This window comes from Ictalurus punctatus, chromosome 1 (assembly GCF_001660625.3).
Source record: "Ictalurus punctatus breed USDA103 chromosome 1, Coco_2.0, whole genome shotgun sequence".
Lineage (NCBI taxonomy): Eukaryota > Metazoa > Chordata > Actinopteri > Siluriformes > Ictaluridae > Ictalurus > Ictalurus punctatus.
In genome coordinates this window covers 522,710-594,798 of record NC_030416.2, presented here as the reverse complement: position 1 = coordinate 594,798, position 72,089 = coordinate 522,710, and the positions used below count along the sequence as shown (strand labels likewise).

General features: G+C 41.7%; 3 protein-coding genes across 3 annotated transcripts; all 3 read left to right on the top strand.

Annotated features, from left to right (window-relative positions):
* Positions 1–19,229: 19,229 nt before the first annotated feature.
* On the top strand, positions 19,230–27,139 carry colec10 (collectin sub-family member 10 (C-type lectin)). The gene is made up of 6 exons (XM_017474673.3): positions 19,230–19,689; positions 20,563–20,634; positions 23,414–23,485; positions 25,642–25,695; positions 26,228–26,323; positions 26,397–27,139. Exons 1-6 carry the CDS (start codon positions 19,569–19,571, stop codon positions 26,720–26,722), a joined length of 741 nt encoding a protein of 246 aa, XP_017330162.2. The 5' UTR covers positions 19,230–19,568; the 3' UTR covers positions 26,723–27,139.
* A 1,608-nt stretch (positions 27,140–28,747) lies between these two features.
* On the top strand, positions 28,748–37,037 carry mal2 (mal, T cell differentiation protein 2). The gene is made up of 4 exons (XM_017474706.3): positions 28,748–29,189; positions 31,663–31,833; positions 35,654–35,833; positions 36,914–37,037. The coding sequence occupies exons 1-4, from the start codon at positions 29,076–29,078 to the stop codon at positions 36,983–36,985; spliced, it is 537 nt and encodes a 178-aa protein (XP_017330195.1). The 5' UTR covers positions 28,748–29,075; the 3' UTR covers positions 36,986–37,037.
* Positions 37,038–42,291: 5,254 nt separating this feature from the next.
* LOC108269094 (CCN family member 3) lies at positions 42,292–48,695 on the top strand. Its single transcript, XM_017474660.3, has 5 exons — positions 42,292–43,597; positions 44,358–44,490; positions 47,180–47,434; positions 47,537–47,742; positions 48,045–48,695. The coding sequence occupies exons 1-5, from the start codon at positions 43,544–43,546 to the stop codon at positions 48,342–48,344; spliced, it is 948 nt and encodes a 315-aa protein (XP_017330149.1). The 5' UTR covers positions 42,292–43,543; the 3' UTR covers positions 48,345–48,695.
* The last annotated feature ends 23,394 nt before the right edge of the window (positions 48,696–72,089 follow it).

Below are 72,089 nucleotides of genomic sequence, written 5' to 3'. Positions count from 1 at the left end.
GTAAATGTGGAGTAAAAGATGTGATCACGTCATCTGTGTTCCACTTCCTCCATCTCTTTCTGAACTGTCCGGAGAAATGGACCATGACAGGAAGAGCTTCTGGAAATTCTGCCTAATCGATGAATGGATAACGGAAAGCCACATAAGTGAGCCATGCCCACATACGCTGTGAGACTAAAGACTGCATCGCGTTCGGTGACGTACAGGATGGACAAAGCCCACGTCTCATCATAAAGATGCTAACGCACTGCTTTTACCATCCTGTGGTCGGGCCTGGTGGAGTTCTGTAGTGTACACACACACACATACACACACATTCACAATGTGGGTGTTAAGAGGTCAACCAGAGACGTTGCCGTGTGGCTGCTGTGCTGACCGACCCAAAGACCCATGGCCACACATTCATCACCAACAAACCACCGCTGTACAGCTGCTGAGGGACGTTCACGGGTTCCTCTCCATCCACACGTCCTCCTTCATCAACATCTCCTCCTCTATACACACGTCCTCCTTCATCAACATCTCCTCCTCCATCCACACGTCCTCCTCCATCAACATCTCCTCCTCTATACACACGTCCTCCTCCATCCACACATCCTCCTTCATCAACATCTCCTCCTCCATACACACGTCCTCCTTCATCAACATCTCCTCCTCTATACACACGCCCTCCTTCATCAACATCTCCTCCTCTATACACACGTCCTCCTCCATCCACATGTCCTCCTTCATCAACATCTCCTCCTCTATACACACGCCCTCCTCCATACACACGTCCTCCTTCATCAACATCTCCTCCTCTATACACACGCCCTCCTCCATCAACACATCCTCCTTCATCAACATCTCCTCCTCTATACACACGTCCTCCTCCATCCACACGTCCTCCTTCATCAACATCTCCTCCTCTATACACACGTCCTCCTCCATACACACGTCCTCCTCTATCCACACGTCCTCCTCCATCCACACGTCCTCCTCTATACACACGTCCTCCTCCATCAACATCTCCTCCTCCATCCACACGTCCTCCTTCATCAACATCTCCTCCTCTATACACACGTCCTCCTCTATACACACGTCCTCCTCCATCAACATCTCCTCCTCCATACACACGTCCTCCTTCATCAACATCTCCTCCTCTATACACACGTCCTCCTCCATCCACACGTCCTCCTCCATACACACGTCCTCCTCCATCCACACGTCCTCCTCCATACACACGTCCTCCTCTATACACACGTCCTCCTCCATACACACGTCCTCCTCCATACACACGTTCCCCTCCATACACACGTTCCCCTCCATACACACGTCCTCCTCCATACACACGTCCTCCTCCATACACACGTCCTCCTCCATCCACACGTCCTCCTCCATACACACGTCCTCCTCTATACACACGTCCTCCTCCATCCACACGTCCTCCTCCATACACACGTCCTCCTCCATCCACACGTCCTCCTCCATACACACGTCCTCCTCTATACACACGTCCTCCTCCATACACACGTCCTCCTCCATACACACGTCCTCCTCCATACACACGTTCCCCTCCATACACACGTTCCCCTCCATACACATGTCCTCCTCCATACACACCTCCTCCTCCATCCACATGTCCTCCTCCATACACACGTCCTCCTCCATACACACGTCCTCCTTCATCAACACCTCCTCCTCCATCCACACGGCATCCTCCATACACACGTCCTCCTCCATACACACGTTCCCCTCCATACACACGTTCCCCTCCATACACATGTCCTCCTCCATACACACCTCCTCCTCCATCCACATGTCCTCCTCCATCCACACGTCCTCCTCCATACACACGTCCTCCTCCATCCACACGTCCTCCTCCATCCACACGTCCTCCTCCATACACACGTCCTCCTCCATCCACACGTCCTCCTCCATACACACGTCCTCCTCTATACACACGTCCTCCTCCATACACACGTCCTCCTCCATACACACGTCCTCCTCCATACACACGTCCTCCTCTATACACACGTCCTCCTCCATCCACACGTCCTCCTCCATACACACGTCCTCCTCCATACACACGCCCTCCTCTATACACACGTCCTCCTCCATCCACACGTCCTCCTCTATACACACGTCCTCCTCCATCCACACGTCCTCCTCTATACACACGTCCTCCTCCATCCACACGTCCTCCTCTATACACACGTCCTCCTCCATCCACACGTCCTCCTCTATACACACCTCCTCCTCCATCCACACGTCCTCCTCCATCCACACGTCCTCCTCCATCCAGACATCCTCCTCCATCCACGTTTCCCTCCATCCACACATCCTCCTTCATCCACGTTTCCCTCCATCCACACATCCTCCTCCATCCACGTTTCCCTCCATCCACACATCCTCCTTCATCCACGTTTCCCTCCATCCACACATCCTCCTTCATCAACACCTCCTCCTCCATCCACACGGCATCCTCCAGCCACAAGTCATCCCCTGTCCACGAATCATCCTCTGTCCACACGTACTCCATCCACACGTCTTCCGTGGAGAGTAAACAGAGCATGAAGCGTCACTCGCTCCTCACAGAAAGGTTATGGTATGATAAAGGCTATACTTTATTTTCCTCTGAGATTACTCAGTTTCATTTCGCTTTGTACAAAGTCTGAGTTCAAACTGAAGACTAAACAAATCCTGATGAATGAAATGACTCAGACGTCGGGGTTCTCGAGAAGGTCAGAGAATGTTAAAAAAAAACAAAAAAAAAAACAAAGAAACTGCAAATTGTAGTTAGATATAATTCCATTTCTGAGAGGATTTCTCCAGAAGATTTTTCAGAAACACTGAAAGTCAAATTATTGTTTAAAAAAAAATAAAATTATTTATTTCACAAAGAAAGGTCGATGGCGAAGACGGAGAACATCTGGACGTAATGTTCACGTTCCTTTGAGAGTTTCAGGAGTTTTTGATAATATACTGCAATAAAGAAACCCCTTTATTTATTTATTTACTGACTTAAACACATATTTAATTGTTTAATCATTTACTTAGTCATATTTCTATTCTTATTCATTTTACCGTATGTATTAATGAATTCATTTCTATTCTAATACGATATCTCAAATCAGTCACATTTCTTTTTTTGATTTCCTAAAAATACTTTTCGCAGAGTTTGTGATGAATAAATATTCGCATTTATATATAAATATTTATCAAATAAAGAACCCTCGCATGCAGGACTCTCACCGGAGCGCTCGCAGATCTCTCACATGAGCAGTTGTAAAACCATAAAGCTTTCATTTGCATAACACTCCACTCCCTGCCCTCAACCGCTGCACCAGCGCGCGATAACCGACGGGGTCATCAGAAAGAAAGAAAGAAAGAAAAAATGCTCCAAAGAAAACAACTGATTTCCATAACAGACCTCGAACATGAAAAGAACAGGAACTTGAACTGAAAGCTGGAGGGCAAACATTCCTGGGACGAATTCCCAACTGTAAGGATAATAACATCAATCCGGCGCCTGTATTGCTCTTTCATGCACGTATAATCCATCCAAACATCCATTATTTATCAAATCTGCACCCAAAGAGTACAGCGTATGTCATTTTTAAACATTATTAAACGTACCTACATGATGATACTGGCTGAAATCGGAACATCTGTAGCAGTAAATCAAACAGACAGATTTTTACAGAGTTTTATTTTAATTGCAGTTAATAACGGTTGTCTCAGGCCCCATGTCCTGGAGCTACACGGAGCCGAGTGATGTCTCTGTGATGGATTTTGTGTGATGGCTGGTTTTAGTAGGAAAAAAAAAAAAGAATAAAATAAAAAACGGAGATACTGCGGGTGACCAAACTTCGACTTAAAACAGACCCGCGATGATGAGGTACGCGACCTTCTGAAGTTCTGCCCAGAAACGCGAGCGGTCTTCCTCCGGTCTTCTCACCGAGCCGAGACTTCTCGTCGCTTGTCTTTCATTTTCCGAGCCCCGAGAACGTAAATCAACTGGAAGATGCTCCACCGGGCAAGAAGGTCATAAACGTTTAACCATGAACATAAAACTTCACATGACAAGTCCAGTCAGTTCTGGATTCCGATTGGTCGGAATGAATTTTCTGCCAATTGTGCAGTTCTTATACATTATCGTTTCTATAGTAACGTCTCGTTCACAGGGAAAGTGTTGATACGGTGAAGCTTTGAGCTAAAAACGGAACAGTTATGGAAGGAGTCTCCAGTGTCAGAGGTAACGTCCGAGTGTGCCGTGCTGTTTTAAATTTTATTAACTCTGAGAGAGAGAGAGAGAGAGACGCTGCCCTGATGGAAAAAAACAACAACAACAGAAAACCTCATAGAATTTGTAATGGTTTTAATGGTTATAAAGGGAATCCTATTGGTTTTAATGGAAACTGTAACGGTCCCTGTCCGTCTCTACTGGGAATTCGTTGCCTTTTATTGGTGGCATGTTATAATAATGTTAACGGTAATGGTTTTAATAGTTAGCTGATGGTTTGTAATGGTATTTGTCGTGGAAACCATTAGAATAGCTGAGAAGTTTTCTTCAGCAGGTTGGTGAGGAAACTCACGTTTATAGCTGCTATAATGTACTGTAAGTGAGAGCAGGACGAACTTGTTTGTCTGCTATTCGGATAGAAGGTGTGGCGTGCCGGTCGGTGTGGCGTAAGAGGAATAAAACGCTTGGGGACGTGCCGTAAGAGGAAAATAATCAGCGTCAGGTGGTGACCGTTGATGAACTGAATGAATTTTATAGTAAACAACAGAAAATCAAGCATTCACAAGAAGATCTTCATTCGGATCTCCGAGCTGCAGACGTGAACCTGTGGTGAAACACAATGTTTACACGTTTCTTTTGTACATTTTGACAGCGGCACTTTCCGGAAAATTCTACCTGTAATAATACAGGAGACAGAATAAAAGGCCCAAACAAACGTGACCACAGTTTTCCAAGTTCGCCATCAACGTGTCCTGTAACAATGGGCTTTATTTCTATGTTGAGAAACAGAAGAGTCTTCGATTTACATTTACAGTGTCTAGACTTCTTTACAAAAAAAATACAAAATGATTAAAAAAAAATGGCCTCAGGAGCGATCCGTGCCGGGAATGTACTACCGTTCTCTCCTCAAAGTCAAATCACTGCTCCCATTCTATGTGTTTAGAGCTTCGTCGCCAGGAGGGAAACTCACGGCTGAGGAAAGTAAACATGCACAGGCAAACCGCTTGTTTTATGTTTGTTTTATCCGTTTCATGGGCAGCCCAGTGAATGTGTGTGTTGTACAGAGTGTTTGCAGTGTTTCCTGGACGTGTCGTGACGTCGCTCAGTAGCTTCAGAATGCCCGTGAAAGATTGTCCTTTCTTCACTACTCTGTGTACGTGTGTGTGTGGGGTTCCTTGCTTGTTCACACACCCATGCTGAGAGGTCTCTAATAGTATTCTAACCTCTCTAGAGATCAAAACATTGATGGTTATGAAACAATCCCAGGTATTCCCAGACCTGAAACTAAACCCGATAGTTGCGCTACATTCCCGATTTGTGGGAAGCACAATCCGAGCCTGATGAACTTTCCACATGGCCCGCACTGACTCCCCCCCCCCTCCTTTGTTTTCTTTTCCAACACTATCCTTGTAAGCATTTTCCATATAGTAAATCTCCAGCAGCTCTAGTTACTTTAGGGGGAAAACAACTTGTTGTCCAAATCAGCAAGCGTCTCCTGAACCGTTCTCGAAATTCCTACATGCCAAGGCTGTCCGTAACCTCCATCAGACATCGGAGTTTATTATTCCATACATCACAGCGCCGGTGTTTCCCGTGCCAGAGAAACCCAGAGTGAAATCTGTTCGGGTTCCTTCTCCGAGGTCCCGCTCGAGCAGATCTACAGCGCTGACATGCGGCAAATTCATTCGTTCCCTGTGTGCTAGACGTCTTCGAACCGTATTTATCACCTCGTATTCGCTTTTCCTGACCGTGAGCTACAGGAAACGTCTGTCTGACTGGAAAAAAGACATTTTCAGAAGGACGAGAGAAAGAGAGAGAGAGAGAGAGAGAGAGAGAGAGAGATACTGCCATGTTGAAAAAAAGCAACAGAAACCCTTATAATGGGAATCCTACTGGTTTTAATGGAAACTGTAATGGTCCCCGTGGGTCTCTACTAGTAATTTGTTGCCTTCTCTTGGTGGCATGTTACGTCTAGTGGATACCATTAAGGACCGATAATGGTAATGGTTTTAGTGGTTAGCTGATGGAGAAAAAACATTTATTTTGTGATGATAAAGTAAACCGTTCCAGATGTTTCTCTGTAACAAATCAAGTGTCATTTTTTTTGTTTGTATTTTTTTTGCCTGGACTAACTTGTTTTACGGATGTTCCACGACTTGAACTGCAGCTAAAAACAGATAAAAAGTACAATGTGTCATTCTTTATGAAATAATCATCTGTAATCACGGCGGTATAAGAGGAATAAAACACTTGGGGTGGTGATGTTATAGGAAAATAATCGACGTTGCGGTGGTGACAGGAACGCACCGCTAACTTACTGTATAAAACGCACGGAAACGACGACACTGACTGGATTGAGTTGGACCTCTGGGGTGTATGTGCTTTCAACATAAACCATACGTTTGAAGAATGTCAGCCTGATACTTTGTGAAAGAAAGCGATGCTAAAGGAGATCGTTATAACCGAACCTCGGGAAGGAAAAATGATTGAAAAGAAAATAATTTTCCACACTCGTTTCACGTCTCCTCGCTCAGACCTTCTGGGCATTTCGACACGATGAGTCCTCGTCCTCGTCATCGCCGTCGTTCTCGTCCTCTTCCTTCACCGAGGCTAATTTTACAGTGATGAGCCACGGGTTACACAGAGCTCTGATTCCACCAGGATGAAGGTTAGACAGACAGCTGCTTAGACCCAGCTGAAGTGCCAAACGCAGAGAGCTAAATAAAATCAATTCACTGCCAGTAAAAGGGAAGCAGAATACTATATTTGTCCACTGAGGTTTCACGGCTGGAAAGAGAACAGAGGAACCGGTTTAATGCTTTGGTGGAAATTGATAGGTGTGGAATGGAAATAGGGTTTCTCTTTCAAAAAAAGACATCCAGTTGTGAAAGTGGAGAAAAATAAAAATCAATCAATGTGCTGCATTTTTTCTTTCCCTCCCCCCCTCCCCTTCTTCTCATTTTCTCTTTTCTTCACCGTATTTAATTTAAGCGGTTCTTAAACTCGTCTTAGAACGCGGGCATCTCTCAGTGACATCTCCTGATGAGCGGGACATTCACGTGGCCACATTATGGACCAGATCATCTCTCTTGGAAGTCACGAGTCAGCCACATGAAGGGCTTCTTGAGCAAACCATCAAAGTCATGAGAAAAGGATTCGGGTGACAACATCTGGGGGACCTCCTGTCTTCTCGTCTCCTCTCTTCCGTCCACACGACATGACACAAGTGACCTCGACTTCACGCTGGGAGGAAGAAGAAGAAGTACGGAAACCATAAAAGAGCCACGAGAAGGTCATGGGATGGAGATCAATGACATCGAAAAGGTCAGATGATCTCTGTGGTGTTTGTGCACTTTTAGAGCAGAACCCAATCATCAGCAGTAAAAAGGTTCACCCCGTTGTGGAATCTTGAAGATATCTGAGAGTCTGCTTGTGTCAGATATGCGAATAGCACTTTAAACGGTTCTTCAGTCCGTCCATCGGGGGGAAGGTTTCCCTTTTCGGCGAGCACTTTTTCAAAGCCGTAATTGTTAACCGTCCAAGGAATCTCCAGAGGAACCTTTGAGGAAGCTGAGTCGAAATGACTGTGTAAATATAACATCGAGTTAAATGTTAAACAAACACCTCATTGATTTCTCCACACACATTGGCCTTCTGCTCAAGAACGTCAGAAATTCCTTGTGTGATATCCAAACGCAAGAGGTTTTTTTTTTTATTTTATTTTTTTTTCCCTCAACGGAAAGCACACACTTGTCAGACGCCGGTCAGTGGAATTCCGGTCAGCCTAGCACACTTTAACCTTCTGTGGGAAACCAAATGGCAGGAGGTCCAGGTCTTTCACAGGGCTGGTGGTAATTTTAGCCAGCCCTCATAAAGGACACCAGCAGGACTGTGTAGGTATTAATGTGGAACTGGCTTCAACCCCTAAAACCACAGCAGGCCTTAAATTCTCACATGCTGGAGATCCAGGAGGAATCCGTGTGAGTCACATCCATCCCCGGGTCATAGCTATTGAGACCAGGTAACAACCGAGTCACTACACACTCATTATACTGCTACCCTTTACTGTGTTTCTGAGGCACTCCAGTTGAATTCATTAGCAATAAGTAATACCCGTAAACACATTTCCACAAAATTGTCTCAAGATGCCGCAAGCCACAAAAGAGAACCTTGCAATCATCGCCTTCCATGCCTTATCGAAACTGGCTCAAACGTCCAGATTCCATGTTTTAGAGATCATACATCAAATGCATTGCTTGGTTATTATGTTTCCTAAAGCCACTAGATCCTGATATACTTCAAAAAAAAAAAAAAATGGGCGATCAACATCTGGGCCTTGATGGCAACTTCAGAGCACAATGTGTGGTTAGTTGTGGCTAACCAGGGCATAAATGAAACTCCAAACGTTCTCTGAATCTAGTTCGTTTCAAAAGCTCTCTGGGGTTAGAGAGAATTCCCCTGAGCCGTGGTCATTTCCCATCAGCTAAGAATTGCGGGCGCAGAAAGCGCGGCGGTGCCAGCTCTCTTAATTACAGGTCCTCACTGTGATGAGTTTAAACAGGTTGTAATCTGTCGACCCGATCGCATAAAGAACCTGAGCGACCGAGACTTTATAGGAAACCAAGCTGGACCAAGACGACAATCACGATCGCCAGAGCTTCCAGGCCAGTTCGTCAGATCTTATCGAATCTGTCACGGAAAAGAACTTCTAACAGGACGCTGATAGAGTACTCCATGACCGATGATGATCTCCAAATTCTCTAAAACTATCAAACAAGTGGCTCGCTGTGTCTCGTTATCAATCTGACGAGGCTCGTATTTCTGTTCTAATCTCTATTATATCTATGAAGCGAAGCCCCGGAACCACTGAATACTCGGAACACTTCAGATCTTTTCTTTTTCCCCCGATAGCCATTTCTCAAATGTCAGGCTCTTATCTGTGCAAACCTCACGCTAGCATCGTGCCAGTGAAGAGCTGAATCAGGTCTCTGTCCTCCAGGCCTTGTTGTCAAGAGTTCACAGGACAGCCCAAAGCTCCCACTAACCTGTGAGTGGGCTTTTCCAAAAAAGAACCGAAAACAAAGAAGCATCCACAGACGTTCCACACATTGTCCTGCAGCCTCGCAGATGTTGTGAAAGAGATGCTCCGACGTGCAGCAGCGCTGAGTGTTTGTTTTTCCAGCGGCTTCGTTTACTACGGCTGAAGTCGCGGTCACTCTGCGGCTGCACGTTGTTTCAATTTCCCTTTTTTCCCCTCTGCAGTTTCGCAAAGCAGGCCGCCAAATTAAACGTCTGAAGTGTGTGTGAAATCACACTACTGGTCTGTAATGGGCGAAGACTTACATGCAAGAATTTATGGGAAACTGAAGGCAAGGCGATTCCGAGCAGTAAAAACGAATGGTTAAGGTAAAGGTGAGGAAACCAGCGGACCTGCTAATGAGGGTCATCCACGAACACGGTTCTTCAGGAGAATTATTAACAACCGGAGCGGACTGTAATCAGACCGAAAAATCGAACAAAATCCTGCTGAGTTCCTGCTGAGATACACCGTGGACGTCTTCCAGTTCAACTGGCACTGAAATATCCGTCTGGCAGGAAGACTGAAAGACGATTCGAAATGACAAATACCAGAGTTTATTGTTAAATTCCATCCCATCAGACCCTGATTAGAGGAGTTTGAGTTCATCGTCGCCAAAACTCCAGCAAGAACGGCCTTTTATGAGTTCCAACCAGAACCTCGGAGCCAAACATTCAGTACGTTCGAAATATCACCGTGCTGGCCGTCGGTCCGCCGAGCAAGCGCAGGATAAACATGTCAAGCCTTCATCTTGTGCTTTTCTACACACCCAGAGTTTGAAGAAGACGAAGCGTGCAAACAGAAAAAGACGGCAGATACTCCATCTTAACACTTCGCACCATCCGGTGCGTTGGAGACGGAAAAACTGTCTGGCTCTTTCCCTTCGCAAAACATTTCACCGCCTCATCCAGTCGCGTGCTGGGACGCTTTAAACCAGCTGCACCAACATTAGTGTTACGGTCTTAACGTTCCTCTGACTCAGTGCGAAGACCGTTTAGAAGAAGTTCAGAAGGTCTCGCTCACAAATGTGGGCAGTTTCGACAAAGGTACGCGAACGATCTCCCGATCGAAGGAGAAGTACTGGATGGAAGATCAGAGGTTCCAGATATTCAAATACTTTCATTTCATGGCATTTAGCAGACGCCCTTATCCAGCGCGACTTACATTTACCTCATTTATACAACTGAGCAGGTGAGGGTTAAGGGCCTCGCTCAAGGGCCCAACAGTGCGAGCTTGGCAGTGCTAGGGTTCGAACTCACGACCGTCCAATCAGTAGTCCAATCTCTTAACCACTGAGCCGCCTCTGCCAAATAAATGGATAAACAGATAACTTAGTTTCTGCTTCAAAAACAAGCTCATACATAATAAGTGATGAGGCGTAATGAGGGCGGAGTTACTTTTACTATCCTGACGTTGATTATTGTCCTCTAACAGCTCGTCCCAACGTGGTTTTTTTAAAATATTTCTCTTATACCACAATTTTTATTCGATTTCATCCGTTTATTATATTTAATGTTGTAAAAACGTACGTTATAGCAGCTGTAAACACTCGTCCCCTCACCAGCCCTCTCTCCATTCCCTTACTGCAGCTAAAAGAAAGCAAGAAGACGGCAGAAAACTTTACAGCTTTACCTCTGACACCGGAGACTCCTTCCGTAAGCATATCGTGTAGCATAAAGCATTGCTACAGTACGTAAACGATTACGCTGGGAACGAGCCGTTACTACGGAAACACGGATTAGAACGCGTGCGTCGATATAAACGTGTGCATGACTATCATCAGCACAGTGTTGGTCAGTTGTTCCTGCAGAATAAACGAATAAATAAAAAGCCGTGACGTGTGTTCTTGGCCGTGTCTGAAGCGTCAGAGAGTTTTAAAAGTCTGACGAGTGTTTTGCCGTCAGAGGCCAAGCTGCAGAGCTGGCTGTGACCCGGGAGTTTCCACACCTCTGCTGCTGCATGAATAGATTCTTTGTGCAGGCTGCGACTCTAACGGCGGCGTTAACGTTAGCGCACCTCCTTTTATCTCTACGATGCAAAATCCTCTCGCTCTGATGTTATCACGTGAGCGAGTAACCCTCTGAGATAAGCGTGCACTCGTTCAGCGCCGGGATAAACGTGTGATGTGTAAACACGTCGGAAACGCTGACGTGTTATAACGATACCTATCAGAGACCAAACAGGACACGACTGGAAGCCGACTGTCCCGCCGGACGGACGTCTGTCCTCTCGCTGTACTCTTTCACCTCTTTTTTTTAGCATATTGTTCCTTCCTGCTGGGGACATTTTTGTGCTATACGTCATCTCGCCACAAATGTGAGTCAGCGAAACCAATCACCCTTCCAAAACAAAACAAAAAAAAACGACTGAAAAAAAAAAAAAAACCAGCAACAAGGGTCATGATCATAATCTCAAAACTAATATGACAAACATGGCATGGAAATGTGGAAATGTCGCAGGCCTCGTGCAGAATGCTGTAATTTTCACAAACACCACATGACCTTTTCTTACCCTACTTCAGAGGGACAGTTTTAAAACCCCGGGCATCTGGAAGGGAGACACGCTTCATGAAACAGGGAGGGCTTTTCCTGGTATGGTCGCAGGAAAACGCTCAAAGTGTACGGCGACACTGCGCATGGCAGCCGCCGTTTCCCGACAGAGGCGGCGGAACGCCGTGCCAGAACCTCGTCTGTTCTTTTCATCAGAAAACCCAGAGACGGGAAACATGTCCCTGTTTATTTGTCCCTTCACTTATTAACCCACGGGCTGATGAATTCTGCCGTCCGTCTGGCTTCGCGTCCGGGGCGTAGCCCTGCGTTCCACGCGCGGACGCTTCCAAAAAAAACCGTGTCACTTTCATAACCAGAGCTTTTAGAACCTGAACCTCACTCTAAACAAACTAACAATGAATAACGGAGGGGTATTGTGAATGAAAAACAAATTAAAAAAACACGGCCATCTGGCAGGCGACGGCGGTGACATCATGAATCATTGCGCTCGCTAATCTGTTTGTTGATACAAGATCCGAATAAAAACGAGAAGAGAAGAATTAGTTTTAAATGAGACTATTAAGCCTCGGTAAAGCCGACTAAACTCTGTTTATTCAAGACCCAACATGGTTTTCTTTACAGACTTTGTTTCCTTCATCCTCTAAATTATGTACCGTATGAATTACACCATATTTGAAAGATTGGCCTGTTTTCTCTGGTTTGCATCGCTAATTGGATGCGTTTGTTCCAAGTTTATTTTCCTTTTTGACTTTTTTCTTTTTTGCTCACTGAAACGATTCCTCGGCATTCTGTAGCTTTTAGGCTTGCGTTAGGGATTAGTGTGTGAATAATGTGTACAGCATCTCATCCAAGAGCAATTACGCGACGAAACAAAGACGAAGGCGGACATTTCAGGGTACGCCGGATATCAAAGCCATCATACGGAACGTACAGAAGTTTTGAACTGAAATGGGCTTAAAACATCACGTCTTATCGGAGCGGGTTACATTTTTTATCTATGTAGACTCCAGATAGACGTGTTTGTTTACAAATAAACCGAGATAGTTGTGCCTGTGTAAGTATTCACGTCTGTTAGCTCAGTGAAGCACGACGGTGGGAGCATCACATTCAGTGTGCAATTTTTTTTTTTTATACCCGTTATACAATCACCTTATTTATTAGCAGACAGCTTTGCAAATGATATCGATTTTGCCTCACAATTCAACTGGGACTGGTCTCATCATTTAGCACTGACGCTAACCTGTTATCATTGTGTCTCTTTTACTGTGGAAATTCTTGCGTCACCAGTCACCGGGGTATTTCTGGACAATGGTGCAACAACGGCACCACAAACTATTGGAAAAGCACATGATTTGAACGTGACGTGGAAAGGAGAACCAACGACGTCCGTTTAATCGAGTTAGGAAGTTCCCGGGTGTGAGTTCTGTGTGACTGAATCATGAGGGACCGTCACTAAAGTGCAGCAAGTCTGACATTAGAAGTAGTGTATTGCTGCATGGGAAACACACACACACACACACTGATTATGTAATGGATACTGATTGCTCACCGTTATATTGTTGTTCGATCAAACTTTTCCATCACGCATGACTCTCTCTGATCTCATTCTGTATCTATAAGGGTCTTTCCGTCTCGTCACGTACCTGCTCAGAGTCACTGCTTTGTGTTATTACAGACTTGCTCTTTTTAAAATGTATTTTAGCTGGAACAGTTGCAGATCCATGTCACGGTGTACGTATATCGGTCTCGCTTTTATTTGGACTTGACCTTGGCTAGCCCGGGTCTTGGACTCGGCAGCGGCGGTCTTGACTAGCGCTCTATTACTTACATTTCAACTCCAAAAGTCTAACAGTGCGAAATGTGGAAAAGTTCACGGGGTGAATACTTACGCACGGCACTCTATTTAACGTAACAGAAAACGCAGGCTAATCGAAGACACTTATGTACTGTTTATTTGTTGTTTTTTTAACTTTGTTTTACAGCCTGTTATAATGGATGGCAGATAATAATAAGGAAGGGAATGAAATTCATCTTCGTGGTGAACTCAGAGCTGATATTTATATTAAAACATCTTCAAATGAAAGTACTGTTACTGTGATACGGCTGTACGTTAAACTGCGTGCAGTACTCCGTGTGTTTGTCCCGTATTGTGTCCGTGTGGTCTGATTTTAATGAGCTTATTCCATTATGTAAAGTTCCTGACCCAGCTGCTTGAGGAAAACCGCATGCTCTGAAATCCTGGGACGTAAAAAAAATTAATAAATAAAAAAACAATAAAAAAACGGTACCCCGGGTCATTTCCGAGCCTGTCTGTGTCACAGGCCCGTCTCATAACTCACACGGCCCCTGTAACCGCACGTAAGGTATGGTTTCACACAGTTTGCTTCTCATTCCTCCGGGCCTGGCCTGCCTAAAGCAACACGGCTCGCTCCAAGTCCGGTGGAAACGGATCCAACCGGCGTCGCTCCACTCGTAAATCAATACGCCACAATCTGAGTTTTGCCCGTGATTTATTTCGTCAGGAGAACGTATAAAAGTACGCCGGTCGCCTGGGGCCTCGTGTCTCGTACACAAGCGAAAGTGAGAGAAGAATATGAATATCTGCACAAACGGACGTCAAAACAATACCAAATTACGCGTGTAACGATCAGATTATAATACGAGCCATAAATCCGAGCAAGCAGCAGGTCGACGTCGAGGAAAAAAAAAAAAAAAACAGGAGCAAACCGTTGTGCTAATATTTTCCTTCTGAAATGCTCCGAGGACTTAAAAAAAAAAACGTAGCTTATTTGTTCTGGTATTTATAGTTCCTGTCCCGTGTCCTGAACTCCACACATTGATGAGCTGCCATGTAAGATGGAATGCAGCAAAGCCGATTCACGGCCCATAAAAAAAGTCCTGCGCTGCCGAAGACACGAAACAAGCGGGAAACGAGAGTTTCACAATGCTCTGTAGTGGGCGGGGAATTTTCGTTTTTAATTCATTTGGCCACAATGACTGCTCCTCAGGAAGAAAAAAAAAAAGCGCTTTCTCTGACAATAGATTCCCGACAAAGCGCTTTCGCTGCTTTCCATGACAATAGAGTCGTGACAAAGCGAATCCAGAGACTCAATTAAGTCATCTCTAATTGTGTATGTTTTTAGACGGTTTTTTATTACGCGCTCGGTTTGACTTCTCAGAGCTCCAGCGTTCAGTCGCGCTGCGTTTCCACATCTTCAGATCAGTCAACTCGGACGCAGAGTCGAAATTCTCTTGGAATTGAAATAAAAATCCGAGCGGTCCGGACGGTGGAGTCCGGCGAACGCTCGGTGTGAGTCACGCTGTCTGTCTCTCACGCCTGTAAATCCCGTGTTTCTACAACACCCAGGGAAGAGGGTTGAGCCGCCGTAATGGCTGTTTATCCCGAGGCCTAGATCCGATTAAAACGCAGCTCAAGGACCTCATGCGTCTGATCTCTGAAGTGTGTGAAACGTGACTCAATGAACAAACGCTCGTCTATTCTTACTCACGCTCCATTCCTCGATATTATATCAATCTGTCTGGATTAGAGCCGGCTTCGCAGGAGACAATAATAACAGAGCGATTGTGCGTGGGAAAAGGTCCGCACATGTTTCCCGATGTTTCCCAACAAATAACTTGTCGAGACGGCTTAAAATAGCAGAGATGACGAAACCGAATCTCCGGCAGTCTGTCGTTAAAACCGAGCGGCCGATGACAAATTGGCGGCGGTTTCGTTACAGAACGAAGAGCACACGCCGTTCTACCGGGGAGAGTTGTGATGCAATATTTAATAAACACACACACACCCGTGTTCAAATCCCGGACTAAACACTTCATTACATTTCTACTCATACTCATCCTTGCTTTAGTCTGTCACAATATCCTTCACCTTATCCGTTAATACAGAGGTAATTCTGTAAGGGTTTGGCAGATTTACTAATTCCTTCTCAAACGTATCTAACCATGACCCGAACAAACAGTAGAAAACACAACAACATAAAAATCGACACACAATTTCACCCAACTTCAGACACAAAAGACACAATTTCACCCAACACACGGCAAAGTGAAAACGGGAATATGAAATTCTCGCTCCGGTGGGTTTGGAATTTTAGTGATGTCACTTCAACACGGCGGTTTAGGGTTAGGGGTTAGGGTTAGGGTTAGGGGTTAGGGGTTAGGCAGTCTGTCTTTAAAACCAAGCAGCCGATGACCATTTAGGGTTAGGGTTAAGTTAGGGGATGGGGTTGGGGTTAGGGGTTGGGGATAGGTTTAGGGGTTAGGGTTAGGGTACGGTTAGGGGTTTAGGGTTAAGTTAGGGGTTAGAGGTTAGGGGTTGGGGATAGGTTTAGGGGTTCGAGTTAGGGTACGGTTAGGGGTTTAGGGTTAAGTTAGGGGTTAGAGGTTGGAGATTGGGTTTAGGGGTTAGGTTTAAGTTAGGGGTTTAAGGTTAAGTTAGGGGTTAGAGGTTAGGGGTTGGGGATAGGTTTAGGGGTTAGGGTTAGGGTATGGTTAGGGGTTTAGGGTTAAGTTAGGGGTTAGAGGTTGGAGATAGGCTTTAGGGGTTGGGGTTAGGGTTAAGTTAGGGGTTTAGGGTTAAGTTACGGGTTAGGGGTTGGGGTTAGGGTTAAGTTAGGGGTTAGGGGTTGGGGTTAGAGGTTGGGGTTAGGGTTAAGTCAGACTCAATAATAGTAAATAACAGCAGTTTGTTATTTAGTATATTTTGGTGTATAATGTGACACGTCTACTTCAGTCAGAGGTACGAACGACGTCTTTCGGTGGAATTGAACTGAAATCCGGAGCACATCATGAGAAGTGAATACAGTTTTCCTGTTTAGCGTTTTCGTAAGTAGCGCGCCGTACACGTTACAGAACATCTTGTTCAAAATCTCTGCACCGAGAGCGTCTCCTCCCTGATTCCTCCCTCGGTTCTCTCACCATGAAAACGCAGAGATGATCGATCACGCTTTCGCTAATCCACTCCGGGGCCAAAAATCGTAAATTGTGGACGGAGCTGTAGCAGGAAATGGAAAAGAGGGAAAGTTTCAGTCAGGTCAAAAGATGAATTTTTATTATTTTTTAAACCAACTAAACCTCAAAGCACAAAAACAGATTGGGTAAAATGACAATCATTCCCGTGCTAGCATCAGTCAGAGTTTATTTACAGATCTGCGGAACATCCTCCAGTGGGAGTTCTCAGGGGAAAAGAAAACATAAACAAGAGAGGAAAAGATCAAGAGGTCAAAATGAGAACTGGATCACGAAACATTTTAAACAACCAGACTGGTGGAGCACTAAAGCGATAATGAGGTGCTGAGCAAAGCGGGCGGTGACGACGATTTGATTAATGAAGAACCGACTGATCCAATTTAGTCTGAAGGCCGTGGAGTCTCTACAGCTTTCTCAATGTGACATGAGATTTTTATTTTTTTTTGCAGAACATAACAACACAAAGACACAAAAATTCTTCAGTCATGGCTCGTACTTTCCCACAATAACAATCGAGCTGTCTCGTTTCTGTAAGTCACAATAAACACACAGTCACGGGCCGACATGAGAACATTTCACAGATGGTGAAATCATAAAACAAGCCGAGTGGAACTTCTTCCAGAGATTGAGCCTCCTGGCCGCCGTCGCATGGTTCTCCTGCACTCACGCCATTGTCAGATCTCTTGTAAAAGCCACTCGATGTTCTGCAAGCAATTTGCGGCATGACATTACTTCCAGTCCTATAAATGTCCTCGCCGCTGCAGTGTGAATCACTCCCGAGCACGCCGGCGAAATGAAAAGACGGCCATTAAACCACATGTAAACAATTAGCCCTCGCTGTAATAGAGTCAGAGTCATGGTGCATGCGGAGACAACCGCAAGCGCGAGAGGGTTCCACTCGGAACGAAAACTCCGGGGAGATGAGCAAGGCCCGTCTCAGCACCAACAACATTTATAGACCATTTATACACCGTGTGTGTTCCGCTCGCCGGCTTCGAGGTAGCACAACCCTGACCGCATTCAACATCGACGAGCAGCAGAGGAAACACAGGATCCTGAGGAAGCTCAGCTCTGCCAAAACCACGTGAGGAAGAACCGTCACTCCGGAACCTCAAAAACAACCGGCGAGGTCAAACAACCAGAAGCAGTCATAGGAGAGATTCTCATTACTTGAGTACTCTTCACGGGTCAAAGGTCAGATTACATCACACTCAGTCGCAGAACTGCAATTCATTCGTTCTAACGGAGAGGAAAAACTCCAGAACCTCATTTGTTAAGGAATAAATGAATAATATTACAAGTGATTACTGGACGGAGAATAGGCGTACACGTATCTGGGTTCTCCGATGTTCTGTATTTCCATCATCTGGGTTCCTAAACTCCTAAATTTCACCACTCATCATCCTGGAGAACTTATTCACTGATGAAATGTTGAAGAACGTAGTACATCGTGAACTCAATTATCTTGGGTTCTGTATCAGAAGTAGATCCTTTTCAAGAACCCTTTATATCTAAAGAAGCCTCCGAGAACCGCTTTTTTTTCTTTAAAGTGAACAAAAATCGAAGCATTGATGGTTCTCCAGTTGTCCATCTGAGTAAATGTGTTTCCCTGTCAGAATGAGCTCCAACTAGAACCTTTTTTGGAAGCTCTGAACCTTTATTTATCTGAAGAGCTTTTTCATTCAATGCTTTAACTGGATAATAACTCCAAATTGTAGCGCAATACTTTCTTCTTATTACTTAGAGTAGAAAATAGGGTTCCTCAAGGGTTCTTTAAGGGTTTGTTGGATAATTAAGAGATGTTAATCTCCTAAAAGGGTTCTAACCTTCAAAGCACCAAGTACCAAGACAGTTTAGCTAAATGTTAAACACCTGACAGGTTCTAGTCCCTCTGAAACCTACCAGAAAGGGTTCGGCACAGAACTTGGAAGCTAAGAACCCTCAAGAACCTATTTTCTAAGAGTGCGTGTATCAACCGGGTACGTGTATGGTGCAAACTCAAATCATTGCTCATTAGTTTTTCTTAATATCTAGAACCTGTCAGGAGATGAACATTTACCTCTTGGTGCCAGGTGCACTTTTAGGTTCTTTAAGGTTTAAAAAAATAATAATAATTAAGCATTCTTAGCCTCCTAAAACGGAGGATTCTACTTAGAACTCCTAGATACATCTTAGATACTGATCGTTTCTTTTTAGAGAACCAACATTCCTAGTCAGCGCAGGGGAGGAGGAGGATGAGTTCCACCTGCTGAGTTTTGGCTCCTCCTTCTGAGGGAGTGTTATCTTTCTGTTGTCACCGCAGTCTTAGCAACTCGGGTTAAAGTTCTATAAAAGTGAAATTTGGTTTTATTCCATTCTGCACAGGAAGCCAATTCTTCCGACTACGAGTTTGTGGTTCTCATGAATGGGTTCTCTTGTGAAAATGTCCATCACTTATTGTGATCCCTTCATGAAAACTGTCCAATCGTTGATGTGGCAGGATTCTCTCTATTAAAGAAATCTCTAACTGTTCCACCAGTGGTGCGCTCACTGAGATGGAACCCATACAGAACCTAACGTGTTCCACAATCTGATTTCATTTCATTTGTTGCAGAAATCACAACCATTTTCTGTAAACAACGCAGCCGCTGTTCTCAGAGAGCGGAGGGGAACGTGTGGGCTCTGGACAGTGTTGTTTGACAGCTGGACAGTGATGTGATAAGGTTTCTGTAAACACAAGCAGATCCGAGGATCTACTCCGTCCACTCGACTGCAGCGCTGCACAGACATGGCTGGACAGGAATTCCTCAGGAAAACTCTGCTACTGCTTTTGTTTCTGGTTCTTTACGCCGTTGCTTCGGGGTTCTCCATGGACGTTTGTTCCAACACCATTTTACCCGGATCTAAAGGTACTCGCTTGTTTGCTTACTGTAGTTTGGAAAAAATGAGACACGGAAGTGTTGAAATGCTAAGGTTCTGTTATCCGGGGAAATGTTCCGCAAATTTTCATAGTTTTTACACAAACTACATTAATCTTTTAAACGTTAATCCATTACTCTTTCATTTTAAACAGAAAAAAGTTTTAGCCTGAAATTCCGATTATGGACTTTACAAACAAACTCTAATGCAAATATGAATTTTTATTAACAATTACATGTAGAAGTGGTGAATAAATGTGACAGGAATCGGGTATAAAATTTCCCAAATGTTCTTATAGGTGGCCTCATCACTTCTACGTTAGAAGTTGTAGGAGGACTCGTAAAGTTCCTGCGTGAGTGGAGAAAGTCCAGTCGAGTTAGCGCTACTGTAGAACCGAGCTCGTAAAAATACTTACGTTTTTTCCTCGTAAAACATCCCGATGCTGGATTCGAGAGGCTCAGTAACGTGTTCTTCTGGTACTCGGCTACTGAAACTCGTATAACTGAAACCCTGCTGAGAGAACCTGAGTTCCAGCACCATTCCGTCATTTACAGCCTCGCTCTCACCAAAAGCGACCGTGTGAAAGTTTCTGTTCCGAGCAGTTGTTCTGCTCCACCAGGACCACAGCGTTCAGGAACATTTCACTCTTCAGTCGGTCGTTTCTCTGAAAATTTCAGGGTAGAAACAAAAAGTGTCTGTAAAGTGTGGTTTGAGTACACAATGCAAATGAAATACAGACACTGGTGTGTGTGTGTGTGTGTGTGTGTGTGTGTGTTTGTGTGTGTGTGTGTGTGTGTGTGTGTTCACGTACTCATGCACGAGCAGCTCCAGATGTAAACCGTTCTCCCTGCTGTTCTCCACAGGAGATCCCGGTGAGGTAGGAGATGCAGGAGATGAGGGACGACTCGGGAAAACCGGACCGCCGGGACACACGGGTCTGTATGACATCATCAGTGTACCGATAAACAAAAAGTTTAAAGAGGGATTGAAGAAGCTCTTCTCGAACTTCTTTTGCCCAGTGACTCCATTTAGAGGACTTGAAATTCTCATGAGCTCCCAGTGATTCCATCCGAGTTCCCTCAAGTGTGTAGACCTCTTAGAACGGTGATCTTAAAGTCACTTCACCTCTCATGCTGGAGAACCTCAACTGATGAGATGTTCAAGAACGTATCAAAAACTTTATGATTATACCACAGGCCCAGCTATAAATTCTCCCTACCACTACATCATGGTACTTACGGAACTCAGAGAAAAAGTTTCCCTGTCAGAATAAGTTCCAAGTAGAACCTTATTTGGGAGCTCTGAAGCCTTATTTACCCAAGGATCCCTGAAATAACCCTTGGTTCTATCTATTAACAAGATACTAACTTCAGATTTTTGCTCATTATTTACTGTATTACTTTTTAATACCTAGAACCTGTCAGGCACTCTTAAGAAACAAAGGTTCTCCACAGGATTTTTAAGGGTTTGTTGGGTTCTAACCTTGAAAGACCGTTTTTTTCTAGGAGTCCACCAAGTCACAAGACAGTTGAAGTAAATATTGAACACCTGACAGGTTCTACTCCCACTAAGAACCCTTAATTATCCTTAAAGAACCCTTGGAGAACCCTTTTTGTACAGTATGTATTAACTTGGTAAGTGTGCAGCACAACCCCTAACTTATTGCTCATTATTTTCTTCTTAAGATCTAGAAGAAGTCATTGAGCTTATTGGTGCTTGGAACACAGAGGGTTCCAAGGGTTGAGGGTTGTTTGAGGGTTCTTCAAGGGTTCCTTGGGTTTATAGGACAATTTAGAGTTCTACTTGGAACAGAACAATTCTTCCGTGAGAGTCGTCCCTCAGAATAAACACCGAGCAAAGTTCTAAATGTTCTAAAGTGTACACGTACCCTTTCTGTTGGTGTCCTCTAAGAGACAAGACTGAGGAATCCTTCATGGCTCTAGATTTAGATTTGACTAAAATCTATTAAACATGCTTTAGAAGCAGAAATGAAACGTTCTTCTGTAGAAGAGCAGAAAAGATAGAGTGAGACGGCACACTGGTGTTCTGTGTGTGTGTGTGTGTGTGTGTGTGTGTGTTTGATGTGTCTTTGGGCATGGGCGTGAACTGGATAGCACTCAGGTTCTGCCAAACCACAACTCCTCCTGAGGGAAGTCGCCTCAGACGTGTTAATTACACACACACACACACACACACACACACACACACACACACACAGAAAGTGAGAGTGAGATGCCGGGAAGGATCTGAAGATGAAAGAGGAACGCTGTCCTGCTTTTTCACTTAGAACCACAATGGAATTAGAGCCGAGTTCAGTTTATTTTTAGTTTTCGCACCTAAACATGAGACACAAATCCGAATAAAAAACCCAGCGGCGGGTTCTGCTCCGCGCGCTTCATCATAAAAACACGATCGAGCTGGCGTGCTGAAAGAAGGGCTTAGTTTTGGACAGACTGTGTGAGAACCCACATTAATCCATCTCCTGAGCTCAGGAACTGTTTATCCCTGATCAAACATGAGCGGTTCTCTCATCGGCGCAGATTCCAAAACTGAAAATGTCTGATGAAGATGTTGGAACACAGACATTAAGAGATCATTCGTCGGTGCCGTGAACCCATTGGACGTTCTCTCACTGACGCAGAAATCAATGTTAAATCTCGAACCTTTAAAGGATTTTCAGGTTGGAACTGTGAGTTAGTAACATGATGAAACTGTTAAAGGTTCCATGTTGAATCCTATCAGTGTTTTCCTAGCAGAACCCTTTTAGGAATGTACGAACACTTGACTTTCCAAGGAACCCTGGAGAACACCTTTAAGTAAGAGCACGGTTCTACTTGGAGGCCATTTTAAAGGTTCAATGAAAGTTCAGTAACTTTTCTCCTAACGTACTAACGGTTCTCCTTTCAGGAAACTCTTAAAGAACCCAAGAAATAAGTGTTTCTTGATCAGAGAGGAGGTTCCAAGTAGAACCTTTGTAAGAAGCTAAGAACTTTTAACTGTCTGAAGAACCCTTGAAGAGCTAAGAACGCAGCTTCCTAAAGGGGCTCTAGACTGCACTACGAAAACAGTCCAAGTAGAACACTTAGAACCCTTAATCATCCAGTGAACTATTAAATGTTCAGTAATTGTGGATGTTTCTTTAATAACAAAAATAAAGCAAAATATCAAAATATATTAAAATGTCTATTATATTTTTAAAAAAGGTTCTATTAACTATCCAAAGAACCCTAGGAGGAACAAGAGTGTGTGTATTCACTGTGTAAGTGTTACTCATACACGGTAAGGTTGTATGGTTTAATCTAGAACCCCTATAAGAAGTGTTTTTTTGTCCATCTGGAAACTTAAATGTTCTCAGTAGGACCCTAGAACTAAGTGTTTTCCTCTCTGAGGTGGTTCCATGGGTTCTTTTAGGAAGGTAAGAACCATTAACTATCCAAAGAACCCTTGAAGAAACATAACTTAAAGCCTAATTCAGAACAAGGAACCGAATGAGTATTTTTTTTTCCACGTTTGAGCCGTGTTAAATGATCACGTTCTTCAGGAGAACCGCCTGGAGAACGTCAAAGCAACATGAAAAGCTTTCATGTTTCAGAAAATGCCGTTTCATCAGAATCATACTCCAGACGTCTGACACAAACTGATGAAGAAACCAGGCTTTAAGACATTCCACGCTTTAATATCACGCTATTTTCCTTGTACTGTCGTCTCTCGCAGGTGTCCCGGGGGAGAACGGAGAGATAGGAGACGCTGGGAGAACTGGGAAAACTGGTCCTGCTGGAGAACGAGGTGAGAAAACTACAGCCATGCTGCTAATCTGAGTTAGTGAGCGCAGACGCTATCGGTGAGGTTTGTGAGTTAAAAAATCACGACCAGCTGGAGAATTTACCTGGAAAAAGATCTGGGATGGAACCTTCCTCTGTAGCCGAGCGCTAACACCTGATTATTTAGCGTGATCAGCTCCCGCTGAACGATGGCCTGCTGTCAGATTTCATTTCCGCTACTTTCCTATTGGTTCATAATTGGTTAATTGGTTAATTCCTTTACTATCGGTTATTTTCCCATTCCGGTGTGAGGTTCAATGGGGTTTTCAAAGACGAGACGATGGCAGGAAAATCCATGTAGAAATGTATTTTTATTTATTTCATTTGGTTCTAAGCACAGCAGTACAAACAGCACGTAATTAATCGATCTTTTAGTTTGTTCTAAACTAAAGAGGTTGGTGTGGAACCCTGGAGCCGGAACATAAAAATAATGTTTCTGTCCAGAACGATCTGAAATGAAACCCTGATTCATCCCTTTTCCGGACTTGTTTTGATCGCTTATTGTGTTTTTTTTTCAGGATGAGTAACTCTCCATATGATTCTACCACCACCATGTATGTGTCAGTTACGAGCACAAGAGTTAATTCGGGGTTTCTCAGCAATGGGGGGGGTGGGGGGGGGGGTTTAAATTTTTTTGCAAATACAGCTTTTATGTTGGGTTTTTCCCAATAATACGTTGGTATTATGGGATGTTCTGTGTATATTCATGACATGACAGAAAATCCAGATTAAGTCCATTTCAGCCTGTTAAAAATGTAGAAAAGGGATGGGGGGCAATACTTATGCACAGCACTGTATGACTACCATGTTAACTGTATTTTTCAAAACTTTCTTAGCTTCTTTTTTCTTCTTTTGCTATACCTAGATATCCTCCAGGCCAAGTGTAGGATAAACACTGCAAAAAGAATAAAGAAAAACACATCTAGCAGCTAATTAGCACTAAGCTAATATTTCTTTTAAAAATGTTTTTTGATAAACATAAGTACGAATATTCAGCCTGTTTCTAGACATCAAGCTTGAACTTGTATTGTATTGGCATATCATTTCGCTAATTTCTAGAAATAGTTTTTTTAAAAGAACAATTAAAATGATTTGAAGCTTGAAATCAACAAAAACAGGCATCACAATGACAAAATATTGGATAAAATGCTAGCCATGCTAGCTTATAAAAAGTAAAGTGCAAACCTGTAAATAAATTTGTATTTAAAGTGTACTTTAATGTAATGTTTTTCATTGTTGATAAATGAATCTGATTTGATTCATCAGTTTGTTAGTTTGAACTCTAGCAGTGAAGTTGGAGTCATGCTAATCAGTTGATCTGCTAGCGACATTAGCCTCGTAGCTAAACTGAAGGAGCAAAATTCGGTTTCTAGTGTGATAAAATGATGGATAATACTTGAGGAAAAGTGAGAACTGGTGTAAACTGGATTCTTAGACAAACATTTTCCACTCTCAAGGCTAAAAAAAAACAGTTATATGAACACGAAATTATTATATATTTTTTTAAATAGTATTAATGTCCATAAATTTCTGTCAGTTTGACCTTTGAGCCTCAGACGGTGTTCACTGTGTTTAAAGCTCTGCGCCGCGCCTCTGCTGCCCCCTGCTGGACATGTCTCACTCTGCACATAATTAGCACTGAATCCCAAACAGCTGCTCAATTTTGAGCCTCGTTAATCTCAGCGCACTTTCCTCCCTCAATATAACGTTTAGTGCAAAAGTTTGTGCCCTCTTGTCCCTCGAGGAGGGGGGAGATGGTGTGGGGGGTGGAATTTGTAAGATAATTTACTTACAATTTTGCAATAAATCTACACGAGACATCTACAACTTATGTACGTAAAGAAGCAACTAAAAAAAAAACTAAAAACAAAAAAAAAGGTTTGAAAAGAACCAAAAGTCAAACATTGTTTCTCAACAATCCCCACGTTTAATCCCATCCAGGTGTGGAAGATACAAACTTTGGACTGATATCATTTTAAAATATTTTGTAACCACGATGATAAAAAAAAAAAGAAACGTCTAAAAACCAAACACATCTACAGCTAGGGGTGTACAAACTTTTGCACTTGGGTCTGTGTACAGTATATTGTAGTGAATAATGAGTGAGGATGTGATTCACAGGAGAAACCGGAGAGCGAGGAAACGCTGGAGCCTCAGGGATAAAGGGGAAAGCAGGTAATCATTTAAAAATATCAAGAACATCTTTAGTTTTCTACTAAAACAATCACTTTTTATTTGATATTTTTCCATCATCTTTCAATACAATTGTTACGTTTATTTGCTAATACTACTAACAATAAATCAAAAGAAATGTATAATAAAATAAATGTTTTAAACCAGACAATTCTATCACATTTTATGACGTTTGATTTACATTACGTTCGACGTTTTCTTACTGATTTTTAACATCTTTATCAGGTGCTATTGTTTTTACCCTAAAATCAATACAAAAAATATCGTTGTTATAAAATAAATAATCTTATAGAAATATTCTAAAACTTCTCCAATTGAATTGGGTGATAAAATATATTTAAATGAACACAGTTTTATTGAATTCATTTTACGTCGATTGCGTTTGATTTCTGTTGAATTTGGTTGCGGTGTTGAATTTTGTAGAGGAGCAGAGACTGTGCAGTGTTTAATCGGTAATATAATCAGATCTCAGTCACGTTTATATTGAATAATAGTGTATTCGGATTGATCTCAGGTTCTACGTGTGACTGCGGGAGGTACAGGAAAGTGGTCGGACAAATGGACATCAATGTCAACAAACTGAAAAACGCCGCCAAGTTCCTGAAAAACGGTACGACTTTAATACCACAGACAGGATTTTGTTACTCTGCTGTATTCAAGATGGATTCTTTTCTCCTCCTCAGTGATTCTGGGCGTTAAAGAGACGGAGCAGAAGTTTTACCTGCTGGTGAAGGAGGAGCGTAAACCCAGCGATGCTCAGCTGAACTGCAGGCTGAGAGGAGGAACCCTGGCTCTGGCTGGCACCGAGAACATCAGCACACTGCTGGGCTCCTACATCGGCGAGGCAGGTCTCACTCACGTTCTGGTCGGAACAGGAGGAGAACCCGAGCACGGCGGGAACGCTACGGTTTCGGGTCGCAGGTGCACGCAGGTGGCGTCTGACGGAGCGCTGAGCCGGGCCGAGTGCGACGCCATGAAGTTCTACATCTGTGAGTTCTCCAGGAACTAAGCGCAGGACCTGCATTCAGGAAGACACGTGGAGAGAGAAATGGGTTCTTTAAAGGTGCTTGAGTTCTTGGAACTCTTTCAGATAGGGAAACACTTTGTTGCTGAAGAACACTAAAAGTGTGGAAAATACTGGAGTGGACACGTCTTGAGTATGTTTAATTCGACGCAGTTCTGAATTTAAGAAGACTCCTCCTTCTCGTTTGTAAAATATTCATGTTATCATTATTAGCCAGTCAGAAAAGTTTGTTAAATTGTGTAATAATTATTCTGTAATAATCTCTTAATGAGCAATATGATATAATAGTGCATATCATTTGCATATTCAAATATTTATTCGCTCCTTGTGATGTGATCATAGACATTTTCACTCATGTGCATCGGTGTTCATGCTGTGGATTAAAATTCAGTTTGAACTCTACACTGTGATGTTTAAATAATTCATTCTGATTAAAGCGAGTCGTCAAAACAGCACTAACTTCAAACTCATCCGGGGGCGGAGCTACGTGTGATTTCAGGTTGTGATGTCATTAAATAAATCACACAGCTTTTAGCTACAGAACCCGTGCGCTAAGCGATACTAGCAAGATAACTAAAGTAACGTTAGTGATGGATAGATGGTGGTTGTCATGGTAACGTAACATTATATTCTCACAGGCTAGATTACTGTTAAATGGGCGTTTCTGAATTTGCATATTTGTGAATATTCATAACCCCCACATGTTTTAATGAGGAAAGACGTTTCTAGAGATGGTTTACTAATGAAAGCATATTAAACAGTTTATAAACACCTCAGTGTTCCACCCAGATTTAAAACGGCGTATTTATGGAAAACTTTGGAGCGTTAATCCATAAAGAACTCACATTAAACTACATTAATAAATAAATAAGTAAATAAAGCGATAAAATCCTGCGACTATGGCCTACATTTACACGGCCCGTGACTTCGCTCTTATTATGTACACGTAAGTATCACTAAAGGTCACAGTGACATCATGAAATCACAGAGTCGATCACAGAGTAGCTTCTAGCACTTCCGTAGAGCTGTGTGCAAAAGTTAGCGCACCCTTCCCGGATATTTTATATTGTAGGATTCACCCACGTAAAATTTGTGCAAAATAGCGGCACATCCTGACCACGCCTCCACAACCTGAAGATGATATTTATTTGCTTGTGATATTTTACAGAAAATAAGACTTTATTTCATTCACTTTATCATGTAATAACAAGATTTTAGTTTTGTAATTAGCAGAAGATAATATCTTTCACACAAATCAGTTGTTTTTTTTTTTTATTTAAAAAACAAGCTCACTGTTTTTATTCTGCACTTTTATTTTCTTTTCTTACATTCACGTCTCTTTTATTCGTTTTTCATCCTGTCATGTAGTAATGTAAGTATGATTAAGCAGGTCAGAGTAAGCTGACGGTAAATGATTTACAGATTTAATGCATTGATTTTACAGTCTCGCTCATTTGTTCCCTCATTAATATTCATGAGTGAGTTTAAATGTAGGCGTTGAGAAGATCAGGTCTGATTAAACCTCCGTTTTTAAAAAAAAATATATTGAATATATGTATAAATTGTGTATTTTGTGCAATAGCGTGAGGATATATCTATGTATGTGTGTGTGTGTGTGTGTGTGTGTGAGAGGTTAAAAGTTCAATGACACATTGAGTGAGTTTATTTTGGGTAATAATTAATTACACTCTCTGACTCTGATTCTCAAATGTGTTTAAGTTAGATAAAGAAGTGAACACTTCATGAATATACATATAATAACCGTAATAATAACCCCATTATTTACAGGGCTTTTTGATTTCCTCATTCAGACTGGAATTTACTCCAGTTTATTAAATCCAACTTTTTCATCCAGAGAGCTGACATACACGTCCTTCAGCATCACCTGCTCACGTCGACACCTTCTGCGTGCTCGTTATCTCCTCCGAATGTCTTAACGCAATATTGACCCGAGAGCCGTTCCAGTCTGAGGCTCCATGTTAATCATTAACGTGCTGCCAGATGAGAGAACATGAAGAATATGAAGCACATGAGGCACCGAGAGAGACAATGGGCTTCTTCTGAATAATTCAGCACGGGCAGAGCTGTGAAAGAAAAGAGAGACAGAAGGCAGAGCAGGTGTCTGATCTCACCTCAGACGCCTTTTTGTCCTCTCCTGCATTCCACACTGAGGACAAGGACAGGAGTGGCTTTATGCACATACACCTGTAGGACCGGTTTTGCAAATCACGTGACACTTGTGGAATTTTTTCCACCTCTCTCTCTCTCTCTCTCTCTCTCTCTCTCTATCTCTCTCTCTCGCTCTCTCGTTCGCTCGCTCTCTGTTCCACTGCAGAAGATGGCAGAAGTGACGAACCAGGCGGCCACCTCGTTCCCGGCGCCCACCATCTCCCTGCCACTTGGGCTGGAAGTCATCAGGACCTACTCCGGAGCACTGATCTGCATGGAGATTGTAAGTGTGTGTTCTCCTGTAGGAGGATTGGAGAGAAAACCTTACTGAGAACTCACTGTTCTCCAATGAGGAACCTCACGTGTCAAAATATTGCTAGTGCGCTTGAAGGCACTTTAAAAGATAGAACTGGATGCTAAAGATCCTTGAATATGAAACAAGACCTCTCGATGAACGCTTTTTTCTAAGAAGGACCAAGAGCTTAATGGTAAACAGTTCTAGATACTAAGAAGAAAATAATGAGCAATCATTTGGAGCCGCTTTTACACTTAACCAGTTAATAGAGAAAAGAGGTTCTTCAAGGGTTCCTTAAGAGTACCTTAGCAGTTACCTTAGCTTCCAAAAAAAAGGTGTGTCTGTTTTTGTGAAATTATTAATACGTTAGATTTTGCTATTTTGTGATGAAGCGCCTGTTGTGCGATGTGCAATATTTCAGTAAATGTGTGAATAGTGTTGATGATGTTGTGTAATGTAAGACAGATTTGTATAACAGAACCTGATTAATGTGGACTGAAAATAAAATTATTAGATTTCAAATCGAGAAACAATTAAATAGCTAAATAAATAATTTAAAAAACACATTCATAGATTAAAAGTCTGTTATTTTATTTAGGGTGCATTAACTATAGCTCAAATATCTCAAATATATTGTTCCCGGTTCACCAGTTCTCCTGTTAGAGCCATGGCCCTCTTACAGCCTTTACTGTTTAAATTAAAAACAAACCTCCAGCTCGTCTGTTTAGCCTCCACAACCTGATATCATCTAAAATTAGCAAACGTTTACAAAACGTCTGTCCGACAACCTGTAAACAAAAACATTGACCATTAGACAAAGAATAAGGGGAAAACCTGAAACAGAGCCGTCACAGTCCCGACACAGAGCCAATACTGTGTTGGGTTTGTGTCCAATCTGTGCCGGGTCAGTGCCGGGTCCATGCATGGTCTGGGTCGGGTCTCTGAACGCTCTGTGAAGGGTCTGTGTTGGTCTGTGGTGTGTCTCTGCTAAGTTTGTGTCGGGTCTGTATCGGGTCTGTGATATGTCTGTGATAGGTCTGTGATGTGTCTCTGTTATGTCTGTGTCAATCTGTGATGTGTCTGTGTCGGTCTGCGATGTGTCTGTGATAGGTCTATGATGTGTTTCTGTTAAGTCTGTGTTGGTCTGTGATGTGTCTGTGTCAGTCTGTGTCGATCTGTGATGTGTCTCTGCTAAGTCTGTGTCGGGTCTGTATCGGTCTGTGATGTGTCTCTGCTAAGTCTGTGTCAGTCTGTGATGGGTCTGTGATGTGTCTCTGTTAAGTCTGTGTCGGTCTGTGACGTGTCTGTGATAGGTCTGTGATGTGTCTGTCTTAGTCTGTGTCGGTCTTTGATGTGTCTGTGATGTGTCTCTGCTAAGTCTGTGTTGGTCTGTGATGTGTTTGTGTCGGACTGTGATGTGTCTGTGGTGGGTCTGTGATGTGTTTCTGCTAAGTCTGTGTTGGTCTGTGATGTGTCTGTGTCAGTCTGTGATAGGTCTGTGATGTGTCTCTATTAATTCTGTGTCGGTCTGTGATGTGTCTGTGTCGGTCTGTGATGTGTCTGTGATAGGTCTGTGATGTGTCTGTCTCAGTCTGTGTTGGTCTGTGATGTGTCTGTGTCGGTCTGTGGTGTGTCTGTGATGTGTCTCTGCTAAGTCTGTGTCGGTCTGTGATGTGTCTGTGTCGGTCTGTGATGTGTCTGTGTTGGTCTGTGATGTGTCTGTGGTGGGTCTGTGATGTGTCTCTGCTAAGTCTGTGTTGGTCTGTGATGTGTCTCTGTTAAGTCTGTGTCGGTCTGTGACGTGTCTGTGTCAGTCTGTGATGTGTCTGTGATAGGTCTGTGATGTGTCTCTGCTAAGTCTGTGTTGGTCTGTGATGTGTCTGTGTCGGACTGTGATGTGTCTGTGGTGGGTCTGTGATGTGTCTCTGCTAAGTCTGTGTTGGTCTGTGATGTGTCTGTGTCAGTCTGTGATAGGTCTGTGATGTGTCTCTGTTAAGTCTGTGTCGGTCTGTGACGTGTCTGTGTCGGTCTGTGATGTGTCTGTGATAGGTCTGTGATGTGTCTGTCACAGTCTGTGTCGGTCTGTGATGTGTCTGTGTCGGTCTGTGGTGTGTCTGTGATGTGTCTCTGCTAAGTCTGTGTCGGGTCTGTGTCGGGTCTGTGATGTGTCTGTGTTGTGTCTCTGCTAAGTCTGTGTCGGTCTGTGATGTGTCTGTGTCGGTCTGTGATGTGTCTGTGTTGTGTCTCTGCTAAGTCTGTGTCGGTCTGTGATGTGTCTGTGCCAGGTCTGTGTCAGATCTGTTGTCGGGTCTGTGTCATGTCTGTATCAGAGCTGGCACAGACCTTACAACATACTGTTTTTAGTCATAAAGCTCCAAATATGAACGTCCATCTCCCTCAGGAACGCATTTTACAGCCAATTATTAAAACACCTCCGGTTCTGTTCGGTTCCATTTCACAGGTCTTTGGGGGTTTGGTTTGGATTCTCGTGGCCTCCTCGAACATCCCTGTGCCGCTGCTCCAGGGCTGGGTCATGTTTGTGTCTATCACTGCGTTCTGCTGCTCCACGGCCTACCTCGCCCTCTTCCTGCTTGGCTTAGCAAGCCGAATCAACACCGACTGGAACTTCATGGTGAGTCTTTAGAACCTTAATGTTAACCTTCATGTGTTGTTCATGACTTTCCATCAGCCCAAAGCATTTTAATAAACTGTATAATAATGCAACTGTGACATTATTTATGAACTGAATAAAACCTGACTAGCTAAGTTAGTTAATGTTTCTGTTTTGCATATTCATGCATATTCACTGTCCCTGGTGTTTATAATGTGGATTAATAATGTAGAGCTGTGCTAAGCATATTATAGTCATTATATGGGTGTTAAAATAATCATAAACAATTTGTTTGTGTAAGTCAGTTATTTAATGGTTTAAAATGGCGTGATCAGGGAGACAATAAAGAACCTTTTCTTTTGGAAAAATCCAGAGAGAACATGATGAAGAGAGTCTGTATTTCACATTGCCTGGCTTTCATGTAGAGTTTCACTGAACTTCACTAGACTTTTGGTTTGAGATCAAAAGAGAGTTTAGAATTTCAGCTTTTACTGCATTTGTTGTTAAAAAGGATAAGCCAGTTCAACAGATTCAACAGATATGTTCAGCAGAAATGTTCAGCAGAAATGTTTAGTTCATCAGAAATGTTTACTTCAGCAGAAATGTTCAATAAAAATGAAACTGGAAAAAAAAAGGATAAGCCAGCATGAAGATCAGAGAGATGTCTATGGGAGCCATTTGAAGCTGAGAAAAGAGGGAAAATCAATCAGAGGCATTGGACAAGCATTGGGTTTAGACAATACAACCATTTGGACTGTCCTTTAAAAGAAAGAAACCATTGTGAACTAACAACCAGACATCTAAGAGATCGGCAAAGGAAAACAACAGCAACTGATTACAAACATTATGAGAGCTGTGAAGAAAAACCCAAAAACAACAGACAGTGACAACACCAACACCCTCCACAGGGCAGGGTATAGGTATCACAATCCACTGTTTAAAGAAGACTTCCAGAGCAGAAATATAGAGGCCGTACCACAAGATTCCAACCACTCATCAGCAGTAAGAATCAGAAATCCAGACTGGAATTCACAAAGAAATACAGAGATGATCCACAAAAGTTCTGGAACCAAGTTGAACCTCTACCAAAGTGATGGAAACACCAAAGTGTGGAGAAAGAAAGGATCTGCTCATGATCCAGAACATACGAGCTGATCTGTGAAACGTGGTGGACGTAGTGTCATGGCTTGGGCTTGCACGGCTGCTTCTGGAACATTCTCACTAATCTTTATTGATGATGAACTCATGATGGTAGCAGCAGAATGAATTCAGAAGTTTACAGGAACATTTTATCTGTAGATTTACAGAGAAATACATTAAAAATGAATCAGGAGAAAAGTCATCATGCAGCAAGACAACGATCCAAAACACACTTCCACCTCAACACAGGACTTCATCAGGGGGAAAGTGGAAGGTTTTAGACTGTCCCTATACTTTTGCTCACCTAAAAAATTGTGTTGTGATACAGAAGGTTCTGTGTTTTATGGTGTTTAATACGTCGAGATATAAATATCAGGAAATAAAAACTGAAATCCTCTCGTCTCATCTCCATCTTCTGATCTCAAACCCAAACGTCTTTGCAGCGCAAACTAATGGCCTTGCTGTTCCACTACCTCCGGTAGTTACTGTATCTGACTTCGGCAATGTTCCAGTTACTCAGAGTCACATACAATTAATCACAAGGCGCTGAAATCTGTCTCCGATTTGGTGCTGGCAGCGAGCCTGAGACCTGCCCAGCTTCTTGTACAGGCGGTGTCTGGAGGGTGTGTCAGCTCTGAGACAGCTCTGATCCCTTGCTCATGAGGAATCTCTGATTAATGAACACAGTTACACAGTTAATGAACTCGTGCTCTGTGCAGTGTAGTGTGGTGTAGTGTAGAGTGGTGTAGTGCAGTGTGGTGTAGTGTAGAGTAGTGTGGTGTAGTGTAGTGTAGTGTAGTGTAGTGTGGTGTAGTGTAGTGTAGTGTAGTGTAGAGTAGTGTAGTGTAGTGTAGTGTAGTGTAGAGTAGTGTAGAGTGGTGTAGTGTAGTGTAGTGTAGTGTGGTGTAGTGTAGAGTGGTGTAGTGCAGTGTGGTGTAGTGTAGTGTAGTGTGGTGTAGTGTGGTGTAATGTAGAGTGGTGTAGTGCAGTGTGGTGTAGTGTAGTGTAGTGTAGAGTGGTGTAGTGTGGTGTAGTGTAGAGTAGTGTAGTGTGGTGTAGTGTAGAGTGGTGTAGTGTGGTGTAGTGTAGAGTAGTGTAGTGTGGTGTAGTGTAGAGTGGTGTAGTGTGGTGTAGTGTAGAGTGGTGTAGAGTGGTGTAGTGTGGTGTAGTGTAGAGTAGTGTGGTGTAGTGTAGAGTGGTGTAGTGTGGTGTAGTGTAGAGTAGTGTAGTGTGGTGTAGTGTAGAGTAGTGTAGAGTGGTGTAGTGTGGTGTAGTGTAGAGTAGTGTAGAGTAGTGTAGTGTGGTGTAGTGTAGAGTAGTGTGGTGTAGTGTAGTGTGGTGTAGTGTGGTGTAGTGTAGAGTAGTGTGGTGTAGTGTAGTGTGGTGTAGTGTGGTGTAGTGTAGTGTGGTGTAGTGTGGTGTAGTGTGGTGTAGTGTAGAGTAGTGTGGTGTAGTGTAGTGTGGTGTAGTGTGGTGTAGTGTAGAGTAGTGTAGTGTGGTGTAGTGTAGAGTGGTGTAGTGTGGTGTAGTGTAGAGTAGTGTAGTGTGGTGTAGTGTAGAGTGGTGTAGTGTGGTGTAGTGTAGAGTGGTGTAGTGCAGTGTGGTGTAGTGTAGTGTAGTGTGGTGTAGTGTGGTGTAGCGTAGAGTGGTGTAGTGCAGTGTGGTGTAGTGTAGTGTGGTGTAGTGTGGTGTAGTGTAGTGTAGTGTAGAGTGGTGTAGTGTAGTGTGGTGTAGTGTGGTGTAGTGTAGAGTAGTGTAGTGTGGTGTAGTGTAGAGTGGTGTAGTGTAGTGTAGTGTAGAGTAGTGTAGAGTGGTGTAGTGTGGTGTAGTGTAGAGTAGTGTAGTGTGGTGTAGTGTGGTGTAGTGTAGAGTGGTGTAGTGTAGTGTGGTGTAGTGTAGAGTAGTGTAGTGTGGTGTAGTGTGGTGTAGTGTAGTGTAGTGTGGTGTAGTGTAGAGTAGTGTAGAGTGGTGTAGTGTAGTGTAGTGTAGTGTAGTGTAGTGTAGAGTGGTGTAGTGTAGTGTAGTGTAGTGTAGTGTAGTGTGGTGTAGTGTAGAGTAGTGTAGAGTGGTGTAGTGTGGTGTAGTGTAGAGTGGTGTAGTGTAGTGTGGTGTAGTGTAGAGTAGTGTAGTGTGGTGTAGTGTGGTGTAGTGTAGTGTAGTGTGGTGTAGTGTAGAGTAGTGTAGAGTGGTGTAGTGTGGTGTAGTGTAGAGTGGTGTAGTGTAGTGTGGTGTAGTGTAGAGTAGTGTAGTGTGGTGTAGTGTGGTGTAGTGTAGTGTAGTGTGGTGTAGTGTAGAGTAGTGTAGAGTGGTGTAGTGTAGTGTAGTGTAGTGTAGTGTAGAGTGGTGTAGTGTAGTGTAGTGTGGTGTAGTGTGGTGTAGTGTAGAGTAGTGTAGAGTGGTGTAGTGTGGTGTAGTGTAGTGTAGTGTAGTGTAGTGAAGAGCAAAGGGCAGCTCCATATTCTCACTCAGTAATTACTGCGAGATTAAACCATGACACGCCGCAGGTTCATTACTACACGGAAATGAAATAAATACATAATCAAAATGATTTTTGATGAGCTGATTTCCCACGAGCTGCATTGTCAATCTTTGTGCTATGAAAGATTAACATTATAAAACCAAATGAAGATGTATGATGTGTTTATTTTATTGATTTATTAGATTATTTCCCTCCATGTGTTGCGTGCTCTGTTTATTCCAGGATATGATGTACCACTTCGCTGCCCTGCTCTTCTACTTCACGGCGTTTGTGCTGGAAGCTGCGACGACGTCCGGAGCACGAAAGCAGTACGCGAACAACACAACGTGTGTCCTCAGACCCAGCTCTAACATCATCACCTTCATGGATTTCAGACAGTACAGTATTAACGTGGTGGCTACGGTGAGTCACACTATCATTCTGTACTTATGAATATACAATTATTACAAATATTCTTCATTATTATAAATACTTGCGGTGTGTTCATGTTCTTTCATCTTTGTTTAAACATTTATTAATTATTAATATAAATATTATTATAGCATGCATTCACAATCACAGTGTTTCAGTGCTGTAGGTGTTTCATCGCCATGGTGACCGTGTTTACACTCCTACTAACACTAAAGACAAAGTAGCATGCTATTAGCAGAACCAGTTTCTTTCCTTTATTTTATCATATTATAATCATGGTCATTCATTTGTGTGTGTGTGTGTGTGTAAGGAGTGGTGTACATTACCGCACATGTTATAGCCTGCATGCAGCAGAAGCATTATCTCAAGTTAGCTCATTGTTCCCTCACTGTTAGAACTAGTAAAGCCATGTGTGTGTGTGTGTGTGTGTGTGTGTGTGTGTGTGTGTGTGTGTGTGTGTGTGTGTGTGTGTGTGTGGTTGCGATTTATGTAAACATTTCAATGCAAACACAAATATCTTATCATTCCACCCCCATTACCAGTGCAACAATGTATGAACATGCATGAATATGCAAATCAGGGACCTCCCCACAAGTCCTCCTGCCCTCCCTAACAGCGTAACCTCACTAGTATTAGATAACCTGGCTAACCAGGTAGCTAACTGACATGTCAGAATATAACGTCACCACGGCAACCACTATCCGTTCCACCGCTAACATGGGCTCTGTTAGCGTTAGAGCTAGATTAGCGCACAGGTTACAATGGAAAACTTTTCAGATACCACGTTGTCATTCTGTAAGAATTTGCATATCGGTTGATGATTGGTTCATACCCGTTTAGTGATGTCACAAACTGAGCTCGTATGTAGGTCCGCCCCCGAATCTGTTTTATATAGAAGTATGTATTTTAAATGGAAAGAAATTGAACACAGATATGAACATGTGTTCTAGTAAACGTCCGCATGAACGAGCCGTTACTATAGAAATGATAAACACCAACATGTTTCCTGTGAGGACGAACCTGGCAGCGTGTAACACGCGTATGGACGTGACATGTGTGTTTATGTTTCAGATATTCGCGTTCATAGTGACCGTGTGTTACGGCTGCAGCCTGTTCATGGGCTTTAAGCGATGGAGGAAGTGAAGATGAGACTCCGCCTTCACAGAGACGCTCCCTGATCACACGTTTACTCCAAGTGTGTTATTACTATCCACAACACACACACACACACACACACACACACACACACACACACACACACACACACACAAATGTGAGAATTCTGGTTATTTAACATGGAAGTGTATTTTAAGCTGCACTGGATTTAAAGCTGAGATGTGTTCTGTGTTACGCTGGAAAACATTTCTATCACAAGTATCCATGAGTTCTGGACCCAAAAAAGTAAACCATACATCTAGTTTATATTTTATCTACAAAAGAAAAACAATATAATTTAAAAAATGACATTTGGGTGCATCCTGAAACAAGGTATCAACATTTTATTATTATTATTATTATTATTATTATTATTATTATTATTATTATTATTATTATTATTATTATTATTTCTTTACATTTATATCATTTTAAAAGGGGTGTGCAAACCTATCACTCAAAAAGTGATATTTGAACTTTTTTACTATTAATATCTAAACATATTCCATTTGCATTTTTGTTACTTGTGATAATGAAGTATGTAAATGTTATTTTGCTTTAAATTACATTTCTTTGTCTTCTTCATTTTGCAGTTTTCAGTTTTTTATATGTATATAGATGGATGGATAGATAATTTAACTTTGGCCTCTGTCCAGTTTAAATGTAAAAATCTAATCTAATCTAATCTAATCTTATGTGTCTGTTCACAGTAAAACTCATTAATTTTATTGTTGTCTGAATAAACAAGTATTTTTAATGAATGTGTTTTTGTTTTGTTTTTTTTTATTTCCTCAACTAGCAAAAAAAAAAAATTTAAATCAGATTTAACGTTGCATGCTGGGAAATGGTTATGTGCTCGGAAGGCAACGAAGTCTGACAAAGAAGATTGAACTTAAACGTGAGCATCAAAAGGAAACACACCCTTATGTATAAGACAAGCTGTGAGGATGATGAAGATGATGAAGATGACGAAGATGATGAAGTATCCTGATCCCCTTTTTACTGTCGCTGAAGCATTCATGGACGTTCCTGTGAGTTCCGTGCGGATTTAGATGTTTGGACTCCTGACATCACAGTTATAAGGAACTCAAAGGAGATGAATAACAGAATCTGAAATAACTTTACGAGTTCTAGATTTGACCGTTTTCAGAGCGTGACCTCAATTTCAGATCGTTTATATTTTGTTCAGTGATGTTTTTGGGGTGAAATCTGGGTTCAACTCCTCTCATATATTCATTAATAAATATAATTACAATGACAACGTTCACTGTCGTGCATATTAATCAGAGATTTTAAAGCCATAATCTGACTAAAGCCTGACTAACTTGCATCCAAGTTTATTTACAATAGCCGGTTTTCCCAGACAGAGTGATAAGTCATGGTCCTGATATGAAATTTCAGATTTATCTTTATGCGAGATGCTGTAAAAGCAGAATAGTCATTAAATAAAAATATTGCTAGCATGTGTTCATTATAAATCATTGATATATAATAAACAGAAAGAGGTCCCAGGATGCGCATCTGAGGTACACCACAAAGAAGACTTTTATTTATTTATTTTTATTAAATCTCAGTAGAAGAATTTTTTTTAAAGGTTTTAGAGAACATAAATATTGACACTTTACCCTCTTAAAGAATTTTAGATTCTAACATGAAGGAACTGCAGAGAAAAAGTTTGTTTTCTCTCTCTCCTACTTCAGAGTATCCAAACACAGAAAACCACACAGCTCTGTTCCCTGAGATGAAGGAAGAACTCTGCTTTATTAAGACCGAGGGCTTTTCCTCCACAGGAAGACGTCGTCTTTTTTCGCAGAGCGAATTTTGGCAGCTCGAGGAGACGTTTTTTGGATCTAAAATAAGTCTCGTTTCACATTCTCTAATCCGTTCTCATTATCCAAGACATCAGCAACTGTATGAGACACGGTAACAGGAGGACGAGGGAACAGAGAAGATCTGAAGCAATGAAAATGTTCTTTGGTGAGACGAATTTGGTTTTAGTCGTCTGTCTAAAATACAAACTAACTGAGATTTATTGTGAGTTTAGTTTAAAACTGACAGCAGAAGCAGAACAGCTCGAGCCGATGTAAACTAAACGTTATAATCTTCTCCCCACACATTATTGTTGATGTCATTTCCGTTCCTTCCTGTCTACAATCACTAAAATTCATTTCAAAGTGAACCCGTTGAACCCGTTACATTTCAGCAAATCGGAATTTTCATTCAGTTGTGATTAATTTTTCATCATTAAGAAAAAAAATCGTTATTTTTTCATTTTTATTAATAAAGCTACCACAGGGTGAAAATCCAGATTACACACAGCGGGTGTGGCTAGGACGCTGTCAGAACAGGAGCAAGCCAAACCGGGACGTTCTGTGAAGTTTATAAACGTCTAGCTAATCGCAGAGCTTAAACGGTGATAATGTGGCAAGGACATGTGGCTCATTACTTTCACCGCTCGAGATGTTCCACGGGAGCCAAACAGGAAGCTTCTGTTTTAGCGCTTATTAGCGTCTAGCTCATCCGGCAGCCGCTGTGGCTTTGGCAGTTCTGATAATAGTCCAGAGACACAAACCTGATCGTTGTCTTCAGCGCGGCTCTCCAGATGTGAAAGTGAAAAAAACAAGAACGTCCCCTAACGTTGCCAGGTGTCATGGGTTAAGACAATATACCGTGTCCAACTGTGACCACATTTCTCTTTTACATCCTTGGTTTTGGCCTGGAGCGCTCCATTCAAGCAGAGAGCCTCCACCAAAATAAAGACTGGACCACCATTTTGTATGTCTTTGCAAGTCATTTGGAACAGCCAAGAACATCAGAGGCTTTTTGGGCGGTGCTGATTTATATACCGCGTTGGCACCAGAACGCTATCAGGATACCCGCAATCAATCTGAACGCCAGTTCTCCCATTTTTCATCACGGCAGCAAACTGAGCAAAGACCAAACAGGACAAGAGCTGTAAATCCTAACCGCTCTTCCAAACCACACTTTCTCAGAGCGCTGGAACGTTTCTGAACTTGGAGAGCAGCACATTCCAGCATGGTCCACACAGAGGAGAATGACGAGAATGAATGCGAAGGCTTCCGCAGTTCAGGTGCAACATTCCGTGTGCCGGTGTTATTGCGCTCCAGGGTCCAGCGCGGTCGGAGAGCCCAAGATTACAAGCTTCTCATACATTTACAAGCAGCAGCATCAATCAGGAAGATAATTCCAATAAAAATAACTGTCATGAATAAAATATAGAGATGCACCAAGAAGGAACCCCCACCCCCTTCCCCTTCCAAAAGATTTCCGTCTTGCTCACAACAGAGTATTCTGAAGCCAACAAAGGAGCCACTGTCCTCCTGCGGGAACGGCAGAACTCAGGTAGAGAAGAAAAGTACAACATGAAACTCTCACATCTGGACTGTGAACAATGCACAAGGCTCAGAAGTGTACAGACTAAAGTACAGACCAAAGAAGGGATCGTAGATCAGATCAGAGTATGGACAAAACTACATTCCAAAGTAGAGAGCAAAATAATGATCAGAGAACTGACCAATGTAGACCAGAATACATATCAGGGTTATTGATGAATCTGATGGTCTGGGGGTAGAGACGGTCCTGGAACCCATACTCTGGTAGCTCCTGCAGGAGATGGAACGTGTGAGGTGCAGAGTGTGTGAGGTTCTCAAACCCTCCTGTCATAGATGGTCTACATGCAGGGGAAGACAGTCCCTGTGATCTTCTGGGCTAGCTTCCATGGGGCACTCGTAGAAGTTGCATAAATTTCTCAGATTTCCAGAGGTTTATCCTGCTGAGGAACAGTCAGCACCCTGCATGAACATCTGCCAATTTCCATGTGAACGCACAAGGCTGAGTATATTTGCTTCATAAATTCAGCTGGATTTGTTTCTGTATGAACGTCAGGAACACCGTGAAGGAAAAACAAACAGCTGACAGTCTCGGGTTTCATAAATGTCAGAGTCATACTGAGACCCTGTCAACTGCCGCTGAAGACATGGAGTTATTTTTAGAAAAAAAAAATGCCAGAAGTTGAAGATCTGCCACCATTAGAACATCGGTCTGGGTTTAGAGAAAAGCTCGGCCATGAGCGTCCACTGGGGTTTGACTGGGAAGAAAAATTTTTCTTGTTGTTGTACAATTTTGTACAATTATTAAACACAACAATATTTTTGGGTCAACACATTTACCTCTTTTATTGATCACTGCTCGTTCTAGCAGGATATCTCCACTCGTCCTCTCCTTCAGGTCAAAACAGACGAAGTGTAAAAATATACACACCTACAATTCTGTACAAAGCCAATATTCTGACATCAGATTCAGAGTCTAGGTTGTTCACTAAAATACACCAACATAGGAAACAAGTTATTTTTGTTTTTCCGCTGTTTAAAAAAACAGATATGTATTGAAGAGATTATACACGGATTTTGATTAACAAAAGTTCATGCTTTACAGTAATTCACAGTGAAGGAATACAAACTCGGATCCGGACATAATTTCAGAGCAGAACTCTTTAATAAGCCGTTACAAACAACCTTGTAGCTGAATAATAAATTGTCCTGACGTGACCTCAGAGCAAAGGGCCGAATCTCGCCAGAAAGACACGGCCTATTAAAGCGTTTCTGTAGCCCGGTCCAAAATAAGGACCATTTATACTCTGATCGGCAGCAAACAAAATTCCTCACTCGGAACATAATGGAAAGCGAAGTGCCGTCTCCGGGTTATCCAGCGGTGACTGGAGTCCTCCAAAATCCGACAGGAGTTCTTCCCAGAGAAACGTTCGGCTCAAACCTTTTAATTATTCACGGCACCGGAGCTCCCCAAAATCCACTCTGAACAATGATTATTATTAACATGTGACCTTCCAAGATTGACTTTGTAATTAACTTTCTTGTTATAAAGGTCTTCCATCGCCATGCTTTTATTACCCACAATGCCATTAGACTGCCTGCTCATAGTGGTCCAGTGTGGTACAGCTGCATTGCATGCTGGGACGTTTGAACCAGCTTCTTGTCTTTTAATTTTCAATGAATATAAATGCATTTAATGTGTTTTCAGGGCGGAGTTAAAATCGAGGTTTTATTCTTGTGATACTGTATAAGAGTCGTAAAAGGCCAATATCATGATGATGTTAAACAAACGATATATTGTACGGTACTAAAATAACCCTGGACGTACAGTATTAACCCGTATTTTCTTCTTAACATTCTCTACATAGGCGAATTCCTCAGTTTCACAAGCTAAAATCACGTAAGAGAATATTTATAAATATTTCAATATTTTTTAAAAAAATGTAAAGGTAAGTTAGTCATTTTGGATTATGACTTAGCAGTCAATAAATTGTTTTTGTTTTTTTTAGGTTCAAAAAGTTAAAAACATCAAATTTAACATGTCATTATGAGTAAAAATGGATCTTTGTAGAATTATAAATTGATGATGTGTATCAAATGCCCAAAGAAAATGGACTAAAGATGTCAGAGAAACATCTCTGTACTTTACAACTCATTAAAAATGAAAGGTTCTATGAATATACACCAGTATGCAAATTAGACACGCCCCCATGTCTGTGCGCCATCACTAATATAGCCAATCCACAGCCACGGAGTGGTGTTGTGACATCACAAAATGAGCTGACTGTATGTAGATATGTAGCCCCGCCCATCATTTTTTAAATCTAAAGTAAAGTAAAGAATTTAAGTAAAGTAAAGAATTGCAATCTCTTTTATATTTAGTTCCGTTTTAACTCATGTTACCAAAAGACTCAAATTTATGTAAACAGAATCAGCAACAAAGTGGAGTTAATTATTTATATTTATTTATTTATTTATTTATTTGACTTAAAAAAAAGAATGTATCTGATGCTTCATTGAGAAGAATGAAAACCGGCGTGACTTTACAGTAGCACATTAGATTTACTACTGAATCATTGTCCATCTAGTGTGTGTGTGTGTGTGTGTGTGTGTGTAAGGATTAGAGCAGCTTTAGTGCTGTATAAATAACAGACATTGATGTGATTCACGACTCGTCAGATAGTTTCACACTAAAAGCTGAGAAATGTTTAACAGCACAGGCGTGTGTTTGCTCAGCTAACGGCTCTGCTGACTCTTTGTTCCTTCTTTGCTCCGCTGATCTGTAATGGACCTTCAGTGAGCCGTCAATCACGCGAGATTGTGTGGAGTAGTCTGTGGAAGAGGAACGTCATTTCTCCATTCAGCTTCTGAAACCAGGTTTCATCATTCTTCATGAATAAATATCATGCGTTAGTCATGTCATAACTAATAAACACTGTGTGTGTGTGTGTGTGTGTGTGTGTGTGTGTGTGTGTGTGTGTGTGTGTGTGTGTGTGTTTGCAGGGTCAAGAGGTTCTTCATTTTCTTTGGCAGTAAAATGTGACCTGCTAATGTATTGCTGTCCAATCAGCTGGTTGGGAACCCTGGCAAGCCCCACCCACTTTCCCCTCTTTCTTTACTCGTCTGTTTTGCGAGTACGTGTATAAATTTGTTCAGCACACTGCCGGATTTTACAAGGCCAGAACGAACCCTGAAGATGTTCAGCAATAGTTTCATGAAGAAGGAGGTTCCTCTGTCCGTCTGTGCACAGGTGATCATTTTTATACCTAACCGTCGATGCATGAGTTATTTCATTAAAACCACCGAGTTCAAATGTTTGTACACCCTTTACGTTTAGGGCAAGTTTTGGTTTTTCAGACGTTCCTTCGTTGGTGAAAATGATATAAAGGAAAAAACAAAATGATTTTTTATTTTTTATTTGGTATCTCTTGTTATAATCGCTCTGTTTTCTGGGTTACGCCGTGTGAGGAATGTTTTGAACTTTTCTTCACTTAAATAAAACTTAACAAAGGAATCAACAACATAATGAGACAGATTCAAATCAATTAACTAGAGCAGATGAGAGGGGGTGTATACTTTTGAGCATTTTAATACAAAGAACTCCTGATTGAGTTTTCAGTCAGAAAGTATCATTGACCTAACACAGATACGGATAAATGCTGCTGCGGTTACAATATTACTGGGATTCAATTTCAGCTCTTCTCATAAAGACTTTTTGTTAGTGTTAGCATTAGCATCACATCCAGCACACTCCTCCACAATTAGCATACAAGCTACAGAGAACTAGCCATTCTTAGCCAGCAGCATTTTTTCTGTTTATCTTTTATTTTTCCTGGTTAGTCATTTTAAATGGTGGTTAATCTTTTAGCCTTGCTATTACATTTCATTTGGTCTGCATTAGCTAGCTAAGACCTAAAAGAACGTCAAGTTTAATACTTAGCATGTGTTGGTGAAGCAATCTTTGACAAGGTGTTGGAGTTCCTCTGCTAAGCTCTGCGTTCTCCGTACAGGTTCTGTTATTCTGTGCAGTGATGTGTGTGAGACAGAGAGGAGAACCGTGTTCACAAACCAAGCCGTGCCAGAAGGGGCTACGCTGTCGCTACATGGGAGGAAACGGGAACAGAACCAGAACAGTGTGTGCTGGTGAGTATGTGCTTCGGGCTGGTCTGAGGTCTGGTGTGGGGTGTGGTTTAGGGATTGATTTGGGGTGTGGTTTAGGGTATGATTTTGGGTGTGGTTTAGGGTTTGATTTGGGTGTGGTTTAGGGTTTGATTTGGGGTGTGGTTTAGAGACTTATTTGGGGTGTGGTTTAGGCATTGATTTGGGGTGTGGTTTAGGGATTGATTTGGGGTGTGGTTTAGGGTATGATTTTGGCTGTGGTTTAGGGTTTGATTTGGGTGTGGTTTAGGGTTTGATTTGGGTGTGGTTTAGGGTTTGATTTGGGGTGTGGTTTAGGGATTGATTTGGGGTGTGGTTTAGGGATTGTTTTGGGCTGTGGTTTCGGGTTTGATTTGGGGTGTGGTTTAGGGTTTGATTTGGGTGCGGTTTAGGGATTGATTTGGGTGTGGTTTAGGGTTTTATTTGGGTAGTAGTTTAGGGATTGATTTGGGGTTTGGTTTCGGGTTTGATTTGGGGTGTGGTTTAGGGTTTGATTTGGGTGTGGTTTAGGGTTTGATTTGGGTAGTAGTTTAGGGATTGATTTGGGGTTTGGTTTCGGGTTTGATTTGGGTGTGGTTTAGGGTTTGATTTGGGTAGTAGTTTAGGGATTGATTTGGGGTGTGGTTTAGGTTTTGATTTGGGGTGTGGTTTCGGGATTGATTTGGGGTGTGGTTTAGGGTTAGATTTGGGGTGTGGTGTAGGGTTTGATTTAGGGTGTGGTGTAGGGTTTGATTTGGGGTGTGGTTTAGGGATTGATTTGGGGTGTAGTTTCGGGTTTGATTTGGGGTGTGGTTTAGGGTTTGATTTGGGTGTGGTTTAGGGTTTGATTTGGGTAGTAGTTTAGGGATTGATTTGGGGTGTGGTTTAGGGTTAGATTTGGGTGTGGTTTAGGGTTTGATTTGGGTGTGGTTTAGGGATTGATTTGGGGTGTGGTTTAGGGTTTGATTTGGGTGTGGTTTAGGGTTTGATTTGGGGTGTGGTTTATGGATTGATTTGGGGTGTGGTTTAGGGTTTCATTTGGGTGTGGTTTAGGGTTTGATTTGGGGTGTAGTTTAGGGATTGATTTGGGGTGTGGTTTAGGGTTTGATTTTGGGTGTGGTTTAGGGATTGATTTGGGGTGTGGTTTAGGGTTAGATTTGGGTGTGGTTTAGGGTTTGATTTGGGGTGTGATTTAAGGTTTGATTTGGGTGTGGTTTAGGGTTTTATTTGGGTAATAGTTTAGGGATTGATTTGGGGTGTGGTTTAGGGACTGATTTGGGGTGTGGTTTAGGGTTGATTTGGGGTGTGGTTTAGGGTTTTATTTGGGGTGTGGTTTAGGGTTTGATCTGGGTGTGGTTTAGGGATTGATTTGGGGTGTGGTTTAGGGATTGATTTGGGGTGTGGTTTAGGGTTTGATTTTGGGTGTGGTTTAGGGACTGATTTGGGGTGTGGTTTAGGGATTAATTTGGGGTGTGGTTTAGGGTTTGATTTGGGGAGTAATTTAGGGATTGATTTGGGGTGTGGTTTAGGGTTTGGTTTGGGGTGTGATTTAGGGTTTGATTTGGGGTGTGGTTTTAGGCATTGATTTGGGGTGTGGTTTAGGAATTGAGTTGGGGTGTGTTTTAGGAATTGATTTGGGGTTTGGTTTAGGGATTGATTTGGGGTTCTGATTAGGATTTGATTTGGGGTTTGGTTTAGAGATTGATTTGGGGTGTGGTTTAGGGATTGATTTGGGGTGTGGTTTAGGAATTGATTTGGGGTGTGGTTTAGGGATTGATTTGGGGTGTGGTTTAGGAATTGATTTGGGGTGTGGTTTAGGGATTGATTTGGGGTGTGGTTTAGGGATTGATTTGGGGTGTGGTTTAGGGATTGATTTGGGGTGTGGGTTGTGGTCTGGTTTAGGGTTTGATTTGGGGAGTAATTTAGGGATTGATTTGGGGTGTGGTTTAGGGTTTGATTTGGGGTGTGATTTAGGGTTTGATTTGGGGTGTGGTTTTAGGCATTGATTTGGGGTGTGGTTTAGGAATTGAGTTGGGGTGTGTTTTAGGAATTGATTTGGGGTGTGGTTTAGGGATTGATTTGGGGTGTGGGTTGTGGTCTGCTTTAGGGTTTGATTTGGAGGTCTGGTTTGCTGTTTCATTTGTGTTATGATTTAGGGTTAGTTTTGGGGTTGTTTGGGGGTTTGGGCTGGAACCTGGTTCAGAGTTCATTTTGGGGTCAGACTTTGAAGCTTTGTTTGGATTTTGATTTGCAGTCTGGTTTGGGGTTTGGTTTATAGTTTGGTTAGAGATTTGCTTTAGAGTTTGGTTTAGAGTTTGGCTTGGAGTTTGAGTTAGAGTTTAGGTTAGTTTGCTTTGTAGTTTGGTTTAGGGTTTATTTTAAGTTTATTTTGTTTTGGTCCATTGTCATTTTGGGGGTTTGGTTTGGGCTGGTTTCAGGCCTGTTTTGGTGTTTGGGATGGTGTCTGGTTTGTGGTTAATTTTGTAGTCTGGTTTGGGGTTTGAATTGGGGACTGGTTTGGGATTTGGTTTAGGGTCTGGTTTCTTTGGTTTGGGGTCTGGTTCAGGTTTTTATTTGGGGCCTGATTTGTCTTCTGATTCTCGGTTTCGATTGAGGACTGGTTCAGGGCCCGATTCATGATGATCATCACATGCTAACCATGCAAAACCTGGTGGCATGTTTATCTCCTGAGCAGCTCCTGATGCAGACTCCTGTGTACTGGGAAACTCTGTGTACCACAGCGGCGAGACGTTCTTCCCGAGCTGCAGATACCAGTGTGTATGTCACGGTGGGCAGATCAGCTGCGTCCCCCGCTGTAACCTGGATGTGATGCTCCCGGGTCCAGACTGTCCGTTCCCACGTAAGGTGCAGGTTCTAGGAGAATGCTGTGAGAAGTGGGTGTGTGATGCACAGGCCGAGGTCAGCGTGCTGGGGGCCTTCGCCATGGCGGGTGAGCTCCTAGTATTTTAATAAGCATGTTGATATTAAGACACATTTAATTCTATATCCATTATATTGAATGGCTTTTTTTGTGCGTTGTTGTGAATCTCAGCATACAGACAGGAGGAGACGTTGGGCTTCGATCCCAGCATGGAGTGCATGGAGCAGTCAACAGAGTGGAGCGCGTGTTCCCGTTCCTGTGGAATGGGCGTGTCCATACGGGTGACCAATCAGAACCGGCGCTGTGAGATGGTGAAACAGAGCCGCTTGTGTATGGTGCGTCCCTGCGACGCCACCAAAGAGCAAGCAGACCCTCAGGTACGAATCAGACAGATTTTACACTCGTGATCACCGTGACATACAATCGGTACATGACCCCCATGTACTGATTTTTCAGTCATGCAAGGCAGGTATATATCATTTTTTTGGAAGGGCTAAAATGCTACACATCATTTTTACTTTGTGTTTGTGTGTTTTATATGTTTGTGTAGATTTAATCACAAGAAACCACCATCAACTCTCCTTTTTACAATCAACACAATAAAAAAAATGTAATGTGCTGATGATGTCATCAGGAGGTTCAGTTCATATTCCAGTTTGTGGATTTTTTTCCCCTGCAGGAAGTCGGGACGTGTCTCAGGACCACGCAGAGCCCCGAACCCGTCCACTTCACCTTCAGGAACTGCTCGAGCGTGCAGGCATTTCGTCCTCGTTTCTGCGGCCGCTGCTCAGACGGTCGCTGCTGTACGCCCCACGCCACCAAAACGGCACCGGTGACGTTCCGCTGCCCGGACGGATCCACGCTCAAGAGACCCGTCATGTTCATCCGTACGTGTGCGTGCCACCGTAACTGCCCAGCGAAGGATAACGTACCACAGCGCGGACCCGAGACCGACCACGCCTCCGTCCTCACCCACTGAAGTCATGTGGAGAACAAACATGGAGACGCTTTTACTGCTTTGACCGAGCCTAACTCTGGCAGGAGCGATGAGATGACCTGAGTGGGGTTTCATATAAAAGCCCCAAGAAAACAGCTGATAAACAAAAATGACTTACGGTCATTTTTACGGTCATGACTTACGTATTTCTTACTAATTCAAGAATTATTTGGCTTAGAGGTTTGCGTTAAATTAGCTGCATGGATCAGTAGCTTAACTGTTTAAAAAACAACCGTAAATAACGACAGTTTAGTGTTATTTTATTCTGATTGTAAAACTCCACAAAGGCTTTGTATTTTTATTTATTCAATTTTTTGTGCAGAAGTTATAAAACTATAGAACTTTTCATCAATCAAACATTTTTTGTTGTCTGTTCATTTTCCAAAAGGTTCATGTTTTTTTTCAGCTATCTGTGCTGAAATCATGTAAAACACCACGTTGAGTGAACCCTGACCCTGACTATCACCAACATAAGCGCAGGTTTAAATCAGGATTAAAAAAAGATGCGTGATGTGTTATTCCTGGATGAAGACCAAAATTCCCAATTCTCTAGCTCTAGAAGTTTCTCTAGAAACAAAATTGTATACTGCTATACTGAAGAGTACTGAAGATTAGTGAAGAGTACTGAAGATTAGTAAAGAGTACAGAAGAGTACTGAAGATTAGTGAAGAGTACTGAAGAGTACTAAAGAGTACTGAAGAGTACTGAAGATTAGTGAAGAGTACTGAAGATTAGTAAAGAGTACTGAAGAGTACTGAAGAGTACTGAAGATTAGTGAAGAGTACTGAAGATTAGTAAAGAGTACTGAAGAGTTCTAAAGAGTACTGAAGATTAGTAAAGAGTACCGAAGAGTATTAAAGAGTACTGAAGATTAGTAAACAGTACTGAAGAGTATTGAAGATTAGTAAACAGTACTGAAGATTAGTAAAGAGTACTGAAGAGTACTGAAGATTAGTAAAGAGTACTGAAGAGTACTAAAGAGTACTGAAGATTAGTAAACAGTACTGAAGAGTACTGAAGACAACTGAAGAGTACTAAAGAGTACTGAAGATTAGTAAAGAGTACTGAAGAGTTCTGAAGAGTACTGAAGAGTACAGAAGAATACTGAAGATTAGTAAAGAGTACAGAAGAGTACTCAAGATTAGTAAAGAGTACTGAAGAGTTCTGAAGAGTACTGAAGAGTACAGAAGGGTACTGAAGATTAGTAAAGAGTACAGAAGAGTACTGAAGATTAGTAAAGAGTACAGGAGTACTGAAGATTAGCAAAGAGTACTGAAGTGTTCTGAAGAGTACTGAAGAGTACTGAAGATTAGTAAAGAGTACAGAAGAGTACTGAAGATTAGTAAACAGTACTGAAGAGTACTGAAGACAACTGAAGAGTACTAAAGAGTACTGAAGATTAGTAAAGAGTACTGAAGAGTTCTGAAGAGTACTGAAGAGTACAGAAGGGTACTGAAGATTAGTAAAGAGTACAGGAGTACTGAAGATTAGCAAAGAGTACTGAAGTGTTCTGAAGAGTACTGAAGAGTACTGAAGATTAGTAAAGAGTACAGAAGAGTACTGAAGATTAGTAAAGAGTACAGAAGAGTACTGAAGATTAGTAAAGAGTACTGAAGAGTACTAAAGAGTACTGAAGATTAGTAAAGAGTACTGAAGAGTACTAAAGAGTACTGAAGATTAGTAAAGAGTACTGAAGAGTTCTGAAGAGTACTGAAGTGTACGTCAAATCATTATAGCACACTGCCAACACAAGAAGATGCAAATCCCAGGTTTATATTAATGCACGTTTCTATAGTAACGGCTCGTTCACAGGGATGTATAGGGGGAAAAATCGGTGATACGGTGAAGTTTTCTGTAAGGAGATGTTTATACGACTCTATTGTATAGAGCTGCTATAATGGAAGTGAGAACAGGAACTTACAAATTGCAATGCTAAAAGGATAAAAAGTATGATCCATCATTTAGGGTTAGAGAGGGAATAAAGGGAATAAAACATTTGGGGACGTGCTGTTATAGAAAAATAATCAACTTCAGGGTGAGAAGAGTAACTCCGAACTCTCACACATTCCTCGTGTGTGTGTGTGTGTGTGTGTAAGGGTGACCTTTCCCAGGCCCTGGCGCCATAAAGGAACACCGGGAGCGTCACAACCAACTGCTTGCAGTGTGTCAGTGGTCAAAGTTCATTCTCGTAGTGGAGTGAAAGTTTGCTGAGGTCATGTTTGGTCTAAATTCTATGATTTAAAAAAAAAAAAAAATTTAATGTTGACGTTCTTTTATAAAATAAACACACCAGCTGACGTGTTTCTGCTCACGTGATAACGTTACGCAGCTCTGAACAGGAAGCTCAGTATCGTTACCATGCGCTTCATAATAAACCTATTTTTATAAACAACGCGTGTTTCTGTAATTCACTGAGAGCTTTATTTATGCTGTTTATCTTTACTGCTTTTATGGAAAGTTCACATTTATTTATCACATAAACAATAAAAAATACAAAAGAAGCAATGACAGCAACTGTTAATATAGAAACATACACAAAAGTTTACACACTCTCAGAACAAAATGAAGATGACCAAAAAAGAAAAAGAATTTGTAATAATAGTTATTTATTTAAAAGTGCTTTATGCATTAAATATCGAAGAAGAAAAAAACATATATCTCCTATAACTGAATATTTTATGTTTCCATTATGTATTGTTACTAAAGAAGTGAATTGAAATGGCGGTGGAGGGCGTGGTCAGTCGTCAGCAAGTGAAGAGGTGGGCGTGGTCAGTCATCAGGTAATGGTGATGGTGCACACCTGTGTATGATTAGCTGGAGTTTATTTATGTGCAGGGATTTGCTTCAGTTAGCCTCCAATGCTAAGTGTAGAGACCTGGCTGTGTGAGTGTCTGAGCTGGTTTTGTAGTTTAGGGGAAACTGTGTATATTAATGCCTCCCAGCTCTCTGTGGCATGATTAGCAGAGGAACTGTCTCATACCTGCTCAGTAAGGCAGGCTTTTAAGAGAGCTGTTTTAGTTAGTTAGTTAGAATAATGCCAATTTAGAGTTATTAATCCTAGCTAATGCTAGTCAGAGCTCATAGCTACAGTTGAGTCTCAACTTTAACCTCACAGGTTACTGTTTTTTGTTTGTTTGTTTGTTTTTGTTTTTTGTGATCCCTGTTTAACTAGATGATTGTAAGCTGAGAAGTTGGTGATCTAAAGCAGGCATCTGGGCACAAAAGAAAGCTTCAACATTTTCACCTCAAGCATGTTGGATTTTATTTCAACTGTAGTTTAAGAAATTCACCACTAGATGGAGAAATTGTGTATTTTATACCTCTGCTACTCTGAGGAATGTTTAAGTTTATATTCGTATAGGTCATTCCAAACAGGGTCAAAGGTCACAACAAAGTCAAACATCTGCAGTTTTCTTCAAGCACTTCCTTGCTGTTTGAAGTGTTATGTTAAGTGTATTCGGCCTCTGGCCAGGTTAAATAAACTTACTGAGAACAAGTGAACAAATGGGTGTAGGGCGGATTTTACATTTAACACTCCAGCAAACTGAAGTGCACGAGGAAGTTAGTGTGGAAGTGTGCGGTGAGGAAATTTCCCTGTCAGGAAAAGTGAAAAGGATTTTTGTTCCATTGCTCATTTTAAGTGAGAGATTAGACAGAGATTAGATTAGATTGATTTATTGTGTTTCAGGTGGTTTGGGGTGAGTCTTTGCTCAGTGTGATAGATCTGGAGCTGCTGCATCTGATCTGAACACTTTGTGGTCGTTGCATTAGAAAACAGGGACGGAACCAAGCAGGTTGAGTTCTGGGATTGGTTCTGCTGAATTGTTTAGAACATCCAGCTGAGGCACTGATTATTCTTTCTCTCTGTCTCTGTGTGTGTGTGTGTGTGTGTGTAGGTTAGAGGCTGCATTGTTTAACCATAGTGTCTATAACCAAAGCACCTTTAAAAAAAAAAAAAAAAAAAAAGTATTAAAGGACACATGTTTACTGGCAGTGACACTTTCTCTCAGAAATCATGTGATCTTTAGGTTGGCATGCTGCATGTTGCGCGTGCGCGCTGTCTCTCTCTCTCTCTCTCTCTCTCTCTCTCTCTGTGTGTGTAGGTTAGAGGCTGCATTGTTTAACCATAGTGTCTAATCAAAACACCTTTTTTAAAAAAAAAGTATTAAATGACTCCCGTTTACTGGCAGTGACACTTTTTTTTTTGAGAAATCAGGTGATCTTTAGGTTAGAAAGCTGCATGCTGAGCGTGGTCTCTCTGTCTGTCTCTCTCTCTCTCTGTCTCTCTCTGATGGTCCTGATAATAGCCAGGGTGTGGCTGAGATCCCTCAAGCTAAAACAACTGATTTGTGTGTGTGTGTGTGCACACATTTAACAGCTGTGCCCAATGTTATAATCTGTAAACTGATGTTTTCAATCATTAAATATATATATTTACTTAAAGAATTTCTTAAGGTCAGATGACTTCATTTTCAGACGAGACGGACTTCCTGACCTCCATGAACCAGTTGAGTAAATAGGAAGTGGATTTTATAGCAGTGTATTTATAAATCTATATAAAGGGAAACTCTTGTGACCGCAGAAGTATGAAAGTGGAAATTTCCCCCAGGAAGAAAACTGTAAATGGAGTGAAAAGGGGTGGAAAGATATTACTCAGCTGAGTTTAGGGGTTAAAGATAAATTATTGTTAAGGGTTGGTGTGTGTGTGTGTGTTAGTTTAAAGGGTTGGAGTTGTTTATCTGTGCTGTATCAAAGAGACATTACCACTTCTTACCTTTAACACATTAAAGCCTTTAAGCTAGAGCTTTCCTAGCTTTACAAGTTGTGTGTGTGTGTTGGTAAATCTGACACCGCAGTAAAGTGCAGAACACAGACACAGAAGTGGTTTAGTGTTAAACCGCGGTCCAGGAAATCCTCCATTTTTTTATTTACTGTTCTAATGATGGACGGAAATTTTGTGTTAAAGCATCTGTCTCATGTCAAATCACACACACACACACAGATGAAGAGTTATATACTTTATTCGCTGTTGAAGCAAAGCGAAAGAAAGTATGAAATGATCAAAAGTTGTAAAACAAATCACTAAAGACTTTACATGAACTTTACATGAACTTGATCAAAGTCCACAGAATTTAAAAGCCAGTACCCACTTCACGCAAGTACTGTCAATAATTATAATAATAATAATAATAATAATATGCTCTTAATCATCTTTATACTCTGAGGGTGTTTTAGGTGTGTATATATTATAATAACAAATTATTGTTTACACTGATGATCCACTCATCACTCTCAGTAAGCACATTCCTGCGCCTCTTTATAAACAGAACATCACACTTCTGTAAATTCATTCTGTTTCTTCTAATGCTAATCAATTACATCATCACATCACTCATTAACTGTGTCTCTAAATGAACTAAACACAGGAGCTACAGTACAATATGTGTGTGTGTGTGTGTGTGTGTTTACATTCACTTTCACACTGAGTGGCACGTGATCTCACCTGAAGATCATTATGATGATGATGATGATGATTTTTGATGAGCCGAGTGATGGCGTGTAAAATAGGTGTATATAAAGATGTTACGCTAATTTGTCACTAGCTAACACACATCTGTCTGCCTCAGTTTCAGAAACACACTCTTACAAAGAATTACAGTAAAGCGAGATAATAATCTACAGACAGTGTATCTCGGTGATCTCATCGTGTGAATCAGATCACATGCTGGTTTCCTGCTGATCCTCCTGAGTGACAGCGTGGAACCCTCCATTAGCATGGTTAGCCTGATGTCTGTGAGCAGCGTCCCCACGGCATTTCCTGTAATAAACAGACACAGAAACATACGAGAGATGAATCCATGTGCACTACAGCAGTACCTGAGCCTCCTACACCCTACTACACCCTACATAGTGCACTAGATGTGCATTTGTATTCACTATGTGTGTACTGTATGTGTGCTGCATGGATGTTCCTATAAAGTGGACTTTGTTCATTACAGCGAGAGCATTATTACCCACCTCCCTACTCCCTATTCAGTGCACTGAAAGGGTGTGTGTGTGTGTGTGTGTGTGTGTGTGGCACAAACCTGTAACATCCTGTCTTCCATATGATTATGGGGATGGCGATGATGGCGATGATGATGGAGATGATGATGGAGATGATGATGGGGATGACAGAAACATCAGAACCTTGGACAGAAAACACTACTGAGTACAACTGAGAATATTTCGAATACACACTGTCATTTTTGTGTGTTTATTTCTTGAGGAACAGAAGAGCGATAATCTAAATCTAAATCTCGTAATCTTAATTGTTGGATTTTTTTTTTTTTTTTTTTACGTGGCACTAATACGCCATCGTATCTCTGTGACTATATTATTAACCAATGAATAACGTGAACGTTGCATGACCGCGTGAATCGGGTTCTACGTTCTACACCATGACGTCCGTTTAAAAAAACACGAGGCTGAAAGAACAGTTCGTCAGAGCGTGGCGTTAAGCTCCGTCAGCTCCGGTGTCTCTATCACCTATCACAGGTGTTAGAAAGTGGCGTGATTATTACTGAAGAAAAGTGGGCGTGGCCGCGGGATGCAGTAGGTAAAGTTGATGCAAACGAGGCATAAAGTAAAGAAACCGAGCACGTGCGACAGTGCCCCAGCCTATTTTTAATAAACGAGTAATAAATCGTGATGATGAACCTGTGACGCGTCTCACCTTCGGTCCGCGGATAAACCTCTCCGGAGTCACATGGATCTGCAGGAAGAAACGCAGACGTGAGAAAACGCTCCCTCACCAGCCTCTACAGGACAGTATGAGTCCCTGTGCTGTAACTATGGAAACGATAACGTATTCGAACGAGGGTATTAATATAAACCTGCGCTACTGCCAGAGCTAACTAGCCAATACCTTCTGACCAATCACAATCCAGAATTCAACACCACTGAAGAACAGGAACGTACCTGTGCATTGAACTGGATGGTCTACCTGTGTAAAAGTATCAATAACAGAGTGTATTAGTGTGTGTGTGTGTGTGTGCGTGTAACAGTGATATGCAGTGTTTATGATGTATATTAGGGTCAATGAGTAATTAATAGTTAAAACACCCCGTTATATCTGCAGGCCATGTTGGTGTAGTTCCTGTTTAGAAGAATCCACTTTGGTCCAATGGCAAGGACATCTTCGTGAACATCATTGCCATCGTGTAAGGGTTTGTTCTACACACACACACACACACACACACACACAGTTCACTACAGAAACATACAGACTGAGATGAGTAATATTGTGTTGATGGTGTGAAACTGTTAGGCGCGCTCACGTCTCTGTTCCAGGTGAGTTCCTCGAATTCCTCGGAGACAGTGATGTTCGTCGTGTATTTCGCTGAGCCGTTCAGGAACACTTCAAAACAACACGAGGGAGAACCTTCCGACCGAACTCCGTCCATCCCCACCACGACCGCGCCTACACAGCGGGACGAGAACAAGTTAGACGAGCAGTTTCGTTCTACGTGGATGAAAGTCACCGGTGATGTGAAAGTGGTGTCACTATCTGGCAGATACTCCGACGTCCTGTTGATTTGCTCGCCTTTTTTAGATGTTTCCTAATTGTGGTCTCATTTAGTAGCATAAAATTGTTATTATTAAAAATAGGCGTAATAAATGGGAGCCGACACAACATGCGGTAAGAGAGGTCCTTTGGGGGCTACCCCGTGCTCGGAGGAGAAGCAGAGGAGGGGGCCTAACAGGGTTGCCAGATTACCCCTTTTAAAATAATTAACAGGATCAATTGGTGTATTGTATTTGTGTTGAATTGTAAAAAAACACTGAAATTTCCTTCCCCCAAAAAAGGTGAAGTGTAAGTGCAGACTCTGTGTGTGTGGGGGTGGGTGAGTGAGGTACAGACTTGTTTGTAACCTTTCTAATATTTTGCAACGATTGAGTGAGGGGGAAGAGAAAGTAGGCTGAGAAATGAACGTAAAGGGAAGAAAAGTTACTGATATTGTTCAGTCCTGATTTCAGGTGGTCTTCTGTGTGGGGTTTAAAATGTTTGTAGATGCAACCCTGAAATACCTCAAGGTCAGTCGAAGTTTATCTACGGTAAAGCGACTGTTTTTTTCTCGACTTTTACGACCTTGTCCACTCTCAGCTGCCTGTTACAGATTACTCTAAAATTCACTAGATAGATAGACAGGTGGATGGATAGAAAGAAATAAAGGAAGAAGAATGCACCCTGACACGCCCTTACCATCTCAGCTTCATTTCTTACACTCGCAGATAGTTCTTTTTATGTTTTGCTGAAATAGTGTCTGACACATTCGTCCCAACAAGTAAAAATTTCATGCAAGGCTGCACACATGCGCGCGCGCGCACACACGCACACCCTTTCACATCTAAATAAAATAACACAATGAAAGTGTGTGAGTAGGACACGGTGGAATGTGGTATGAGTATTAAAGCTACTGAGAATCAAGCACCGTGCTGACAGAGCAAACTTTATACCTAAACTTCCCCATAACACTTAACACAAACACTTATCACTAAGCCATTCTTTTATCTGATTCTCTAAAGGTACTTACAGCAGATGAGGATTCTCCTGCTCATGTACATCTTGAAAAAATAAAATAAAACTCTGCTTCCTGGCTAGTCCGAGAGCTCTCTCTTCTCTTCTCTTCTCTTCTCTTCTCTTCTCACTTCTCTCTCTCACGTGTGAATGAAAGCATGCTCTGCCTCCCTCTCTTATGTGTGTGTGCAGATGTCCCTCCCTTTCCCTTGCACCCTGTAAGAACAGTGCAGAGCTCTGAATTAAGAGGAAACTCTTATACTTCACCACCACGTTCCTTATCTGTCCTATGTGTTGCCCTATGAGATGTTACTGTTATTCACTTTACTTCAAATTTTGTAAAGAAAACACAACTGTATCAAATGCAAATGAGGACTAAACACCCACATGGTCTTCCCTGAGGTAAAGTCAATAAATATTTATTTATATTTTTTGTTGTTATATTAACAGCTTTTACAAAACAATTAACCATTTTATATATTACAAAAAATAGCTGCAAAAAAAAACAAAAAACAAAAAAAAAACCGCATTCATGATTGAATTAAACACTTCAGCATTTTAGCTCTGTGCCGTGACGGAAAATAATTACTCCTCATTCTGTAATCTGGCTGGACGAGCTACACCTACACAGCGTTTCGGAAAAGTCCCCTCCACACTTCCTCCGCAACACACACACACACACACACACACACACACACCCTCCCCCCCTCACAGTGAGAACAGTAACATGAATGAAGGACAAAACAAACCAGCTGTAATGGCGGTACAGAGGAAACACTTCCAGCTGGAGGACTGTAACATGGAAGTGCTTCTCTGAATCGTTTCACTTCATCATCTGTCATGTCATGATTTCTGTAAAAAGTTGTGATATATATATATATAGCGATGCACCGCGATATCATAAATGGATGGTGATTAAAGCAGCGTAAGACGAACAGAGTGAATCCACAAGTTGGGTGTCGATCTCTCTCGCGCAGATCTGTTACAGTACATATCGGCGAGCAGCGAGTTCACTTCACACACACTTCACACACTTTTTATTCATTTTCCCTGACTGCTTCAGAGGGATAACGTCTTCAGTCCATGACGGCGGGTGTGGTGGAATGAATGGATTTCAAATAAAAATGCACGAATAACAACAAAGAACAGTGAATCACACACGTGATTGAGTGAAAGGTAATCATAGTTAAAGAGACCCACTATACAATTGTTTGTTGGGAAACATTGGAATTTCCCTGAAAAAAAAAGTGTAAGTACAGACTGTGTGTGTGAGGTACTCTACAGCCCTATTTTTAACTTTTAACCATTGTAATATACAACAAAGACTGATCGAGGAACGGGAAGTGTTATGTTCTTCAATTTATTTCTGTTTGCTTTTGTGTCATATCTCTGGTGGGTCTCTTTTGTCTCCTCCCCCTTCCCTAGGCCCCGCCTACTGCATGCGTCAAATTCCGGCTTGCTTCTGGATGATCACATCTTGACCACGCCCACTCTGTCCTTGTGCGATAGGATTGGTTGGCTGCTTAAGCCTCGTCAGTCTCCATCCCAGGGCAGATCATTGCTGTTGCTTTGTGTATAGTCAGAAGTGCTTTTCGCCTGTTGATTTCACCTGTGTATGACCTTCTGCCTGTCTTGACTTTGTTTCTGCTCTGCCCCATTAGATTCGAGTGATACTCTTGTGTATATATGTACATATTATTTTGTTAATTAACCCACTAGTAGTCACGTCTGTAAATAGTGCACGTTGAGAGTGGTTAGTAGGAAGTCGGCACCATTTATGCTGATTCTTCTTTTCTCCTGGTTTTGGGTCAGTTAGGGAGTGAGGGAAGACGGTGTATTTATTTTTTCTTGTAGATTAGTTAGTTTTCTTTGTGTACACTTAGAGGGTATTTTTGTTTGCTATTTCGGCCTGGTCGGCTTCTGAAGTGAATCTACTATATATGATATAAAAAGTGAGAATAAAACAAAGCAAACTCAATCCTGGTCCCCCCCCCCCCCCCCCCTTTTTTTCTTTTTTTTTTTTTTTTCTTGTATGTCGCGGCCCGACCTAGACCGGGTCGTAACAGAACTTATGGAGTGTATCAAATCTGTACATCAGAAATTCATGGGAAATACTTGTGTGAGGTCTCATGTGTGGTTCTGTAGATGTACTTGGACCTGAAATTTTTCTGGAACATGGCAACCCTGGGTTCACTTCACTGACTAAGTTTACATGGACAGCAGTAATCTGATTATTGACCTCATTCTGATTAAGACAATATTGTGATTAAGGTGTTCACATGAGTCGCTTTTAGAATTCTCCTGTCATGTTCTTGTTTTACATGTTTTAGAACATAGAGCGGTTGGGTGTTTTTATTTTTAATTTTTACCAAACCTTCAAGTGCAGTTAATTATTTGTCATGCTATACGAGCAAATAGACGACTGCTTGAAGCCGTGGGCTGCGTCCCAACCGCGTACTTACCCAAATACATGTATTTCACCTGCAATGTACTGTAGCGGGTAAGTGCGCGGTTTGGGACGCAGCCGTGATCTCGTGTTTGATGTTAAAATGTTGAGCGCTGGCGTGTGTGTACCTGTCCTGTCACACAATCCGGTGAAAACTCTCACACGGTGTTAATAGTGTGATTAAGTTCTGTACATGTCTGTAACGCAAGTCAATAATACGACTAAAACGGGAATACTCCACACGTCTTAATTCCACTTGTGTTTACACTGAGTATGACTTTAATCGGATTAAAAGGTCATCAATAATCTCTGTTTACATGCTGGTTTCTTAATCAGAGTATCGTCTTAATCAGGTTAATATTGGATTATTGTGTCCATGTAAACAAACTGAGTGTGATCACCTCTTACACAATGGAAGTTGCGTCTAAAATGACTCACTGTGCTGCTGTACGCTGGATGCCTCTGTGTTGTCGACTCTCTAAATATTCACTATAGAGTCGCCTGTAGTTAGTTGTAGTAGTGCCTCTACTATATTTCGTCTGGCTCTGTCATCGTAATTTTCCTTCCTCAGCAAAGTCTGAGTCACTTTGTGAGTTTTTTTGGTTCATTAGGGATTTAAATCTACATGTAGAGTTCTGTGCAGCTGCCTTGTGTCAATGTCTATTGTTAAAAACTCTATATAAAATACTATTTATTATATTTTAATAATTTTATTGTATTTATTGTACTGACATGGTTTCCATTTTTTACCGCAAATCACACACACACATCAGATAAAGGCCTGTCTATATGTTTTCCTCCCCCCCCCCGTGTTTCTTCAAAGAGTGTGAGTCATGCACAGTTTCATGCTTTTTAAACAAAATTTCATGCATCACGCTTACAGACCGCTATCGCGGTGCGCGTAACGAACTCGAAAGTGTTATAGTGAGAGACATTACAAACAGATCAACTTCTACAGAAACAAGTATCTTTCCCCTAAAGTCTCTCACACGCGCGCACACACGCGCGCGCGTACACACACACACTTAGGGTGTGGTAGACCCTGTATATCCTTTTGTAAGTGAAACAGTTTTTGCTGTATACTGACTCAGTGGCACGATGGATTATGTGTGTGACCTACTCCATGATTAATCACGCTAATCATGATGGGACTAAAACATGAGTTCATGCAGGTCACGACTCACTGCTTCAGATTTCATTAACAGAGTTATATGTACTTGGTTAACGTACTGGGAAATCACAAACACAGACTAATCACACTGTTTGGCCTGATTCACTGCATAGTTGTGGTTCTCTTGTGATTTGACGTCTTTCCTTTAGATGTCATTAGGATATAAGAGTGTTGTCATTTTCATGCTACTCCATCTTGGGACTTTGCTTCTTTATCTTTAATTCCTGAATTTAAGGAAGTTTCTCGGGGGAATTGCAGACGAGTGTTAATCAGGATATGAAAGCGTGCGTATCAGACGCACACTTATGAGACGGCCAAACTCGAACTCGCAGAAGTGGAACTTTATTTTGACTCGCGTCTGTGCCGATAAAACTGACAGCGTGAGTGAGTCTCGTGGCCTTGAGAAAGCTCATGACGGCACACTGGGGATTATATGGCTTATTACAGCTCGAGACGTACCAAGTTGGGTCACTTGTCAGCAGTGTAATGAGTATAAAACACACTCGCTTGTCTTCAAACACTGATGCTGTAGTTATAATTCACTTTTCCATGAAGATTATGAAATCATATGTACTCCACTACATTACTGTCCCTCCGTGATTCAGTCACTTCATGATTGCTGTAACGAAGTGTTGTGTAAGTATTAAAGGAAGACCCCAGAAAACAGAACCGTCCTACACAATGTCCGAGTCATTACACTTCGTCCTCCCTTCGTACAGCTGCAATAATGCTTAATGAAGTGACTTCTTGTTTGGTCTTATTTGTGGAGTTCATGCTTTTAGACATAAAGGTTGAGCAAAAAGACTTGCGTTCACATTTTTCACCACCGGCTTGTAGAAGAAGTTGGCAGCTGACAGGAAACCACAGAGAGGAGTTAATCAGAATGTGTGCGAGAGCTGATAATGTGGGGGAGATAATCTGTGGTCAGATGGAGGTTTTATAAAAGTGTTATATGTACTGCAAAGCCTCAACAAAACGTGGTGTGGTATACTCGTACTCCTGCTAAGTTCTCTTAAGTACTCGTTTGTTCATCTGCCAGCAGCGTATTATATAGTGCGGTTTTGCTGCTTTTGTTCCTGTCATCGACTCGCTGGTTGAAGTGGAGAAAGCTTGCCTTCTAGACAATTTGGAAAGTTTAGTGTGATTCCAGTCACACCGATCAGCCGAAAGATTAAAACCACCTGCGTGATACTGTGTAGGTTTCGCTTGCGCCTGACCTCTGAAGGTGAGCAGTATCCTGCTGAAAGAGGGAAAACCGTTACCATGAAGGGGTGTGCTCTGTCTGGAACAACGTTTATGTAGGTGCTACACGCCAACGTAAACATCCACGTGAACGCCAGGACCCGAGGTTTCCCAGCAGAACAAGGCCTAGTATATAGATATAGTATGTATGACACGCTATACAGAATCATTTATATAATCATATCTATTAACCCTTAAAGAGCTAGGTTGATTTTTGGGAAATCTGACTCTCCTGTGTTTTTAAATGTTTTTCTAACTAAACTACTCTAGCACTCCGCGTCAAGTGTATATCAAATATCATTTTAAACAAGAGAACTTTTCATTTTCAATCTATTTCATTTAAAAGTCCCAATTTAAAAAACTTTTTGTCTGAGAACAGATGAACTATGCAGAATTTTTAGAAAAACGACAGACAATTTAGTGCTTGTGTTTATTTTATTATTTTATTTTTACTGTGAACTCAAACAAAAGCTTCTGAAGTTTGGATTTTGTTTCTTTAGAAGGGTATACCTGTATGTTTTTAGACTTCCAAATGAAATTTTGTCTTCATCTAACATTCCCTTAGCAAGGTATAGCCATTTATTACAGAATAATTCCACGCGTCTTTACTGACAGTGTACACAATGGAGTCCAGTCAAGTTCAGGGAGTCAAATAAATACAAGAGGTGTTTTTTTTTTTTGAGAGAGAGAAATAGATTATCAAATGAACATGAACAACAAAAGCAAACAGTAATAAATAGTGAAAACTGTCTTGTGCAACAAAAATACAAATATTACAAATGATCTTCAAAAATAAAAACTGAAATAGTTTTGAGGTTTTATGTGTTAACTTGTGATCCCCTGTTGCTACGCCACTGACTAAAGTGGTTTCTGTGGGCAACAAGATGCAGTGCTATGTCACACCCTGCCCACATCCCAGTAGTGCGCTTCTTGAGAGCATGCAGTACGGCCGCCCGGTTACCGTGTCTACTGACCTCAAAAAAAGTCCCTCTCTCAAATGAACAATTTCCCTCTCACTCCTTTTACAACCAAAAGAAAATGTTGCTTGTTGGAGTACAGGGAAGTTTAAACCAAACTGAACATGGCGGGTGGTCAGGTGGTCAGGTGGGCGTGTGGTTTACCAAGCAGAAACACTGTTCCTGTTTGCCGAGGAACAAACTGCATGGGGTTTCCTTCCTTGATGAATCAGTGATTGCGTAACCATGAAGCGTCTGAACGTCCAACTGAGACATGAACGTAATATCACTGAGCATCTCCCTCCACTTTACAGGACTTTTTAAAGCATACAGATTGGATTAGTCGTTCAAAAGTCATTAAACATTTTAGAACAATTAGTTATTTTTAGCCATGGGCGGCGGTTTCGGGTCTTTAGAGGGTCAACGCTTCAACAATCAGTTCTGAACGAGATCGATATCTCCTCATATTATCATCGGACTTTTCTACGCCAATTTCAACGGCCGCCTCTCGTTCAAATGGCAGCATGCACAACAGCTGACTTCTAAGGGTCCTTATTTAAAGAATCTCATCATTCTGATTTGGAAAATGATGGCGGAATGATCCACCCACCGTTCTGACTGAAGGATGATGATTTAATATGAACCATAAATGTATCATAAAAATATGATAGAATAGTCATGACATGGTCTTTAGTTTTAGCATTCTACACTGGAACCAAGAACCAGTCATCTGGGCGTTGGGGGGCAGGGTTATTTGATATGTTGGGGGTAAGATTATAGTTGTTGCCATAGCAACAACTTAAGCAACACAAGGAATGCCTGAGGAACATCTCCGCACATTTACCCTCACTACAAATGCCAGGATCTACAAATACATGCAATTATTCAAATTAGAAATGCCTGTTCTCTCGCCATCCATAACAGCCTAATATGACTAACATTAACCAACATAGCTGGCTTACCAGTCAGCTAAACTAGCTCACAGTCTTGGTTGCTTTGTTTTTTTTTATCACAGGGTGATCTAAAGCTAATTTGCATTGAGAAGCATACTGATGATCCACTCTTCACGCTCAGCAACGAGTCTAACATGATTCCGATCCTACTCACGGACCGCCCGGATCCCACCATTAGCACAGACCGCTTCATGTCTCCTAGCAGTGTCCCCACGGCAATTCCTGTAAAATAAAGAGATGCAGAAACGTTAACTCGTGCACTACAGCAGTACTCGAGCCTCCTACACCCTACGTAGTGCACTAGATGTGCATTTATATTCACTATACATGCATGTGTATGACTAATATTTTCTCCATCTTTCTACTTCCTGTCTGTCTGCTTCTGCACTTCGCCCAACAGGAAGTGTGTAGCACATACCTGTAACAGCCTGTCTTCCAGCTGATGATGATGATGGCAGTGATGACGATGATGGTGATGACGATAACAACAATCACAGAAACATTCATTTCATTGGACGGAGTGGAACAGCCAGGGACTGTGTGTGTGCGAGAGAGAGAGCGAGAGAGAGAGAGAGAAAGAGAGTGAGAGGTGTATATTTTGACCCTAACGAACCAACCCAGAGGCGACAATGTCAAGGACAAACTTCCTGGGTGTGGAGTAAAGTGTTTAATGATCAGTACTTGTGTGTAATTGGTAAGAAACATCAAAAATGTTGATGAAACTGTGACGTGTCACACCTTCAGTCACAAGAGCATCTTCTCCAGTTTGGCACGGATCTGCAGGACCATAAGAGAATATTTTAAACACACAGGAAACGAGATGTCCTTCAGTGTTGTGTTATGAAGCTCACACAATAACTGACTTCTCCACTTACTCTCACCTCCACACCTCTGACGAATCAGAAGCCAGAATTCCACAGAACTTAGAAACCATAACGGGCTACTCGCACTCAAGGCTGTGGCTCATTTCAGTCCTAGTCTAACTATCGTAGCACTGTTTACGTTACATTCATCTGGGACTTTGCACATATTCTTACAAACCCTGTATGATAAACAACACCATCATTTATCTCCAGGAGCTCTTCTAGAGATGAATAAGAATATCACATGTACGAAACACAGGAAATGTAGTAAACAAAACCTTTGTGCAAAAAAAGTGTTTGTGTAAGTAGCCTGTAGTAGTAGTAGTAGTAATAATAATAATAATAATAATAATAATAATAATATGCAATTATGGGGCCAAGCATTACAGAGGCAAAGTAAAGAGATCAGCAAGCATGATTTTATGACAAACTGTTCAGACGTTGTAATCAGAAATGGGCTTTTCATAACTCGTGAACAGCGTCATTCCACATTAGAGACATAGCAACACGTCCATTTTGGCACGCTCGCTTTCAAATTCATTTGTGTGTCATTCGAGAGGTTTGACCAACCAACTTGAGTTCAGCAAGGTCGGAAGAGATTGAAAAAAGTAGTTTTTTTGGTAAATTTTGTCCTGTTGGTGGCGCTAAATGGTTCGAGATGGAAATTTACTGTGGTAACAGTTCAAACTGTTCCTTATTTGTGCGATTTTGTTGTTTGGCCCCTAATAATAATAATAATAATAATAATAATAATAATAATAATAAGAGGAAGAAGAAGAAGAAGAACAACAACGTACCTCTGCATTGAACTGGTGTGTTTATCTGTTTAAAAGTATTAAAAGTAAAAGTATTAGAGTGTGTAAGAGTGATATGCAGTATCTCTGTACATCAGGATTAGTGAATAGTTACCCCAATGAGATCCATACACGTGTAGGCAATGCCGGGGTACCTCCCGTTCAGGAGAATCCAGTTTGCTCCAAAGTCATGGACGATGTTCTTGTCTACGTTGTTCTGCTGATCCTTTATGGGTGTTTCCTACACACACACACACACACACACACACACAAACACACACACATATATATATATATATACAGTATGAATATAGAGTAAAGACTGAGATGAAGTGATGTAATGATGTGAACGTGAGTGTCCTCACGTTTCTGCTCCACATGGTGTCCGTGCATGCCGTGGTCTCCACCGTGTATTTCACTGACCTGTCGGCGAATACTTCAACACAACATAACGGAGAACCTTTAAAGTGAGTCAGGTTCATCCACACCAGTACTCCACCTGCAGTACACGGGAACAAGTTAAAACACACACACACGTGCGCGCACAAACACACACACCTACTTTCAGGTGTAAATGTGAGCAGGATACGGTAGAGCATTCCATGAGTCTGGAGCAGACAGACTGAAGTGTTGAGCTCAGACACTTCCACATCCAAATAAAGTTCAGATTATACTTACATGAAATGAAGAAATTCCTAATCACACACATGCTGCTTGCAGTCCAGTCCCAGAGAGAGTGTGTGAGTCAGAGGCTCTGCTGTAGCAGGAAACTGTCCTCCTTGTGGACGATGTGTAACAGGAGTTTGGTTAATAGTGCTCAGATCACATGCTGCTTGCAGAACGGTCCCAGAGAGAGTGTGTGTGTGTGTGTGTGTGTGTGTGTGTGAGTGAGTGAGAGTCTCTGCTGTAGCACCTCCTCGGGGTGGTTTAACAGGAGGAGTTGAAATGCGGTGTCCGTCAGGGAGGGAGGTGAGAGATCTGCATAACATCTGCAAACTAAATAGAAAAGAGTGCCATTGTTCTGCTTTTAGAAATAAAATCTGTTCACAGACGCCATTGCTCAGTGGGACAGACCATGACTTAGTGTTAGGAACAGTGTGCAATTAAAATCCAGCTTAATATAATAGGAACCCATGACCCATGTCTGTGTGACACCGAAGGATTCATCTGCTTCTATAAAGTGGAATAAAGTTGATACCTACAGGAGACGAGGAGTTTCTCACACATGCTGCATCCTCTCCTTGTCCTTAATCTCTTTACATGCTGTTCTCTCAAGACACAGAGGGTGGTGTGTGTGTGTGTGGGTGTGTGTGAGAATTTTTTGCAGACTGAAAGCGGCCTCATTTTTAAAAGAAATGATCTCAGTGAAGTGCAGCACTGGCAAAACCTTACAGCATTCTCTGGCAATGTTCTCTTCTGCGTGGACAAACAGTGGAAATTCAGAGTCCTCTTCTCTCACAAGAACATCTGATGAGTAATACCGTCTCAGATCACTGTAGAATTTATAGACTGTTTACATGCTCGTTCCCCTACTGGGAGCATTTTCACTGACTATGGCTCTTATTATATTTGAAATGTGTTGTCCTGGCAGCTGAGGTTTTCAGCTGAGGTTTTCCTGAATGCCGGACCTTAAAGACTAGTGGAAAAGTTCATCTCCTGTTTACACTAGTACACACTAGTACACAGGAATGTACATGGATTCATTTTTGACAGAAACCCCAGTGTGATGATGTCAGTGTTTTAAGCCTTGTAGCCCGGAGGTAAAGCGGTCTAGTTGAGTATACCTGCTCTCACACTTTTATTAGAACAAGAGCGGATTCAAAGAGCTGCACGAGCACGAGCGTAACCAAACAAGATCTTTCATGCCGTTTAATTCCACTAAATCTTCCTTGAGAAGGAATGCAGTGAAGAGTCCTGGAGATTTGTTGCATAATGACACTGTTACGGAAAAACAGAGGGATGATGTGCAGAGAGGATCTGATTCAGTGTGAAGTTCTCGATGAATAACATTGATGTAAAAGATCTTCATGGCAGTTCAGTAGTCTACAATCCAGCACCTCTACATCCCTGAGCTCAGACAGGAGCTCGCTGGCAGGAAAAAATCACAATCCTCATTCATATTTATTTATGTATTTATTTATTTATTATTTTAGGAGACCAGTACAGTGCAGATACATCAGAAAACATGTTCTTTAGCATGTAGCATGAATTCAGCTAAACCGAGACAGTTCAACTCTAGAGCTTTTATTTGAAGTCTAAAACATACATTAAGCCGTTATATATTATACGTATACATACAGATGTACCACTGTAACAAAATAAGCTTAAAGCTGTAATCATGAAGAAATGTTTATAATTCATCATCCTCGTGATTCAGGTCGAGGTTAACTGGGTCTTCTAACACATAATGTTCATAATGAAACGTTTCTACAAGAGGAATAAAGAGAGAGAACAGCACACGCACAAATACACAAAAAAATTACGTGGAAGATTTCCTTCAAGGATTTTACCGATCGGAGGAATTAACGCAGAATCACAGAAACGACACGTGACGTCATCGCGACGTGCGTTCGGCCGAAGCCGTGTTCGATTCACTGCGTCGGACACGAGTACGGCTGAAAGGTCTCATTTACCGACAAACATCACTGTGAAAGACGATTTCGTGCGATTGCGGTTTCACCGATTCAGGTAGTTTTCCACAAAAAACTAAAGCACGACCATCTTTTAAAAAGTCGCAGCTGAATCAAGCTACAATTAGAAAAACACTCTGAAATCCTGCACGGACTGAATGATAGAGTATTGCTCAGGACACCATTGTAATATATCTGGTGAATTTTACTCTACTCTCTACACACAGTATTCCAGTATGGTGGTGATGGTGGTGATGGTGATGATGATGGTGGTGGTGATGGTGGTGATGGTGATGGTGGTGAAATATGATTTCTAACAGTTATAAATACACCTGAACATAAAAAATATATTCATATTTGTATTCATCTGTACATTCCTTGAGATATTCATAGTGTACGTATTACCATTATTATTGTTTTTTTTTACTACTTTTATTCTTATTTTTCTATTCCTATTGTATATATTTTCTTAGACATTTTTAAAAATTCTATTCCTATTTGATGTGTATTCTTTCCTATCAGATTTTTTTCTGTAATTGAGCTGCTGTAATGAGGGAATTTCCCCAGTGTGGGTTCAATCTAGTTTATTTATATCTTAAACCAAACCAGCTGTGCAGCCAGATACATTCACTCTCACACCGTCCAGATCATTACACTTATGATCCCGAGCTTGTGTGTGATTTGTAATCTACACGACACGGAGAGGATTCGGCTTTATTTTGAGGAACTACGCGTGTGTTTATTAGCCGCAGAGTCACCTTTTCACAAAGTGTCCAAATTTAACAATCACATATGAGATGGAGAGACAAGTCCTCAACAAGTAATGGCCCCGTGAGACCAGTGCGCACGTGTGTGTGTGTGTGTGTGTGTGTGTGCCACGACAACAAAACTACCGGAATTAGAAATTGGAAGATAAGAGGCGTGCTACATCCTTGTAGTTCCTCAAAGTAAAATCAGATGAGTATAAACACTAATCACCCAATCGGTATATTATGTATAAAAAAAAGTCATTCAAGATAATTACACCACCACCAACTGCACTGTACAGGGCACTGAACGTATCACACACTACACCGACGTATTACATCAAGACCATCCTACCATTACAGCCCACATACACTGTACATCATGGCTTATTACTATATCATACATTATATTTAATACGTTTACTCGCTGCACGCAAGAACTATATATCATATATATCATATATTATCATATAGTATTTTGTATATATTATATATATATATATATATATATTATATAGTATATATATTCCATTTATTTACTATGTTATGTTATATTATTTATTATTCAAGTGTACAGATCACTTGGCTGCTCTCTGATTATCCGGCTACCATCTGGTCATGGTCCTGGTATTGGTTTGGATTCTGGTCCGGGCTGTGGTTTGGATTCTGGTCCTGGTCCACCGCATTGATGGGCTGTATTTCAACATCCTTATCATTGTCACGGCGACGCCTCCTGTGGACAGAGAAACAGAAACTGTTTATTCATTGATAAATAAAATTATTACTAAAATTAAGATTGTAACGTGCACACACACCTCCCATGCGTCCTACACTACTGCACTATGTGTGTGTGTGTGTGTGTGTGTGAGAGAGAGAGAGAGAGACATACCTATGACGCCACTTATAAACTGAGAAACCAACAATGAAAAGGATGAGGAGGAGGATGACTGAGATGATGATTATGAGGATGTATTGAGAGTTTGAGCCAGCTGAAAGAGAGAGAGAGAGAGAGAGAGAGAGAGAGAGAGAGAGAGAGAGAGAGAGAGACTATACATTAGTGCACTACACACAGTCTAAATTAAAGCTATATTAACCGGATAATCTCAGTTTCTTCATCCGGTCCTGTGATTAACACGGTATTAACAGAGTAAAGTTGACTCCACACTTTTTGTCCATCTGTTACTGCGTGTAAAGTATTGGCACCCCTCCCCATCTATCAATTGTATGAGAGCAGCACTGAGCAGATGTGAGAGAGACCTTCATCAACTTCTGGGTTCTCTAAAAGCCGGTTGTAACAAATTCAATGAAATATAAATTGCGTAGTGTTTTATAAATGTCTGCGTGTAAATCACTGGGTATTGCAGTAGGTGAACCCCCATGACAAACAAACTTCAGTAGTGAAAGTACATTTCTCAATTTCTTGGTCTCTTATGCTGTGTTCAGTCATGCCGAACTGAGCGACAGGCTATTTCCAGGTTTTTGCGATAAATCAGTTCATAGTGCACGTTCACACCTAAACCACAGGCGTATGAGTAATAAGTCTGTTCACACCAAAACGTTTCTGATCACGTCATCAGCAGCTCATTCTCTCGTGTGAGAGAATAAAAACGTGTGTTTTACACTAAATATGGACAATAAAGTTCAGGATTTATTACACTAAGCATGTTCTGGTAAATAAAAACACTCATTATTTTTCACTTTATACCCCACAATCATTTCAAAATCTCATTTATTAACATCCACGAACGTGATCTTTTAACCTCAACAGTGGAAAGTTATTTATTTATTTCATTACGTTCACTTTGCCATTTTAAAGCTTTGTGATTTATTTCATCCATCCATCCATCCATCCATCTTCTCTACCGCGTATCCTATACAGGGTCACGGGGAGCCTGGGTCCTATCCCAGGGGATGATTTAGAAATGCGAATCAGCCTACAACGCATGTCTTTGAACCGGGGGAAGAAACCGGAGTACCCGTAGGAAACTCCTGAAGCACTCGGAGAACATACAAACTCCATACACACAGGGAGACGGAAGAACGGAATCGAACCCCCAACCCAGGAGGTGCGAGGTGCTAAACCACCGCGCCCCCCTGATTACTGATAGACAATTCTAAACACTTTTAGTCTGCACTAGGTGTTTCCCCGCAGTGGGAATTTGAGAGATTGGAGAATTCAGAAACATGTAAGTATTATTTGATTATTTTGGAGTTGCCATAACAACGGGTCAAATTGAACTAAACTAATTGAATAAAGGTAACTGGTCTGTGGTTTAGTCCTTAATTCAGAAATAATAATGAAGAAGCAGAACTTGGCATTGTCTGGCATCGGTATTTATTTCAAACAAACAAAATGAGCGCTCTGTTAGAGGTGGGAAAATCTCTCTTTTTTTATTTAAAAAAAGCATTGCTGCCGGTCATGCAAAAACCTTTCAAAAGCTTTCATTTACATAAACAAATCCCAATTTTGGAAAGCGCTATGTAAACCACACACTAGAACAAGAACCTATGGACGGAGCTGCAAGCTAGAAATATCTCAGACATGTCGTCTGAAGCTCCGGCTGTTTATTACTCAGAGGAAGGAAGAGAGAGTCCGAAATGTGTACCGTGTTCATTACATATTAGAATCTCCTTATTATGTTGGTATCATTATGATTCTCTACTACTACTCACTACTACCACCACTACTACTACTACTACTACTACTACTACTACTACTACTACTAATAATAATAATAATAATAATAATAATAATAATGACTGAACAGATCATGAGTGAAAATTAGTGAGTAAGACTTTAAACACTTTACACACAGAGACAGAAAGGTACCTTCAGTGGTTTCTTCATAGGTTGGGTTGCACTGAGCTGCGGGAACAAAAACACACTTTATTAATAATTATATTAAACATTTAAAAAATGTTTTATTTTATCATTTGTAATGAAACCTCAATGATCTCTATTTAATCCTCAAAGCAAATACACTTCATTTTACTGCAAAACAATCAGGATACAACAGCTCACACCACTCTATAAGCAGTGAAAAAGTTTGCATCCCCCATTTTTTCGGAGTGTGAGATGTAAACCATGAAGCATTGTGTACATGTGTGAAGGTTGTCAGTTTTCTGCCACGCTCTCAACACCGGATGATGACGGTGACGGTGATGTGCGCATCAAGGTGCGTTGTGGAGAATTCCGATCTGAGAGTCCTCATTCATGTCACATTGCGACTTATCGGATATGGATCTGATCTAGGTCCACATACGAAACTGACTGATTTTGAAAAACGAAAAACGTGTCACATTGTGAATATTGTGTTTAGTAATCTGTAATGACTCATTCATATCTACCTGTTTAACTGCATTTTT

Coding starts and splice junctions, on each gene's coding strand:
- LOC108269094 (XM_017474660.3), top strand. CDS start 43,544: ATGTTCAGCAATAGTTTCATGAAGAAGGAGGTTCCTCTGTCCGTCTGT. Junction 43,598..44,357: donor CTCTGTCCGTCTGTGCACAG/GTGATCATTTTT, acceptor TTCTCCGTACAG/GTTCTGTTATTCTGTGCAGT. Junction 47,743..48,044: donor AAGAGCAAGCAGACCCTCAG/GTACGAATCAGA, acceptor TTTCCCCTGCAG/GAAGTCGGGACGTGTCTCAG.
- colec10 (XM_017474673.3), top strand. CDS start 19,569: ATGGCTGGACAGGAATTCCTCAGGAAAACTCTGCTACTGCTTTTGTTT. Junction 23,486..25,641: donor TGGTCCTGCTGGAGAACGAG/GTGAGAAAACTA, acceptor TGTGATTCACAG/GAGAAACCGGAGAGCGAGGA. Junction 26,324..26,396: donor CGCCAAGTTCCTGAAAAACG/GTACGACTTTAA, acceptor TCTCCTCCTCAG/TGATTCTGGGCGTTAAAGAG.
- mal2 (XM_017474706.3), top strand. CDS start 29,076: ATGGCAGAAGTGACGAACCAGGCGGCCACCTCGTTCCCGGCGCCCACC. Junction 29,190..31,662: donor CACTGATCTGCATGGAGATT/GTAAGTGTGTGT, acceptor TCCATTTCACAG/GTCTTTGGGGGTTTGGTTTG. Junction 31,834..35,653: donor ACACCGACTGGAACTTCATG/GTGAGTCTTTAG, acceptor TGTTTATTCCAG/GATATGATGTACCACTTCGC.